General features: G+C 37.0%; 6 protein-coding genes across 8 annotated transcripts in view; 5 read left to right on the top strand and 1 right to left on the bottom strand.

Annotated features, from left to right (window-relative positions):
* The first annotated feature begins 10,903 nt into the window (after positions 1-10,903).
* On the top strand, positions 10,904-17,176 carry LOC115953581 (calcium-transporting ATPase 1, endoplasmic reticulum-type-like). Its single transcript, XM_031071316.1, has 8 exons — positions 10,904-12,456; positions 12,658-12,754; positions 13,025-13,146; positions 13,400-13,678; positions 13,776-14,153; positions 14,619-14,728; positions 15,698-15,926; positions 16,297-17,176. Exons 1-8 carry the CDS (start codon positions 11,035-11,037, stop codon positions 16,876-16,878), a joined length of 3,219 nt encoding a protein of 1,072 aa, XP_030927176.1. The 5' UTR covers positions 10,904-11,034; the 3' UTR covers positions 16,879-17,176.
* Positions 17,177-40,953: 23,777 nt separating this feature from the next.
* Positions 40,954-43,957, top strand: LOC115953434 (ABC transporter G family member 20-like). Its single transcript, XM_031071073.1, has one exon. It carries the CDS (start codon positions 41,410-41,412, stop codon positions 43,657-43,659), a length of 2,250 nt encoding a protein of 749 aa, XP_030926933.1. The 5' UTR covers positions 40,954-41,409; the 3' UTR covers positions 43,660-43,957.
* Positions 43,958-50,233: 6,276 nt separating this feature from the next.
* On the top strand, positions 50,234-54,380 carry LOC115953053 (serine/arginine-rich splicing factor RS2Z33-like). 3 transcript variants are annotated; one of them, XM_031070525.1, is made up of 7 exons: positions 50,234-50,338; positions 50,806-50,923; positions 51,724-51,763; positions 51,901-51,996; positions 52,770-52,957; positions 53,097-53,192; positions 53,682-54,380. In XM_031070525.1, exons 2-7 carry the CDS (start codon positions 50,814-50,816, stop codon positions 54,085-54,087), a joined length of 936 nt encoding a protein of 311 aa, XP_030926385.1. In that variant the 5' UTR covers positions 50,234-50,338; positions 50,806-50,813; the 3' UTR covers positions 54,088-54,380. The 3 variants fall into 3 exon arrangements, with proteins under 3 accessions (XP_030926385.1, XP_030926384.1, XP_030926386.1); XM_031070524.1 differs by having other exon boundaries at positions 53,094-53,192; XM_031070526.1 differs by having other exon boundaries at positions 50,289-50,338; positions 51,479-51,763; positions 53,094-53,192.
* Positions 54,381-59,495: 5,115 nt separating this feature from the next.
* LOC115952359 lies at positions 59,496-61,762 on the top strand. The gene is made up of 5 exons (XM_031069517.1): positions 59,496-59,813; positions 60,747-60,825; positions 60,903-60,990; positions 61,096-61,223; positions 61,333-61,762. Exons 1-4 carry the CDS (start codon positions 59,589-59,591, stop codon positions 61,187-61,189), a joined length of 486 nt encoding a protein of 161 aa, XP_030925377.1. The 5' UTR covers positions 59,496-59,588; the 3' UTR covers positions 61,190-61,223; positions 61,333-61,762.
* A 3,215-nt stretch (positions 61,763-64,977) lies between these two features.
* Positions 64,978-67,806, bottom strand: LOC115951254. Its single transcript, XM_031068437.1, has 4 exons — positions 67,488-67,806; positions 67,189-67,364; positions 66,101-66,299; positions 64,978-65,615 (listed from the first exon to the last, which is right to left on the bottom strand). Exons 1-4 carry the CDS (start codon positions 67,564-67,566, stop codon positions 65,392-65,394), a joined length of 678 nt encoding a protein of 225 aa, XP_030924297.1. The 5' UTR covers positions 67,567-67,806; the 3' UTR covers positions 64,978-65,391.
* Positions 67,807-70,760: 2,954 nt separating this feature from the next.
* The window catches only part of LOC115954119 (pathogenesis-related protein 1A), a 1,093-nt gene continuing 852 nt past the window's right edge, over positions 70,761-71,001 (top strand). Inside the window, exon 1 of the mRNA XM_031072018.1 lies at positions 70,761-71,001. This exon is cut by the window's right edge and continues 852 nt beyond it. Within this exon, the coding sequence (XP_030927878.1) occupies positions 70,955-71,001 (47 nt within the window). The 5' untranslated portion in view covers positions 70,761-70,954.

Below are 71,001 nucleotides of genomic sequence, written 5' to 3'. Positions count from 1 at the left end.
ATTTGAGCTTAACTTATTTAATAGTCGAGCCTAAACTTGGCCTTGAGCTTGGCTTATTTGCTACTTGGTTTATTTACAGCCTTATTTAAAATATCTCTCTCTAAAGTTTATAACACTAATATCTATCTAGATCCAAAAAAATACCTATTTCTCAACCAAAAAAAAAAAAAAAGATTTAAATAATACCATGGTTTAAAGTGGGAGAAAAAGTAACATATTCACTAACTAAATTAAAAAGCAATTTTTAATGGTTAGAATGCAAAAAAACCCTCTAAGGGTTTGGGTCAGTTGCAAAAACACTTTATGGATTTCAATTCTTCTTTACAACTCCATAGGGTTTCTATATTTTCCAAATTAACCCATATGACTAACTTCGCTTAAATCTATTGGATGGAAAAAAATCACATGGCCACGTTAAAATGACTCACCATCTAACTAGTCACTAATCACATGATGCTCACATGTTTTTTCCGCTCATAAGAGCTCATAGAATTTATTAGAAAGAAATGAAACTTTGAGTGATTTTGCAACTTACCCAAACTCCATGGGTGGTGATTCTGCATTTTGGCCTTTGATTTATTTTCATAACCTGTTCAATGCATTGGATTTGAGAACTTCTTTCACTGTGCACTATCATTCATGATGAGATTTATAGAAGTCAAGTTCCTTGCTTAGAAATAGCATTGACTGCTCGCTGGACTTGCAACAGTGTATACGATTGTATTTTCCAACAAGTACCAGTGTATATTGACTGCTAGCTCGATCAAGTCTTTTTTTTTTGCTGAATCCCAAAACAAAGTATTTGATTTTTAATAATAAAAAAAGAAAAAGAAATATGACCAGTACAAATCAATAATCCTCTAGTACCCGGAATTCTAACTCACAAGTAATCCAATTCATGAAAATGACAGGAGGAATGTTCATTGGATGATTTGATATTAGTCCCCAAAAGTTGGACAAAGTACATATATACATGCAAATCCTTCCAATAGGATCATGATGAATAGAGCCCATAAGCAGACTCGTTCAATGATCCAAAGTACAATTAACCACCTTGTAACGTTCACCAGTTCCTTTGGAGTTATTCAACTTAAGTAATTGTTGTTTTTTTCTAACTTATGGACTACGTACATTATGGTCAACCTGACTCTCCCACTTTTTCAAAAGCATTCAACCATTGAAGTAGAATCAAGAACAAAACGTTGGTCCCACGGTTCAAGTGTCTATTGGTTCCTACATCAAGCTGCTTTTAATTCCATACTCTGGTGAGGTGACTGGACTTTATTGTGTTGGGAGACATATTCGCATATATAGATGGACTCAGTGGTGGAAAACTGACTTGTGGTGGCCCAATTGATTTAGGATTTGTGCTTAAAGTGCAGCCAGTTATGAACATGTTCTTAAAAGTACATAAAATTCTAAGAAACCTCAAACAATGGAGATTTGAGTGTACTATGACTAAGAGAGAGTTCTGGGGCCCTACTTTATAGTACTATGAGACTCCAAAAACCGATCATATTAGCATAAAAATCATTAGCTTGATCCTACTGCCTTTATGCATGGTTCTATGACACTCCTCGGGGGTCAGGGGGGCTTACTTTATAGGTCTTAAACTTAATTTTTTTGTGTGATATAAGATATAATATATAAAAAAGACTTGAGGGTAGAAATACTTTGTGTATTTGATCATTGTCCTTCTGAAGTGTTGAGAGGGATATATATATATATATATATATGTATCAAAAGCCACGTTGGAAATCCACTAGTGACAGTTCAATATATAATATTATCACTCTAGCTTTTTCCTCGAAGTTTCAGTTCTGATTTCTATCACAATCACTGCATTGAGAATCAGAAAATGCCTTCTGTTGGCTTGACAGGTTTCTACTTTCAAAGGTTGGTTGTGGGCTTGGTAGTATTGCGTCAAAAGTTGAGAATTATTTTCAAGGGTAGTCGTTACCTTATTCAAGACTCGAGAAAGTAATGGTCTATATGTCCTTATAATCAAGGAATCTGGGGACCAAGAATTACTTTCATTGTTTCACCTAGAGATCAGGGACAAGCTTCTAGCTTGCCGCATACCATACGCACTTACTGTGTTGACCTGTGACCTGTGAGCATGGGCTCAAAGTGCCCCAAGAACCTGTGTTACTTAGACCTCATAAATCATAATGGTTCTCCCTTTGCTTCCATATTGTTTTGTTTACTTTTGTGGCTTTACCCCTTTTCCTCAAATATAAATAAATATAGAGGAATACTAAAAATGCAAATTCCTGTCCTTTGAAATCAAAGTAAATTCATGAAACCAACCATAATTAAGGTAGATATATGAATTCGATTTTATGTATGTATATTTCGTTTACACCAAAAAGAAATCAATTGGTATTTTAGTTTGATAATAGATAAAAGTTATCATAAAACAAACATAAATTTCAAATTATATCATATTTTTTCTAAACAAAAAAAACAAACAAACACTTTTGATGAGCTTGTATGTGTTAGTGACCATATCTCTCGTAAAGAGATTCAATCTTATATACGTTTTTTATATTTTAGGTTTTATTTGCTATTTTATGAAAACTTAAGGTTTATTATTTTTTTTTTTTTTGAATTTCGAAGGGTGTAGTTTTGTTATTTTTGAAACTAACAAGGTGTTATATTCCTAAATTTTTTTAATTCTTTTTAATTTTTTTGGGATAAAAGGCAAAAAAAACCCCTAAAATATTCTATTGTGTGTTTGTTTCTTTAAAAAACAAAAACACATCTTTAATTATTTTATCTTTTTTATTAATAGAAGATAATATTCTTTCCCATTTTAGTTACTAGTTTTGGACCATTGGTAACCAAACATGGTTCCATAACTTTTTTACAAATTCCGACAGAGCCTGAAAGGAACATGGCAAATGGTATACATACTTCATTTTACCACACCCAAAAAAACAAAAAAAGATGATATCATGTAAAGAGAACAGGCACATGTATCTTATTCATATTGTAATGTATTGAACATAAATCACAATCAATTGATAGAAAATATTGAAATAACTATTTACGAGCAAAACTTTAATCTCTTACGTAATAGTACACATCAATTTTTTTTTTAAACTAAAATCTAACATAGATAAGAAGAAGAAAATTTCGACCGTAAATTATAGGACAATCTTTTCAGAGATTGACTTGTGAATTGTCTATATGGATACAAGCTAATAATTGTGAAGTATAGCATAAAAAAAATATTAGTAGCCGCAACCAAATTTAAGTTAAATAATACTCCATGGTGTCAGAAGATTCAGAACTAGAACACCTAGCCAATATGGAACAAGAAAGAGCCACATTTATAATATATCAATTGCGAAAATCATCCACAATGAAATATATTCATACGCCAGCAGTTGCATCTAATGCCAGGTCTTCCAAGTTCCAACCTCTTCGCAGTATTTTAATCACAGGGAAGGAACATAGGAAATTTCGTTAATATTAGTTAATCCCCATGAATTCCTTGTGATATCATCTCTCTTTTAAGTCAAACGCATAAACAACCCCCACAGAGAGAGATCCATGGTTTATTTTTGTGAATGCGAGTATATGACATCACTACTACTATAGGATAATTTTTCCAAGCATTGACTTGATTTAAGGATGACAGATTTGTCATCTTAAGGAAAAATAAAATAATATTAATATTTTTTTTAGTATTTTAAGTATTATTAAAATGTTCGAATCCTGAATGTTTTCATTGAAAATTTAAAAAAAATACCATTTGATCCAAAGGTTATTAAAATTAAATTTTAGTGTCACCTAAAGCAAAAAGAAAATAATCGCAGTATAAAACAAGAGGAATTTCAACCAAATTTAACTTAATTACAGCAAGATGTTTGTAGGGACACGATTTTTAACGGCCCGGGAATGACCTTGGGCTCGTATGTAAAGGGCCCAAACAATATGATTTGCAGAGAATGGGTTTGGAAAGGCATGCCCTTGGGCACTGGACAGGGGTCTGGTCCTAGTTTAATGAGAAATCATACAAAGGTATGCTTGGACTGCATAACTGAGCCTTACTTTGGTGTGGTTTAAGAGGTTTGGCTCCTCGGACTTAATCCGAGGAGCATTACCTTCTCACCAGCCTTCCTCTTTTCTCTCCTCCTTTCTTTGGACCCCCCCCCTTTTTTAGCTATCTTTTCCCTTTTATACTAGTATTCATTTCCCCTTCTTCATCTACGTGTCAGTTTCTCCTTATTTGGGGTGGTTACTCGCCTTATCAATCCTCACGTCAGAGTGGTTGGGAAAAACTGGATAGCATGGTATGAGTATGGGTTTGTCAGGCGATGGGCTCCACATTAAGGTGCTGGCAGTCTTCTCCCTTGTACTGCTCTTGTACTGAATCTGTCCTTTTCTTCAGGGGTTTTTGTGAGATGTCGGGCGTAAAGTCGTCCTCGGCCATACCCTTGGGCCTTCAAGGAGCTTTCATTGGGCGTCCTTGTCAGTAGGGCTCCTCGGCCTGGGCTTTGGGCCTTTAATACAAAGTGGGCTGGGACCTTAAATTTCGGGCCCCACAATAGCCCCTCAAAATCCTGCTCCCCAACTTTTTAGTTGGGGAGGAGGGTTTTGATGACGTTAGGCCCACATTATGGCTCGCTCAAATCCTGCACTCTATTATTATTTGCGCTTTTCTATTTACATGGGAGGCGTGTCAAGATAAGGGCCACTCCTTTATTTTTCACTCACGCGGAGTCTCTTGACATTTCGGTACTCGAGGTGCGCCTTCACGAGGATCTTCAGATCCTACGGCTGAGGATGAGGTTGGAAATTGAGCCAAGTCTGCGTTGTCCGTAGCATTCCTTGGAAATTTGCATAAATTAAATGCCACCGGTTTGCTCTGTGTATAAATAAGGTAGGGGGTCACTCTCCTTACATATGAACTCTCCTGTTCCCTTCAGAATCATACTCCTTCTGCCGTATCCACGATCTCCATTTCTAGTGCCATTCTGCCTCAAAGCAAAATGTTGGAGGCGTGGATGGGGATGAAAAGTTTTCACGCGCTTCAGAGGCACCGAATCCTCATGATACTTAAGGTGATGTGGTATGGACAAGGATGGCACAGATTCAAGCCAGTCCCCTGTTTTGACAAGGGGAATATGGTATTTCTCCCTCTTTCAGCCAAAATCCGAAGCAGGTTCTGGTCATGCCAGATTTTTGGTATGTCAGAAGAAAGAATTTTCGCCATCAGCACCGTCTGCCTTGTTGCAGGCAAATTTTCGCGGGGGCTCCTCAACTTCCGGTTCCCGGCATCTTTTCTTCAACGGTGTGGGCCTCAAGTTGGGTTCCCTGCACCTTTTCTTCAGCGGCGCTAGCCCGAAGCCAGGCGCTCTCTGCACCTTTTCTTCAACGGTGCAGGCCCCACGTCGGGTTCTTTGGCTGCCTGAGTTATGGGCATGTAAAAGTATTGAGGAATGGTTTCCTTAATCAGCATCTTGGAACAGCAGCCAACCTCTCCTCTGTGCTTCTTCTTCGGCTTTATCTTCATTCTTTTGTATTTTTTCTTTTCACTTACGTAGTTAGCTTTAGTATAAGCTTATTTCAGCTTTTCATTGTACACTGTACTATTTCTTTGTCTTAATAAAAGAGGAGTTTATTTCTTTCTAAATACTTTTCTTTTCTGCAACAACTACTTTATGCATGAATATTAAATATACGCTTGCCTTTAATGATATTTGGAGCAGAAAAATGCCTTAAAACAAATTCCTACTAGTTTAAACTTACTGACATTATCAAGTATAGTAATGGTAATTCTCAATAAATTAAACTCTTGAAACTAACTGGGATAACGGCCGAGTGCTGTGCGATGTATGCAAAACAAATGTCCGAGAACGATGAACTCTAAATAATTCGTCCGAGAGGGTAGCTGAGTAGTGAGGGACTTCGATTGTGTTCTTGGTATCATATTGCTCTATATTGCATCAATCCCTTTGGTACTGAGGATCCGAGGGTAGACTGGGAAATCTGTGCAGTTGAGGGATTAACCCAACTGTTAACGGGGAGTTCTCCTCGGATGGATTCTAAGGTCCATATAACGTGGTTTTTCTTTTAAGTAGTTGGTTTCCCCACAGGCTTGAGTCCGAGGACCATGCAAGGCCTTGGCTCTGTCCAAAACTTTTGATTTTTCTTCTGTACTTGGTTTCCCCATAGGCTTGAGTCCGAGGACCATGCAAGGCCTTGGTTCTGTCCAAAACTTGTAAGTTTTTCTTTTAAGTACTTGGTTTCTCCATAGACTTGAGTCCGAGGACCATGCAAGGCCTTAGTTCTGTCCAAAACTTTTGATTTTTCTTCTGTACTTGGTTTCCCCATAGGCTTGGGTCCGAGGACCATGCAAGACCTTGGTTCTGTCCAAAACTTGTAAGTTTTTCTTTTAAGTACTTGGTTTCCCCATAGGCTTGAGTCCAAGGACCATGCAAGGCCTTAGTTCTGTCCAAAACTTGTAAGTTTTTCTTTTAAGTACTTGGTTTCCCCATAAGCTTGAGTCCGAGGACCATGCAAGGCCTTGGCTCTGTCCAAAACTTTTGATTTTTCTTCTGTACTTGGTTTCCCCATAGGCTTGAGTCCGAGGACCATGCAAGGCCTTGGTTCTGTCCAAAACTTGTAAGTTTTTCTTTTAAGTACTTGGTTTCCCCATAGGCTTAAGTCCGAGGACCATGCAAGGCTTTAGTTCTGTCCAAAACTTTTGATTTTTCTTCTGTACTTGGTTTCCCCATAGGCTTGAGTCCGAGGACCATGCAAGGCCTTGGTTTTGTCCAAAACTTGTAAGTTTTTCTTTTAAGTACTTGGTTTCCCCATAGGCTTGAGTCCGAGGACCATGCAAGGCCTTGGTTCTGTCCAAAACTTTTGATTTTTCTTCTGTACTTGGTTTCCCCATAGGCTTGAGTCCGAGGACCATGCAAGGCCATGGTTCTGTCCAAAACTTTTGATTTTTCTTCTGTACTTGGTTTCCCCATAGGCTTGAGTCCGAGGACCATGCAAGACCTTGGTTCTGTCCAAAACTTTTGATTTTTCTTCTGTACTTGGTTTCCCCATAGGCTTGGGTCCGAGGACCATGCAAGGCCTTGGTTCTGTCCAAAATTTATAAGTTTTTCTTTTAAGTACTTATTTATTTTTTGAACGTAAGCCCCTAGACCAGGGCGGGGAGAGGCGGCTTGAGGCCAGAAGCCCCTAGAGCTGTCCGCGCCATTGGCACTGCAAGGCGTAGCCCCTAGCAAAAGTTTATATCGGAGCAACAACTGCATGTAGCCGGAGATGGAGGAAACCCTGCGAACCTCTGCTTGCTAGAGAGTTGACTCCACTGCCACCTACGCCAATGCGCAAGCCTTCCCACAGACGGCGCCAATTGTAGGGACACGATTTTTAACGGCCCGGGAATGACCTTGGACTCGTATGTAAAGGGCCCAAACAATATGATTTGCAGAGAATGGGTTTGGAAAGGCATGCCCTTGGGCACTGGGCAGGGGTCTGGTCCTGGTTTAATGAGAAATCATACAAAGGTAAGCTTGGACTGCATAGCTGAGCCTTACTTTGGTGTGGTTTAAGAGGTTTGGCTCCTCGGACTTAATCCGAGGAGCATTACCTTCTCACCAGCCTTCCTCTTTTCTCTCTTCCTTTCTTTGGACCCCCCCTTTTTTAGCTCTCTTTTCTCTTTTATACTAGTATTCATTTCCCCTTCTTCATCTACATGTCAGTTTCTCCTTATTTGGGGTGGTTACTCGTCTTATCAATCCTCACGTCAGAGTGGTTGGGAAAAGCTGGATAGCATGGTATGAGTATGGGTTTGTCAGGCGATGGACTCCACATTAAGGTGCTGGCAGCCTTCTCCCTTGTACTACTCTTGTACTGAATCTGTCCTTTTCTTCAGGGGTTTTTGTGAGATGTCGGGCATAAAGTCGTCCTCGGCCATACCCTTGGGCCTTCAAGGAGCTTTCATTGAGCGTCCTTGTCAGTAGGGCTCCTCGGCCTGGACTTTGGGCCTTTAATACAAAGTGGGCTGAGACCTTAAATTTCGGGCCCCACAATGTTCATGTAATTTGCTTCTTCTAATAATAAAATAAATAAAGAGGTCTCAAAAAAAAATAATAATAAAGGGGGTGAGAAAATTATGGATTTGGCAAACTCCAATATTAGTGCAGAGTTATCACCTCAGAGGATTTGGCAACCTTTTATTTTTTTTTTCTTAACACTCATTTAACTAATAGTAAAATATTTGAATATTTGAATCCTGAATGTCTCAATTGAATTTTTTTTTAAAAGTATATTTTCATCTAAAGGGTATTAAAATCGATTTCAAGTGTTACCTAAAGCACAAAGAAAAGAATAGCAGTATAAACAAGAGGAATCTCAACCACATTTAACTTAAATACAACTAGATGTTAATGTAATTTGCTTCACTTTATAATAAAATAACCAAAGGGAGGGTGAGAAAATTGAACAAAATTTGGCTACAAACTTGATTGTAGCCTAAGGTTACTACTTCACTCAATATCTTTTTATTGGATATAAATTTTGACGAATCCACCATTGGATTACATTATTTTCTTATATCTTCCATATTTGCAAAATTTCTAGAAGATCCAAGATTAATAATTATATCATTAATCAATTTTTTAAATTGTAAGTTTTTGTAATCTAAAATTATGCATAAAAAATAAGTATATAGATTATATAGTAAATAACATTCAATTGACACACAATTTAATTGTGTGTTAAGAGTGTAAAGAACACGTACTCCAACCATTAGATTTCAAAATATATAAGTAATACTAATTTTTTGTAAAGAAAATTATAATTTTAAGTTATAATCAAGTTTGTAGCAAAATTTTGTTTCAAAAAATTTTGGGGTTGGCAGACTCCGCATAATTATTACCTGGATTTGGCAACCCTTGGTTTCTTTCTTCATAGCACTCATTTAAGTTTGTTAGGACCTGTCAAATAATGGTGGTTAGATGTCCACCCCCTTTAAAGGCCGCACGTCATAACTCATAATAATGGTGCACAATGATCACCTAAGCACAGGCTCAAAGGTGTTTTGCTAAACTTTAAAAAAGTGTTTTGGGCATTATTTGCATTAAATGGTAGAGTCAATATTTGATTTAAAGGTTGGCCAAAATTCACGTATACATAGAAAATTATTGGGTATTTTTAAAATATAATAAATACGTATTTTTTCCTCTCATATGAATAGTAGGTCTCACTATAAATTTAATTAATGAGACCTATCATTCATGTGAGAGAAAGGAGTACGCATTTATGGTACTTCAGAAGTATACAATAATTTCCACATATATATTTGCACTTGTACTAAACTAACAAGAAATATAGAAAAACATTCATTTCTCCCCCAAATAAAAAGGAAAAAAAGAAAAAGAAAAGCATTCATGCGTATGTAATTATATTTTGTTTAATTTTTTTTTTTAGAATACTAAATATTTTAACACATAAATACAAGGAAATATGAGAAAGTTTTAAAGAAACTGACTATTTTGTTTAATTGTTAAAGATATAATAAGTATATATTTGAATTCTTTCTAAAAAATAAAAAGTATATATTTGAATTACTTTTTTTTTTCTAAGTGACATGTCAGTTTGTGAGGTTCATGTGGAAAATTTTGTAATAGGAAACTATTAAAGTTACTACAAATTTTACTATAAACTTATGTAACAAAAAACGATTATTAGCTCAGTGGTGGATGGAAGCTTTGCCCCATAGTATTACTTTTTGGATTGTCTTATCGAGTACCTTAAGACCAAGAATTATGAGTACAACCAATTTTACACTCATTTTAACAACTATCCTATATGGCATATTGTGACTAACTGCATCATTTTTACATAAATAATCCACCAATTTTTTTTCACTACTCACAATCAATCACGTCAAATACTTGTGAAATTAGTTGTATTCCTAAAATTTTTGTAATGCCAATAGTTAAGGTAGAATTCTTAACACAATCAAATCACTTTTCTTAAAATTTGAAAACAAGTTTAGCCCATAAAAAATCCAACTTCTTATTGAACTTTAGTTGCTTTCACTTCTTCTTAACATAGGTGAAACCCGTTTTATTATCTTCAAGGATTGCTTAGCTAGTCTTTAGGGAGCGTGAGCATGCTCCTTTTTACATTTCAAAGCATCTAAAACCATCCTCACGATGACTAACTATATTATTTTTACATAAATACATAATATTTTTCATCATTCACAGTCAATTAGGTCAAATAGTTGTAAAATTTGTTGTAGTCCTAAAATTGTTGTAAGGACAATAATTAAGGTAGATTTCTTAATATAATCAAACCACTTTTTCTTAAAATTTCTATACAACAAGATTAACCCATAAAAAAAATCTAAGTTTTTATTGAACTTTAGTTGCTTTCACTTCTTCCTAACACAGGTGAAACCCGTTTTTATCATCTTCAACTTCAAGGATTGCTTAGCCTTTAGGGCAGTCATGAACACGCTCAACTTTTTTACATTTCAAAGGCATCTGAAACGACCTTCACCAGGTTTACAAGAATGAACTAATGCTGAATTTGACAGATCTTAGCAAACGTCACGCCTTCACCCTCCTCCTTAGTATTATAATCACACGGAGGGTTACCAGGAAACTTCCTTAATATTTCTTAATTGGCCCGACAATTCGTTGCCCTCTCCTTTTTAAGTCAAACACACAATGTCACAAACAACCTCAGACTCAGAACCAGTGAGCCCCTCCCCGAAGGCTCGAATCCTATATTTCACTATACACAGAGACAGATTGTGGGAAGCACACTGGAAAAAGCACCCATTTCTCGATTTTTGAGCGTGCCCACTTCGAATCATTGAAAGCTATTATCTTTTTGTCACTTTAAACTATTACTTTAAACACACACAAAAAAAAAAAAAAAAACCATTCGGAGCTCGTTAAAGTGGGGAAGAGCTAAAGCTTAAGTTTTTGAAATCTTTTATAAACTGAAGCTCTAATAAGAGTTTTTGTTGTTCCATAATCTTTGATTTCATCAATGGGGAGAGGAGGAGGAGGAGGACAAGAGAACGGTGCTCGAGAAATCGTTAGTCCTCGACGTACCAATCGACAAGTGTTCCCAGCGTGGGCTAAAGATGTTGCAGAATGTGAAAAACACTTCGGAGTGAACAAAAAAATTGGTCTTCGATCCAATGAAGTAGAGAAGAGGATCTTAACTTATGGCTACAACGACTTGGAGAAGCATGAGTCCCAGTCGATTTGGGCTTTGGTGCTCGACCAGTTCAACGACACTTTGGTTCGAATCCTACTTGTTGCGGCGGTGATTTCCTTTATTCTTGCCTGGTATGATGGCGAGGAGGGAGCTGAGAAGGAAATCACTGCCTTTGTGGAGCCGTTAGTGATTTTCTTGATCCTTATTGTGAACGCGATTGTTGGAGTTTGGCAGGAAAACAATGCGGAAAGGGCACTCGAAGCGCTTAAGGAGATTCAATCCGAGCACGCCGCTGTTATTCGAGATGGCAAGAGGATTGCTAATCTTCCTGCCAAGGAGCTCGTGCCTGGTGATATTGTCGAGCTCAAGGTTGGTGACAAAGTCCCTGCAGATATGCGTGTATTGCAATTGATTAGCTCGACTTTGAGGATCGAACAGGGGTCTCTAACTGGAGAGAGTGCGGCTGTGAATAAGACCACTAAAGCTGTCCCAGAAGACTCTGACATTCAAGGAAAAAGGTGTATGGTTTTTGCTGGAACCACAGTTGTGAATGGGAATTGCGTTTGCTTGGTTACTCAGACTGGAATGGAAACAGAGATTGGGAAAGTGCACGAGCAAATTCAAGAGGCTTCGCTATGCGAAGAAGACACGCCTTTGAAAAAGAAACTCAATGAGTTTGGTGAAACTCTGACAAAAATAATTGGAGTTACGTGTGCGGTTGTGTGGATTATAAATGTGAAGTACTTTCTCACTTGGGATTACAATGAAAATGGGTGGCCTAAGAATTTCAAGTTTTCATTGGAGAAGTGTACTTATTACTTCGAGATTGCCGTGGCATTGGCTGTGGCTGCTATCCCCGAAGGATTACCGGCTGTTATTACAGCGTGTTTGGCACTAGGGACGAGAAAGATGGCTCAGAAGAATGCCCTTGTGAGGAAGCTGCCAAGTGTTGAAACTCTTGGATGTACCACTGTGATTTGTTCTGATAAAACTGGTACATTGACTACTAATCAGATGGCAGTGTCGAAGCTTGTGGCTATGGGGAGCAGTGTTGATAGCTTGCGATCGTTTAAGGTTGATGGCACTACATACAATCCATTTGATGGTAAAATACATGATTGGCCAACTGATTTTGATGCTAATCTTCAAATGATTGCTAAAATCTCTGCTCTATGCAATGATGCTGACATTGCTCAAGCAGAGTATAAGTACATGGCCCATGGCATTCCTACTGAGGCAGCTCTGAAGGTGATTTTATCTGTTTCCTTTTGTTTGCTAATAACTTTTGTGATTGGGATAAATTTTTTTTCTTCTTAAAGTTTATTTTTTGTTGCAAATGGTGTTACTGTATGGTATTAGAATTACTGTTGTATATGCCCCTGCTCTGCAAAAGAAAGTTAAAATTTTTTTGAGATTCTCAATTAATCTGCCCTGCTCTATGCGTTTCAGGTTTTGGTTGAGAAGATGGGCCATCCTGAAGGATCTAAATTTGATGAAGCACCGATGACACCAAAATCTCCTAAATCACCAAAGAATGATGTGCTACGTAAGTAATTGAAACTGGCAAACTTAATTCTAGGAACACAATTTTTTTTAAGAACCGCTGGACCTACCGCGGATACCACTTTTATTGACACTAATCATAGCATGACACATTAAAAATTGTGAAAAAAAGTGTGTATTTGGATTTAATTTTCTTAGTTCTTTACCCCACCATCCACTCTCTAGAAAGGGGAAAAAAGAAAAAGAGAACCTTGATAGTTTGTGCAGTCTGCTGCCATTTTTTTGGGTAAAAAATTATTTTATGAATATTCAGGTTGCTGCCAGCTGTGGAATGAAAATGAACCTCGGATTGCATCTCTTGAGTTTGACCGTGATAGGAAGTCCATGGGTGTTATTGTGAATTCACGTACAGGGAAGAAGTCATTGCTAGTGAAGGTATACTCTCCTTTTCTGCATGTGTGTATAAGTGGGGGTTTAGTATACGGAACATGCAGTTTTAAGTGGTTGCTTGGTGTGTTTAAAACTTAAAATTTTAAAATACAATCAAGAGCTTGTTTAATGTTTCCAAAATTAGACAATGATGTTTAACACAGGCTGATAATTTGCAAATTTTCTCACAACTTTGTTATTCCCTTTGTCAATTGTACAATGATATAGAATTCTAATTTAAAGTGCTTAACTAATGCAGGGTGCTGTAGAAAATGTATTAGAGAGGAGCACTAGGATTCAGTTGCTTGATGGTTCTGTTTTACCACTGGATCAGAATACAAGGAAACTCATTGTAGATGCCCTTCAGGAGATGTCTACTGGTGCATTACGCTGTCTTGGTTTTGCATACAAGGAAGAGCTTGGTGAGTTTGAAACCTACGATGGTGAAGATCACCCAGCCCATGCACTTTTACTTGATCCATCCAATTATCCATCAATTGAGAGTGACCTCATTTTTGTTGGTTTGGCCGGACTGAGGGTGAGTCTTGACATTGCCAATTCCACTTTTCGTACTTAGTTCATCATGTTATTTTAATGGCCTAACCTTGCGTGATTGTTTTTCTAAATCTTCTTAGGATCCTCCTAGGGAAGAGGTTTTCCAAGCAATTAAGGACTGCAGAGCAGCTGGGATTCGTGTTATGGTTATTACAGGAGATAATAAGAATACAGCAGAAGCTGTATGTCAAGAAATTGGCGTATTTGGACCTAATGAAGACATAGTTTCAAAAAGTTTAACAGGAAAACAGTTCATGGAACTGAAAGATCAGAAAGGCCATCTAAGACAAAACTGTGGTCTCCTATTTTCTAGGGCTGAACCAGGGCACAAACAAGAGATTGTGAGGTTGCTGAAAGAGGATGGAGAGGTGGTTGCCATGACCGGTGATGGGGTGAATGATGCACCTGCCTTGAAACTCGCTGATATTGGGATTGCAATGGGCATTTCTGGAACAGAGGTTTTTTTTTTTTTTTTTTTGTTCTTTCTATGTAGTTTATGATTTTCTCAAATCTACATTTTGATGTGCATGACATGTTGATTGGTAAACCTAAATAAAAGGCATAATCAGTGGGAAAGCCAACTCAGTAAAAGAAATCAGCAGGGGAGAAGTGCACAAATATTAATCCTTGAATTACAGTGAGGCCAGAGAGGGCATGCTTATAGAAAATGGAAATCTTCCATTTAATTGTATAGAAAGTAATAAGATGCATTTGACAGACTCGTAACAGTGGGGTACTATTGAACAGGATTTGTGTTACCTATGCACTAGTAGTCAGAACAAGGGAGTATGAATTCAGTATTATGGTTGACTTGTAATGCCAAAACTTTGTTTCCTGGTCAAAATTTGTAACTTGTTATCATCCTGTGTTCCTTGTAAATCACCATTTTTGTATTATAATCATTATTTCTTTCCCTCTTTCAGGTTGCGAAAGAATCTTCAGACATGGTGTTGTCAGATGATAATTTCAGTACAATTGTCTCTGCTGTTGGTGAAGGCAGATCTATCTACAACAACATGAAGGCTTTTATCAGGTTGGTTCTATTTTTGCTTGTTTTTATTATATTTTTATCCATAGCTCTTTGAAGGTTGTACCATAACCTCATTTGCCTTAAGAGATAATTGAAGTTTGGCTTATTTGGTGACCTATTCTATTGATATGAAATAGTCTAAATGATATCATTGTTACTTTGTTTGGAAGCCTGTGAACTTCCTGTGTGTATAGCATACTTACTTTGTTAGGGAATTGTATAGTAAAATTTGTAGTCTCCTTCATATTGATACAGAAAACATGGTTTCCTTCATATTGGCACAGAGAATATAGTGTTTTCTGTGTTATGTCAATGGAATCATTTTGCGTTGGACTTTTATTTTCTCTTCTATTTTGGATAATTGATATATTGCTTAGTAAGCCAACTGCAAAATTTTGGGATTGGGATTAAGGCTTGGAGGTTGTTGATATATTGCTTGGTAGGGAACATGTATTAAGTCATAATAAAATGATTACTAGGTACTATCCTCTCTGGATTTTGCAGATATTTCCTAACTGGGGCTTGGACTAATGTTTTTAACAATTATAAATCCTGTGTTTTGTGGACCTCTGCCTTCTCCTTTGATACGATATTACCTGTTCTACTAATATCTTTTTCATTATCCATACATGTTTTCTGACGTGCATTCTGACTTCTGAGTGAATTTTTAATCTAGTATTTCACCACTGTTTAGCTTATTCATTTTGTATTTGTGTGAACTGAGTCTAACCTTGTTGTTGATAGTGGAATATTATAGGCTAAATAACTTATTGTCAACACTTATGCAAGTCAATTTTGTATAATTATCTAATCCTAGCACACCCAAGATCAGTAGCACTTTGAAAGGCACCCTTAAACTTTGTTTAATATATAAATCTTAGAAACTTCCTTTAAGTCAACTACCATTTTACCCTATTAATTTAGATACTAAGACATGGCAACATGTATTTTTGTGGTTCCACCCTATTTCAGGTACATGATTTCCTCCAACATTGGTGAGGTTGCCTCTATATTTCTAACAGCAGCTTTAGGTGTTCCAGAAGGCCTGCTACCTGTTCAACTTCTGTGGGTCAATCTTGTTACAGATGGGCCACCTGCAACTGCTCTGGGATTTAATCCTCCAGATAAGGATGTAATGAAGAAACCTCCTCGTAGAAGCGATGACTCTCTAATCAGTGCCTGGACTTTATTCCGTTATCTGGTATTTATCCTTTTACTTCTGTTCCAAACTTTCTTTTGATTATTTTTTGATAATTCGATCGTTACAATAACGGGGGAGGGCGGATTCCAACCCTGGTTTTCCTTTATAAAGAGAACAGGTAAACCATTGAGCTATAAGGCTCTTGACTTTTATGTTGATTTCATACTCAAAATTTTAATTGAATGGAAAAATCTTGTTACACACTCAATATTGTACACTTCATACGTATCATATCCAGAATTGCGTTAGTGATATCTACAATAAAATGTGAATAACGACAGTGTGTATGGATGTTGTACACTAGTGAGATTGTGATAATCACTACTTTGATTGAATCTATAATTTATCCACTCTGACTTTTCCTACACAGGTCATTGGGCTGTATGTTGGGATGGCAACAGTTGGTATATTTATCATTTGGTATACTTGTGGTTCCTTCCTGGGCATTGACCTTAGTGGAGATGGTCACACCTTGGTCACATATTCACAACTTACCAATTGGGGGCAGTGCTCAACCTGGACAAATTTTACTGCTTCACCCTTCACAGCAGGCAATCAACTTGTTTCTTTCGATGACCCCTGCGATTATTTCAAAGCTGGGAAAGTGAAAGCCATGACACTCTCACTCTCTGTGTTGGTTTCCATTGAAATGTTCAACTCCCTCAATGCCCTTTCCGAGGATGGAAGCCTGTTAACAATGCCCCCATGGGTCAACCCTTGGCTCCTTTTGGCCATGTCTGTCTCATTTGGCCTGCACTTCTTGATCCTCTATGTCCCATTCCTGTCACACGTATTTGGCATCGTGCCCCTCAACTTGAATGAATGGCTCTTGGTTTTCATAGTTGCATTCCCTGTGATTCTGATTGATGAGGTTCTGAAGTTCATAGGGAGATGTAAAAGTGGGTCTCAAGCATCGACTAGAAAGACGGCAAAAAAACCCAAGTCAGAATGAGACAACTTGTGGAGATACAGTTCATAAAACCCATTTTACAACGAGGATGACCTGGGCCTTGAATAACTGGCTTCACTATAATAATTTTCCTTTCATTTTACTTTCCTTGTTTTTGTACATAAAAGACTCAATTCCCTCCCCTCCACTTTTTGTTGTAAACAAAATATATGCAGCTTCTATATATCTAATCATGTATACCTATAATGTCAGTTGAAGATTTTGGATCTTCTCAATATTAATGAATTGATAAATAAAAAGAAACCAACACATAGATTTGTGGGGTTCGACAGCTTGCTTACATCTATGAGAGCTAGTGGCAAAAAATCTTCCCTATCATCATAAAATGAAGAGTTTACAATGATTTTATAGTGCCTCAAAAGAAACCCCAATCCAATACATCTATGAATTTTTTTCTAACCATATCTCTAGGTGTCATAGAGAGTATTTCACTCCAATTTTTTTTTGCCTAATTAGTCTCATCCATTAACCAATACTCAACATATTTAAAAAAATAGTTTGTGTGAATCAAGTAAACACAAGATACAATGTAAGCAAACAACACATAAGAGTAAACACCCCAAATTTTATTACTTTACCTCACTTAGTCTAAAGTCTAAACACACGGCCACCTAGGCTTAATTAACCCTCTATTTTCTGATTAACCCATTAGACGTACTTCTTGTTGACATAGTTTGCACATGTTCGAGTCCTTAGCAAGCCTTGCTCAATAACCTGGCAGCATGGTTTTCAGAATCCAACCTCAACCCCCCAAGTTATTAAATTAGAGTTAAGGCATACCAAGTTACCAACTACTAGGCTAGCCGACATTGTTGTGACCTTTGTTTTGAAATGATAATAGTTTAATTTTATTCTACCACATCTTATTACCCTTGAATTTGTATTGTTTTCTAAATTTATTTGCTATTTATGAATTATACTTTTCCGTAAGAATGTGCTATTTATAAATTTATTCTTAAAATGATCTAATTTTATATTAGGCTAAAATATTGTTTCATCCTTAAATTTTCAGTAATTTTTTTTTCATCTCTAGACTATTAAAAATGTTACATTTACCAAATCTTAATTTTAAAAGTTATTTTTTCGTCCCTAAACTATTGAAAAACTCAAAAAAGAAAAGAAAAATTCTTTAAAAAAACTTAGGGATGAAAAACAATTTTTTTAAAGTTTAGAGACAAAAACTGAAATTCAAGCAAACTTTAGGGACAAAAACAATATTTTTAACTGTAGGGACACGATTCTTTTGGAGCCCAATAATGATGTTGGGCTCGTACGTGAAAGATCCCTCACAATATGATTTGTAGAGAGTGGGCTTGAAAAGCTTGCCGTTGGTCACGGGGCGATGTTCCGGTCTTGATTTTAGAGGAATTCATGTAGAAAAAGGAGTCGGGTTTGAATATTTAAGCCATATAGCATCGCATCTTATGGGGTTGGGCTCCTCGAACTTGATCCGAGGACCATTAGGGTCTTACCTCGGTTACCCAACGGTGGTTTTTTTTATGATGGCGCATGTGTTGTTAAGGTGTTTTCACCCATGGAGTTTCTTTTTGGAGATCAGATCAGAGCCCCTTTCTAGGTTCACTTACTTCTCCTTTTATACTAGCTTACGTCCGCTGTCCTTCGTCCACGGGTAGGGTCAACCTTTACAAGACTGATATTTGTCCCATCAGTCTAATCCCGGAATTGTTGGGGATGGTTGATAAAGATGGAGAATAAGGCTCTGTTAGGTGCAGAGTCTTATCTGGGAAGGGTAGTAAGGATAACTCTCCCAAGATATTTTAGATCTCCTTCCACATTTATTCCTTTATCTCTTTTTTACCCCTACCCTCAATGGAGCTTTAGGTCTGCCGAGGACGAAGCCGTCCTCGGCTGCATCTCCGGGCCATTACCTTTTTCGGCTTGGGCCTTTGGACTCCCCACGAGCAAGTGGGCCTGACCCATAAATTATTGGGCCCCACAATAGCCCCTCAAAACCCTGCTGTCCAACATCCTGGTTGGAATGGGGGGTTTTGGTAATACCAGGCCTTTATTGTGACTCACTTAATTCAGCCTTTGACTGACGCTGGCGACTCTTCACCTGCCCAAGAAGTGTACCGGTCTACAAGATGCTCCTCTTAATTTCTTCATGATGCGCTTATACCGTTTGGTTATCCGAAGCGCGTCTTTAATATCTTCCCTTCACGAGACCTCCCAGATTTGACGGTTATTGATGGCGTGGGGGAACGAAACGGGTGTATTCTTGTCTGCAGATTTCCTCGAGGATCTGAACACATTAAGTATTCTCCTCTTCGTCCCCTATATAAAGAGGAGAAACAAGAATCGTTTCTCCCATAGATGAATCCCTTTAGTCCCTCCAAGATTTGAAAACCCTTAGATTCCTTCCGGAGTTTACTTTTACTCTCCGGTTATTCCTTAACCTGAAATACACTCACCATAGCAGTAAGCAATGAAAAAACCATTCCCTTCCCAGAAACGCCCTGTCTTAACGAAACTCGAAATGGCTCGGTCAGGGCAAGGATGGCGGAGACTTAAGATTTGTCCCCCCTTCCTTTCAGCCAAAATCCGAAACATGGGCTCATCACGTCAAACTTTCGGCGTGACTGAGTCGAGAATTCCCATCATCGTAACCAACCGCTCTCTTACGAGCATACCTAATATGGCCCCAGTGTGTTAGGAGTCAGGAACGAGGCAGGGACTAAGTGTATCTGCTTCTTCCTCTCTTCGTTCACTGGTGGCCCCCTCCGCCTCCCTTTCTTAGTCTTCCCAGCACCAGCTCCCTCCTGGTGCTTTCACTTCTCCCTCTTTTGCTCATTTTTCTTTCTTTTTATCTCTTCTCTCTTCTTCTCCTCCTTCTTTACTCATGTCCTCCATCTTCCTCATTCATCTCCTCCATCCTCTTCTTCCTTCTCCTTCAAATTCTTCTTCCTTCTCCTTCATCTTTTTCCAAAGAAAGTTCTTCTTTCGATATGAGCAATACTGAGGCAGAGATTGAAGAGACTTTGAAGACGAGTTTAAAAGACACCTGACTGTTTACTTATCTGTACTGCGGATGTTAGTGCTGCTTCGGCAGCTCACCTTTTGTATAGGCTTGTTTGAGCCCCACTTTGTACGTTGTAATAATTTTTATATTAATAAAAGTTGTTTTTATTTTACTTCGCATGTTCTATCTATGTTTTTACAAATTTGCAAGCGCTGCTAGACACAATAATATATCATTTGAATCAATGATAACTAAAGCCATAATACTTGCTGATAAAAAGATGTAACCATAACTTTAATAGAATTGTTTGACATAGCAATGCGTACCTGTAAATAGCGATATTTGCCCGAAACAGAGCCGAGATTAGAACTGGATGTTCTATGTGATGCAAGAAGTAATTATTCGAAGACATATCACCCGCAAAAATGAACAGCCCCCTTAGGCTACCGAATAGCGGAGTGCCCCACCATCATCCTAATACTCTTATTGGCCTTAACATTTTACAGTATTTGAGCCGAGGACTTTCCCTATTCGAGCAGTTATAAAACTTGTAATTTTTCTCCTCTCTTTTTTTTTACTTGGTTTCCCCATCGGCTTGAGTCCGAGGACCATGCAAGGCCTTGGTTCTGTCCAAAACTTGTAAGATTTCTTTTTCGTACTTGGTTTCCCCATAGGCTTGAGTCCGAGGACCATGCAAGGTCTTGATTCTGTCCAAAACTTGTAAGATTTCTTTTTTGTACTTGGTTTTCCCCATAGGCTTGAGTCCGAGGACCATGCAAGGCCTTGGTTCTGTCCAAAACTTGTAATTTTTCTTCCTCTTTTTTTTTACTTGGTTTCCCCATAGGCTCGAGTCCGAGGACCATGCAAGGCCTTGGTTCTGTCCAAAACTTGTAAGATTTTTTTTTTTTTTTTTTTTACTTGGTTTCCCCATAGGCTTGAGTCCGAGGACCATGCAAGGCCTTGGTTCTGTCCAAAACTTGTAAGATTCATTTTTTGTACTTGGTTTCCCCATAGGCTTGAGTCCGAGGACCATGCAAGACCTTGGTTCTGTCCCTGGGCCCCCATGCAGAACGGGCCTGGGCCGCGAATTTACTGGGCCCACAAATTAAGAGGTATTTCCGTAGTCTTAGGTCACGCGGTACTTTTTGGCGTCCTAGTGTTCGAGGTGCGCCTTCACGAGACTCCTTTAATCCCAGGATTGCAGACGGCGTTGGAAATCGAGCCGGAGACATTTTGTCTGTAGCGTTCCTTGGGACGCTGCGTGAATTAAATGCCACCACCTTATCTTTTTAAATAAATAGGAGAGAAAGTTGCTTTACCTACGCACAAATCCTTCAGTTTCCTCCCTTAGTACATCATGTTTGAGGCGAGGGTTGGGGAAAAGGAACTCTCTCCGCCACAAAGGCGCCGTGTCCTCCTGAGACTCAAGATAGTGAGGTACGGGCAAAGGAGGCATAAATCCAAGGGAATATTCCGTTTCGACAGAGGGGAAAGGGCGTTTCTCCCTCTTTTAGTCAAAATCCGAAGCAGGTTCTGTTCATGCCAGAATTTTGGTGTGTCAGAAGAAAGATTCTCCGCCACCAGCACCTCTGCCTTGTTGCAGGCAAATTTTTGGTGAAGGCTACTCAACTTCCGGCTCCCTGCACCTTTCCTTCAGCGGTGTGAGGCTCAAGTTGGGTTCTTTGGCTGCCTGAGTTATGGGCATGCAAAAGCATTGAGGAAGAATAAGGTCTTGAAGCAGTAGCCAACCTCTCCTCTGTGCTACCTCCTCGGCTTTATCTTCACTCTCTTGTATTTTTCTTTACTTACGTAGTTAGCTTTAATGTAGGCTTGTTTCAGCTTTTCATTGTACACTGTACTGTTCCTTTGTCTTAATAAAAGATGTGTTTATTTCTTTATACATACTTCTCTTCTCTGCAACAACTACTTTGTGCATGAATATTAAATGTAAGCTTGCCCTTAATGATATTCCGGGCAGAAAAATGCCTTAACACAGATTCCTACTGGTTTAAACTCACAAATATTATCAAGTATAACAAGGGTAATCCTCAATAAATTAAACTCTTGGAACTAACCGGGATAACCGCTGAGTGCTGCGCGATGCATGCTAGACCAATGTCCGAGAACGATAAACTCTAAATAATTCGTCCGAGAGGGTAGCCGAGTAGCGAGGGACTTTAATTGTGCTTTTGGGTAATATCTTGCACCGTATCGCATCAACCCCTTTGGTACTGGGGATCCGAGGGTAGACCGGGGAATCCGTACGATTAAGGGATTAACCCAACTGTTAACGAGGAGTTCTCTTCGGATGGATTTTGAGGTTTATGTGCCATAGTTTTTTTTTTTTTTTTTTTTTTTTTTTTTTTTTTTTTCAAATAATTGGTTTCCCCATAGGCTTGGTCCGAGGACCATGCAAGGCCTTGGTTCTGTCCAAAACTTGTAAGATTTCTTTTTGTACTTGGTTTCCCCATAGGCTTGAGTCCGAGGACCATGCAAGGCCTTGGTTCTGTCCAAAACTTGTAAGATTTTTTTTTTTACTTGGTTTCCCCATAGGCTTGAGTCCGAGGACCATGCAAGGCCTTGGTTCTGTCCAAAACTTGTAAGATTTTTTTTTGTACTTGGTTTCCCCATAGGCTTGAGTCCGAGGACCATGCAAGGCCTTGGTTCTGTCCAAAACTTGTAAGATTTTTTTTTTTTACTTGGTTTCCCCATAGGCTTGAGTCCGAGGACCATGCAAGGCCTTGGTTCTGTTGGTTCTGTCCAAAACTTGTAAGATTCCTTTTTTGTACTTGGTTTCCCCATAGGCTTGAGTCCGAGGACCATGCAAGACCTTGGTTCTGTCCCTGGGCCCCCATGCAGAACGGGCCTGGGCCGCGAATTTACTGGGCCCACAAATTAAGAGGTATTTCCGTAGTCTTAGGTCACGCGGTACTTTTTGGCGTCCTAGTGTTCGAGGTGCGCCTTCACGAGACTCCTTTAATCCCAGGATTGCAGACGGCGTTGGAAATCGAGCCGGAGACATTTTGTCTGTAGCGTTCCTTGGGACGCTGCGTGAATTAAATGCCACCACCTTATCTTTTTAAATAAATAGGAGAGAAAGTTGCTTTACCTACGCACAAATCCTTCAGTTTCCTCCCTTAGTACATCATGTTTGAGGCGAGGGTTGGGGAAAAGGAACTCTCTCCGCCACAAAGGCGCCGTGTCCTCCTGAGACTCAAGATAGTGAGGTACGGGCAAAGGAGGCATAAATCCAAGGGAATATTCCGTTTCGACAGAGGGGAAAGGGCGTTTCTCCCTCTTTTAGTCAAAATCCGAAGCAGGTTCTGTTCATGCCAGAATTTTGGTGTGTCAGAAGAAAGATTCTCCGCCACCAGCACCTCTGCCTTGTTGCAGGCAAATTTTTGGTGAAGGCTACTCAACTTCCGGCTCCCTGCACCTTTCCTTCAGTGGTGTGAGGCTCAAGTTGGGTTCTTTGACTGCCTGAGTTATGGGCATGCAAAAGCATTGAGGAAGAATAAGGTCTTGAAGCAGTAGCCAACCTCTCCTCTGTGCTACCTCCTCGGCTTTATCTTCACTCTCTTGTATTTTTCTTTACTTACATAGTTAGCTTTAATGTAGGCTTGTTTCAGCTTTTCATTGTACACTGTACTATTCCTTTGTCTTAATAAAAGATGTGTTTATTTCTTTATACATACTTCTCTTCTCTGCAACAACTACTTTGTGCATGAATATTAAATGTAAGCTTGCCCTTAATGATATTCCGGACAGAAAAATGCCTTAACACAGATTCCTACTGGTTTAAACTCACAAATATTATCAAGTATAACAAGGGTAATCCTCAATAAATTAAACTCTTGGAACTAACCGGGATAACCGCTGAGTGCTGCGCGATGCATGCTAGACCAATGTCCGAGAACGATAAACTCTAAATAATTCGTCCGAGAGGGTAGCCGAGTAGCGAGGGACTTTGATTGTGCTTTTGGGTAATATCTTGCACCGTATCGCATCAACCCCTTTGGTACTGGGGATCCGAGGGTAGACCGGGGAATCCGTGCGATTAAGGGATTAACCCAACTGTTAACGAGGAGTTCTCTTCGGATGGATTTTGAGGTTTATATGCCATAGTTTTTTTTTTTTTTTTTTTTTTAAATAATTGGTTTCCCCATAGGCTTGAGTCCGAGGACCATGCAAGGCCTTGGTTCTGTCCAAAACTTGTAAGATTTCCTTTTGTACTTGGTTTCCCCATAGGCTTGAGTCCGAGGACCATGCAAGGCCTTGGTTCTGTCCAAAACTTGTATTTCTTTTTGTACTTGGTTTCCCCATAGGCTTGAGTCCGAGGACCATGCAAGGCTTGGTTCTGTCCAAAACCTTTTTTGTACTTGGTTTCCCCATAGGCTTGAGTCCGAGGACCATGCAAGGCCTTGGTTCTGTCCAAAACTTGTAATTTTTCTTTTGTACTTGGTTTCCCCATAGGCTTGAGTCCGAGACCATGCAAGGCCTTGGTTCTGTCCAAAACTTGTAAGATTTCCTTTTTGTACTTGGTTTCCCATAGGCTTGAGTCCGAGGACCATGCAAGGCCTTGGTTCTGTCCAAAAATTTTCTTTTTTGTACTTGGTTTCCCCTAGGCTTGAGTCCGAGACCATGCTTGGTTCTTGTAGTAATAGGCTTGAGTCCGAGGACCATGCAAGGCCTTGGTTCTGTCCAAAACTTGTTTTCTTTTCTGTACTTGGTTTCCCCATAGGCTTGAGTCCGAGGACCATGCAAGGCCTTGGTTCTGTCCAAAACTTGTAATATTTCTTTTTGTACTTGGTTTCCCCATAGGCTTGAGTCCGAGGACCATGCAAGGCCTTGGTTCTGTCCAAAACTTGTATTTTTCTTTTTTGTACTTGGTTTCCCCATAGGCTTGAGTCCGAGGACCATGCAAGGCCTTGGTTCTGTCCAAAACTTGTAATTTCCTTTTTGTACTTGGTTTCCCCATAGGCTTGAGTCCGAGGACCATGCAAGGCCTTGGTTCTGTCCAAAACTTGTAATTTTTCTTTTTTGTACTTGGTTTCCCCATAGGCTTGAGTCCGAGGACCATGCAAGACCTTGATTCTATCCAAAACTTGTAATTTTTCTTTTTTGTACTTGGTTTCCCCATAGGCTTGAGTCCGAGGACCATGCAAGGCCTTGGTTCTGTCCAAAACTTGTAAAATTTCCTTTTTGTACTTGGTTTCCCCATAGGCTTGAGTCCGAGGACCGTGCAAGGCCTTGGTTCTGTCCAAAACTTGTAAGATTTCTTTTTTTTTTTTATTTGGTTTATTTTTCGACCATAAGCCCCTATACCAGGGCGGGGAAAGTTGGCTTGAGGCCGGAAGCCCCTAGAGATGCCCACGCCCTTAGCACTGCAAGGCGTAGCCCCTAGCAGAAGTTTACGCCGGAGCAGCAACTGTATGTCGCCGGAGACGGAGGAAACCCCAGGAATTTCTGCTTGCTAGAGAGTTGACTCCAACGCCACCTGCGCCAACGCGCAAACTTTCCCACAGACGGCGCCAATTGTAAGGACACGATTCTTTTGCTGCCCAATAATGATGTTGGGCTCGCACATGAAAGATCCCTTACAATATGATTTGTAGAGAGTGGGCTTGAAAAGCTAGCCGTTGGGCACGGGGCGATGTTCCGGTCTTGATTTTAGAGGAATTCATATAGAAAGAGGAGTTGGGTTTGAACATTTAAGCCCTACAGTGTCGCATCCTATGGGGTTGGACTCCTCGGACTTGATCTAAGGATCATTAAGGTCTTACCCCGATTACCCGACGGTGGGTTTTTCTGTGATGTGCAGGTGTTCTCCTGATGTTTTCCCCCATGGAGTCCTTTTTTTTTTGGAGGTCGAATCAGAGCCCCCTTCTAGGTTCACTTACTTTTTCTTTTATACTAACTTGTGTCCGCTGTCCTTCGTGCACGTGTAGGGTCAACCTTTACAAGACTGATATTTGTCCCATCAGTCTAATCCCAGAATTGTTGGGGATGGTTAATAAAGCTGGAGAATACGGCTCTGTTAGGTGCAGAGTCTTATCTGGGAAGGGTAGTAGGGATAACTCTCCCAAGATATTTTAGATCTCCTTCCACATTTGTTCATTTATCTCTTTTTTACCCCTCCCCTCAATGGAGCTTTGGGTCTGCCGAGGACGAAACTGTTCTCGGCTGCATCTCCGGGCCGTTTTTTTACCTTATAGTTTTGAGCTCGGGCCATAACCTTTTTCGGCTTGGGCCTTTGGACTCCCCATGAGCAAGTGGGCCTGGCCCATAAATTATTGGGCCCCACAAAAATGATTTCAATTTGAGGGATACTAAACAATTTTATTTAATTTAGGCTTGTTTATGTATTATCATTTTCTATTACCTTATAAAAACAGTGAAAATTCATTTGAAATTCGTATAATATTATTCAGACTTTTTAAGACAATTTTGTTAATGTTTACAAATTGAATACATTTAATTATAAATTAAATTAATTATGACATAGTCAAGTTTCGACATTTGATCGAACTTCAATTTAACCTCAAAAACCTTAAACATATTCTCTTTTTTTTTTTTTTTTTTTTGTTTACTTGAATGGTTAAGTTTTTAAACATTGTCTAGCAGCCCAAACACAGCTACCCAACATTAAGCTTTGCCCATGAGCACCACTATACGGAGGGTTTAGCCCATGCCCATGCTACCTCTAAATCTGGCTAGCACCATCCAAACAACACATCCAACTCATTTATCACATCATCACTCATATGCAAACATAGCCCCACTTCGCCATGCTAAACACGGCCCATTTCTTGTTTCCCACACTAAACTAGCGCACTACAGAATCAGGTAGCCTAGCCCTATTGACCTACTCATTGCACAACAACTTGATCACAACCTAGCCCATGCAAGGCTGCCTTGTCCCAGGCCCAGCAATCCAATTGGTGTCCTCAGCACATGTATGGCTTGCAGCCTCTGCCAAGTCTTAGCCATGAAACAGACTCCTTGCAAAGCTACTATTTTGTTTCCTCTAGGCTAATTTGTGTAGTCTTGAACCACCATGAGATAGCACGATGGACTGCTGCCTTCAAATACCTTGCACATCTTTCCATCATCTTGATACAATCTTAATTAGTCACCTATGGTTTCCTTAGATTCCTTTCAGCTTCAATAAGAAAAATACTATGTTTACAACACTTTTACAACAAATTTTAAGTGATGATTTGTTATAGGTTTTAATTTGAACTCATCACTGAAATTATTTTTTTGTCCATCAATAACAATTAATAACAACTATGATTTATTGTGAAAATGTGGTGGACTTAATATTCTTAATAACTAAAATCAAACATATGGCATACCAGAGTTGGTAGGGTATAAAATAAAACACAAAAAGTAGTACATAAGATTTGTATTCAATAATGAGTTACAATTAATAATTAAAAAAAATCTGAGAATTTGTGAGTTAAAAGAAGTTCCGGATGTAGCATAAGGGATTGTCATGTTTGTCAACCTCTGTGATCAACCAATTAATATTCAACATCGTCACCCAAACCCACTGTCACAACCCCTTGACTCAAAACATGGACTTTGCTCATGCATTTTGTAGTTGTATCTTCCTTCCAACTTTTCAAGATTTTTAGAATGGAAAAAAAAGAGCATACACACCAAATTTCTTCCTACAAATATAATAACTTGTCGAGAGTACTTTCGAGCTGCTCTAGAATTTTGGGAAATGTAGTATACATCGACACGTTATGGCCTTATGGGACCCCAGAAGAGTCCCATATGATTTGTGCATTAGAGAATTAGATAATCTCCAATGGAAAAAACAAAGGATGAAGAAGATAGCTAGGCAACCTAGTAACAAACTCTCCATTGTGTGATCATGCATATGACGACCTCCACGCCAATCTATTTGACCCAGGCCTCAAATTTTCTTTCTTTAATGGTATTTTCTTTTACTTGGTCAGCTGTTTACTGAGCTGGATTAACCAGTTTTACAAGAAATTAAGAAATCGTATAACATCAAACACATGTCGCCTTGTGTATCAGCAAATCAAGCTTGACAGCTATGACTATGAGATAGTCCATTATGTTCTTTTTGAACCATATATTTAAACTTAATTAAATAATATTTTTCATTTAAAATCTATTCTTATAATTTGTTTAGATGTAATTTTTTTTAATGAATTTCATGTTCATATGTGAGTTGTTCATCTAATTTTATATTAATAATTTTTTTTGGAAATATTTTTTATCTGTTTTTGTAGATTTTCACTTTTCATTATTATTATATTGTGTTCATTGCTAGTAACAAATTATCTAGAGAGCCCTTTTGTAACTTGATTAATTTTTCACAAAACTTAAATTATATACATTTTTTAATGTTAACAACTAGTATATATATGAAAAGCTACGAAGATTAAAGAAATAATTAAAACAAAGAAATGAGTGGACATGGTCCACCTACTCTTTGCCAATTTCCCCCTTTTTTTTCATCTATAAACAATTGAATAATGTTAGATTCATAATATTTTCATAATAAATTTTAAGTGGTAATCTATTATTGTTTCTAATCTGGATCCACCGCTAACATCATTTTTTTTACCTATCAATAACAGATTACTACCTAAAATTTATTGTGAAAATGTGATGGACGTAATATTACTCTAAATTTTTTTTTTTTTTGAATAATGCAACACAACAATTTCACAACATTCCTAAATTAGCATAGCAAAAAAATTTAATTAGAGATTGTGGTAAGCCCATGTGTGAGTTGATATGTTAATTTAGGAATGTTATGAAATTATTGTAACAATTTGATTTTGTTGTGTCCATTGCATTACTATTTTTTTCATCTATTGGTTAATATTTAGGGCCTAATTAATATTCTTATAGGTATAGAAATATCTCTATTGGTTAAAATTTGGGGCCTTAGGCGACCGCCTAATTGGCCTCGTGGTAGGCCTAGCCTTGGGAGTACTTAAAAGTCCATCTAAACTAAGAACCTTATAGCTCAATTGGTTAACACATTTTAGTATTTTCAATGAAAATATCTAGGGTTTAAATTTCTTGACCCCAAGTATCAAATTATCCCCCACTCTCCACCAAAAAAAAAGAGTCCATCTAGGGCTTGTTGGTTAGGTGCTGGATGTCCAAGTTAAAAATTCCATCTTTGTGATCATGATAGATCTGTCTATTTGTCAGCAATGGCGGCTCCACGTTAGAGCCAAGGTGGTCATAGGACCACCCTGATCTAGAAAAAAAAATCATTATTATATATAAAATGTGAAAATTTAATGATTTAGGCAAACCCATTGTTGTATTATAATATCTTTGTATATTCTTCATACTTACAAAATTTCAAGGTAATCAAAGATCGATAGCCATGCCATCAATTAATTTGAAGTTTGTGTAGTTTAAAATATTTCATAAAAAATAAGTTTATGGATCGAACGGTAAATAATAACCGATTGACATGAAAATTGGCATACATGTTAAGAATATATAGAACGTGTAATCCAACGGTGAAATTTTCAAAACATGAATTTAATAACAAATTATTGAATGGTGTAATATTGCTTAGAGTTACACCACTTAATTTTTTTTAATTGGATGCGAATATTGACAAATCCACCGTTAGATTATATTATCTTCGTATATTCTTCATGCTTGCGAAATTTTGAGGTGTCCAAATACTAATAGCCATGCCATCAATCAATTGTTAAAATTCAATTTTTTGTAGTTTAAAATAATGCATAAAAGATGAATTTATAGATCAAATCGTAAATAACATCCGATTGATATAAAAATTGGCATACATATTAAGAACATATAGAACGTGTAGTTCAATGGTTGGAATTTCAAAATATTAATTCAATAATAAGTTATTGGGTGGTGTAACATTACTTAGACTTACACCAGGTATAATTTGCACAATCTATAGACAAATGTTCTAAAATTTGGCTGTCATGCATTAAGAGGGTGATCATAACCATTGGTTTGTAGTGCACCAAGTTGGAGGGCACTTAAAAAACTCATACGTGCAACAAGTTTTCTCTTTGATTTATGCAAAAGCTCCTCTTCACCAATTCTCTCCTCTCTTTTTTTTAATAAAAATGTTTTTTTTTTTAAATAATACAAAAGTTTAAATCTGTACGTGATAATTGATAACTTATGGAGAGTTTTAGTTGATTTGACTGATAAAATTTCTTGTCGTCATATAAGAAATTTGTGGTTCAAAATCTATCTCTACCAAAAATCAATTAATATTTTAGTTTGATAATAAAAAACAGTAAATAATCATTAAGCGAATGTTATAGGTTAGAAATTCTATCTTATCTAAAAATAATTTTTTTTCTTTAAAAAAAATTAGTGAGAGTTTAGGAGATTTTCAGCTTCTATTGTTTGGAGGGAAAAAGTCAAGTTGTGTTCCCCCTTCATTAATTGACTTTTACAATTTTTGAAGCTATTAGCTATCATAGTTTCCCCATTGACCAATAATCGAGTTTGTGTTACCAATCACAGGGGCAAGCAAGATAATTAGACTCCTTTCAGTCCTTTGTATGGTTAATTTTAAGGCAGTTGAAGGTTTCAATCAAACATTTAATGCTGCCTGAAAGAAACTTATCACTTAGTCTGATATGAGGATGACATATTTCAAGGGGCAGCACCACCTTATGGCTAAAGTGGTCCTCCTTTCAGTCTTTTGTATGGTTAATTTTAAGGCGATTGAAGGTTTCAATCAAACAACTAATGCTGCCTGTAAGAAACTTAGCACTTAGTCCGATATGAGGATGACGAATTTCCAAGGGCATCGCCACCTTATGGCCAGGGTCAACGGCGGCTCCAGAAATTTTTTTAAGGTGTTCCTCAACAAGCATAAATTACACAATCTAATAAAAGAAAACTTTATATACTGACAACAACAACAATAAAAAAAACACGCAAATACAAAAAGTTTTACAACATAAAACTTGTGGAGTTCAGTTGTGGTTATTGTTAGTGTTGCTGAACAGGGATGGATAGCGATGGCTGGGGAGAGCAAGTGAGTTTCTTATTTCTTTTTAACCTTTAGGTTTGATTTAGTTTTAATTTAAATTGTTTAATGACTTGTGAATCCGCGAGGCACTGAGAATTTTTTTTTTTTAAATATCTGTTGAATTAAAAAGGTAATCGTGTTGGTGTTGGAGTAGTGACAGTCTTAATCTGAGATGAGATTGATTTTGTACTAGGCTTTTCTATGGCCATTTGGTTTGGGCCTTGTTAGTGGTTTTATTATAATTTTTTTTTCCAGATTTTTGTTCAAGGTTTTTTTTTTTTTTTTTTTTTTTTTTTGGTTTTTTCCATGGTTTTATAAACCAATATGGTGAAAGAACCGGAAATGAGACTGATTATTGGTTTTTTGGTCGGACCGAGATCTGATCGATGGTCGAACCGGTGACATCATAAATAATATTGTGGGGCCCAATAATTCGTGGGCCAGGCCCATTTATTCATTGGGGTCCAAAGGCCCAAGCCGAGGAAGGTGATGGCCCAGGCTCGGCAATACAAGTACGAAATAACCTTGAGACACAACCGAGGACGATTCAGTCCTCGGCATGTCCGAGATCTCACAAGAAGAAAGGGCAAAAATGGTATAGAAATAACTTGGGAAAAAATATAAAATATCTGTGCCAATAGAAAGGGGTATGCTGGAAAGTGTAACGACCAGGGAAAGCTGCCCTTACTGTCATTCAATACTCTGCACCTGACAGAGCCATACTCTCCAGCTTTTACAACCACCCCCAACCACTTTGGGTATAGGTTGATGGGACAAGTATCAGTCTTGGAATGTCGATCCTACACGTGGACGAAGGATAAAAAACACAGGCTAGTATAAAAGGAAAAGTAAGCAATTCATAGCAGAGGCTGGGAAAAATTGCCAAAAACTAGAGCCTCCCAGCCCGCCTCCAGGAGAAAGACTCTTAGGGCGAAGACGACTTAACCATGTATGGATATCACGAATAACCCATCGTCTGGTGACCAAGGCCTAACCTTTCAAACCCACGCTCTACAAATGACATTGTTTGGGCCTTTTTATGTGCGAACCCAACACTGTTACGGTTCATTACGAAACGTGTCCTTACAATTGGCGCCGTCTGTGGGAAAGGCTTGTGTGTTGGCATAGACAGTAGGTCGAGACAGTTCCCTTATCATTTCTAGCAGCCAGTTATAGCGTTCTGGCATAGAGTTCCACTAGTGGCTATGATTCTTGACTAGGGGCTGCGCTTTGTAGCGACAATCGCATGAATGGTTCTAGAGGCTTGGCAGAGGAGCCAATTCCCCTAAAACCAAGGTCCCATGCCATAACTGAGGGGTTATTTCCCATGCCATAACTGAGTTTTGGACAGAACCAAGGTATTGTATGGTCCTCGGACTCAAACCTATGGGGAAACCAACTACTTAGATGAGAAAACTGAGTTTTGGACAGAACCAAGGTATTGTATGGTCCTCGGACTCAAACCTATGGGGAAACCAACTACTTAGATGAGAAAACTGAGTTTTGGACAGAATCAGGGTATTGTATAGTCCTCGGACTCAAACCTATGAGGAAACCAACTACTTAGATGAGAAAACTGAGTTTTGGACAGAATCAAGGCATTGCATGGTCCTCAGACTCAAGCCTATGGGGAAACCAACTACTTATCAATATCAAAATCTAGTTTTGGACAGAACCAAGGCATTGCATGGTTCTCAGACTCAAGCCTATGGGGAAACCAACTACTTATCAATATCAAAATCTAGTTTTGGACAGAACCAAGGCATTGCATGGTCCTCGAACTCAAACCTATGGGGAAACCAACTACTTAGATGAGAAAACTGAGTTTTGGATAGAACCAGGGTATTGTATGGTCCTCGGACTCAAACTTATGGGGAAACCAACTACTTAGATGAGAAAACTGAGTTTTGGACAGAACCAGGGTATTGTATGGTCCTCGGACTCAAACCTATGGGGAAACCAACTACTTAGATGAGAAAACTGAGTTTTGGACAGAATCAAGGTATTGTATGGTCTTCGGATTCAAACTTATGGGAAAACCAACTACTTAGATGAGAAAACTGAGTTTTGGACAGAATCAGGGTATTGTATGGTCCTCGGGCTCAAACCTATGGGGAAACCAACTACTTAGATGAGAAAACTGAGTTTTGGACAGAACCAAGGTATTGTATGGTCCTCGGACTCAAACCTATGGGGAAACCAATTACTTAGATGAGAAAACTGAGTTTTGGACAGAACCAAGGTATTGTATGGTCTTCGGACTCAAACCTATGGGGAAACCAACTACTTAGATGAGAAAACTGAGTTTTGGACAGAACCAGGGTATTGTATGGTTCTCGGACTCAAACCTATGGGGAAACCAACTACTTAGATGAAAACTGAGTTTTGGACAGAACCAAGGTATTGTATAGTCCTCGGACTCAAGCCTATGGGGAAACCAACTACTTATCAAAATTAAGTTTTGGACAGAACCAAAGCATTGTATGGTCCTCAGACTCAAGCCTATGGGGAAACCAACTACTTATCAAAAATCAAGTTTTGCACCGAACCAAGGTATTGTATGGTCCTCGGACTCAAACCTATGGTAAGGTCGGCTACTGAATAAAGATTCTAAGTTGCTCAATCCTCGGCTCAAATACCATAAAAGGTTAAAGTTATTAAAGTTGTTAGGAAGATGGTAAAACACCCTATTACTCAGCAACCTGGAGGGGCTGTGTCATTTTCGGGTTATATGTCTTCAGATGATTACCTCCTGCACCGCACCTAGCATTCAGTTGTCATCTCGGCTATTTTGGGGTAAGTGTTGTTTTTACAGGTCGGCAGTGTTGTGCCAAGTAACTTTATTAAATTCATGATAATATCTTTTCCTTAGCAAAGGTTTTTGACCCTAAGTGTCATTAGTTCAAGTCTATATTATTGTGCCAAACAGCACTCGTAAGTTCATGATAGCGCATTTTTCCTTGATAAGGGATTTCAGCCCTAAGTATTGTGCTCTAAGGTCGGCGATACTGTGCCAGGCCGACTCAATAAGCTCATCATAATGTCCTTTCTTTTTCTTCCTAATAGGGGTTTCAGCCCTAAGTATCACTTGTTCGATTCAGTATTATTAAGTCGGATAGTTTCTATAAACACAGAGCAAGATCTTTTTATTAACTAGGATGTCGATCCTAGACGTCGGTCAAAGTGTAAAAATAAAAAGAATTTGCAAGATTGTATGTCTATTCACAGCGTAATCATTTCGGAAATAAAAAGATAGAACATGTGAAATAAAACAATAACAACTTTTATTGATATAAAGAGGTATTACAACGTACAGATAAGGGCTTAAACAAGCCTATACAGAAGGTGGATTACAAAAATAATAATAGGAAAACAACAACAAATATAACAAATAAGCAGTTCGATATCTTTTTAAACTCGTCTCCGAAATCCTTCCAAACTCTGCCCCAGTAGCGCCCATATTGAGAGGAGAACCTTCTTCAGAAGAAGATGGAGGAGATGAAGAGAAAGAAGGAGGAGAAGAAGAGAAAGAAGGAGGAGAAGAAGAGGAAGAAGGAAAAACACCAGGATGGATCTGGCGGTGGAAAGAAGAAGAAAGAGAGATAAAAGGAGGTACCAATGAAGGAAGAGAGGAAGAAGCAGGGACACTTAGTCCCTGCGTCAGTCCTGACTCCTAACACGTTGGTGTCATGTTAGTTATGCTCATAAGAGAGCAACTGGTACTGATAATGGGTGACCCCAACTCAGTCGCGCCAAAAGTTTGACTTGACGAGCCCCTGCTTCGGATTTTGGATGAAAGGAAGGTAAGAAGGATCTTGAGTCTCCACCATTCCTGCGCTGACCGGGCCATTTTGAGCTTTATAATAATATGGTGTTTCTGGAAGAGGTATGGTTCCTTCATTACTTATTCCTATCTCAAACGTATCACGATTTGGGGGGTAACTAACGAGTAAAGTAAACTCTGAAGGGGGATAAGGGTATCAGATTTCAGAAGGGTGAAAAGGGTCTCTGTATAAGAGAAATAGCCTCCGGCTTTTCTTTTTATATGAAGGGCGAAACGGAAGATATTTAATCTGTTCAGATTTCCAAGAAAATCTGTAAACGAGAATATACCTGTTCCACTTCCCCACATCGTCAAACAAACCGTCGGATTTAAATAGTCTCGTAAATGGAAGTCATTAAAGGCGCGTTTCTGATAATCAAACGGCGAGAACGCGTCATGAGTGAGTTCAGAGGAATGTCTCGTAGACCGGTACATTTCCTGGGCAGATAAAGAACCGCCAGCATTAATGAAAGGCTGAATTAAATGAGCCGTAATAAAGGCCTGGTATTACCAAAACCCTCCTCTCTGACCAAGAGGTCAGACAGCAGGGTTTTGAGGGGCTATTGTGGGGCCCAATAATTCGTGGGCCAGACCCATTTATTCGTTGGGGTCCAAAGGCCCAAGTCGAGGAAGGTGATGGTTCAGACTCGGCAATACAAGTACGAAATAGCCTTGGGACACAGCCGAGGACGATTCAGTCCTCGACATGTCCGAGATCTCACAAGAAGAAAGGGCAAAAATGGTATAGAAACAACTTGGGAAAAAATCTAAAATATCTGTGCCAATAGAAAGGGGTATGCTGGAAAGTGTAACGACCAGGGAAAGCTGCCCTTACTGTCATTCAATACTCTGCACCTGACAGAGCCATACTCTCCAGTTTTTACAACCACCCCCAACCACTCTGGGTATAGGTTGATGGGACAAGTATCAGTCTTGGAATGTCGATCCTACACGTGGACGAAGAATAAAAAACACAGGCTAGTATAAAAGGAAAAGTAAGCAATTCATAGCAGAGGCTGGGAAAAATGGCCAAAAACCAGAGCCTCCCAGCCCGCCTCCACGAGAAAGACTCCTAGGGCGAAAATGACTTAACCATGTATGGATATCACGAATAACCCACCGTCTGGCGACCAAGGCCTAGCCTTTCAAACCCACGCTCTACAAATGATATTGTTTGGGCCTTTTTATGTGCGAACCCAACACTGTTACAGTTCGTTACGAAACGTGTCCTTACAAATATAATTAATAAAATTTTAAATTATATAAATAAAAATATAATAAGTTTATTACTAATAATATGATAGCAAAATGTAAAAACATAATATTTAGTGACACTTTTCGTGTAAATTTAATCAAATTTTCTTAGAATGGACAATCACATGTTTAATTATAATCATAAAAATAAAAATTTTATTTTATATATATATATAATGAATTAATTGATGTTATATAAAAATTAAGTAACTTTTTAAGTTTGTTCACTTAATTAACTAAAACTACTATTTTTTTTAATCAAAATTATTGGAAAAAGAAAAAAGAAAAGTAGTTGTACAATGAAAAAGGCTAAATTTACGTAATTTTGACCAAATAGTCTAATATATATTATAATATTTTTGAGAAAAATAGTCATACAATAAGAGAGTGTTGGGTAAAGCAAAAACTAAAAGTAAAGTCGTAGTATAGACTTAAAAGAATATAAAAATATGTAATTCTTTTTGCTTGAAATACCCTTATATATTGTTAAGTTGCTCAAATTATGGACCAAAATTTAATTTTATTGGAATAAAAAAAAATTCAGGATGTTCCCAAATTTTTTTTTTAAAGGTAGATAAATATAAAATTTTATATTTATGGACCAGTTAGTAAATAACATCTAATTGACATGAAATTTGACATGCGTTTTAAGAACATAAAAAACATACAATTCAATGGTTAGATTTTCAAAATATGTAGTCATGTTAATTTGTTTAGTGAAAGTTGTAGTTTTAAGCTACAACTAAGTTTGTAGTCAAATTTTGTCCTCAAATTTTGTTCCTCAACAATTTATTGAGCCCTTACAAACAAAAAGAAAAATCCAAGAAAAATTTTATTTAACTAAAATTTTGAAAAAAATGTAGCTTGTAACATTGATAATGAGATTATCATGCAACGATTTTAAAAAAAAAAATCGTAAAAGAAAATTGTAAGACTTCATGTATTTTTTTTTTTTTGTTGTCAATATATGAATTTATCTTTTTATTATATTTTGTTTAATTTAAGTTTATTCATGACCACCCTAGAAAAAATTTCTGGAGCCGCTACTGTTTGTCAGCAACTTATTTGGGTTTTTAAGTTTTGTATTTTGCTGAAATTAATTTAGATTCAGATTAGTGAAAGGCAAAGGGAGTAGTAACAAGCTATTCTAACATAGGAAAGAAACATGTTCATCTAGAAAAGTAAGTGCATATGGGAAAACACTAAGCCAAGAAATAACACAAATTGCATTTGGGGAAAATATTTTATAAAGTGAGAGTATAGGTAATAGGTGATGAGAGGACCAACATAAAAGCTTGTTTTCTTGCCTACAAACACTAACCATGCAGACAGTCCATGGTAGATAAAGAGATAAACACTCAACTAATCCGGTCCACAGCAGATATAACATCCTTACCTACCATAATCTCAATTGCATGAGAAAAAAGAGCTCGAAATGAAGTATGGTTAAGTACAATCAAGAAAAAGAACTCCCTATTAATAAGAGCACGTCATGTACCAGAATAGTTTTTCGTGAAGGGAATGAATGCGTGTGGAGATTAGATTAGGAGGCGTAGGTAACCACTTTGCCATAAAAGCAGAGCGACTAGTAGTCCAATAATAATGCAATTGAAATTAATTAAGGGCAATGGGTTCCAGTTAGCTCAACTGGTAAAGTCTTATAGTTATATAAGAGATCTAGAGTTCAATTCCCGCCTACACCATAAGTTGAAACTCTCTCAAAAAAAAAAAAAATCAATTAAGGGCAAACATTTTAATTTTATTTAAAGTTCAAAAAGTTCTGCCTTGTTAAATTTATTGATAAATAATAAAAGTGTCCCAAATTCACAAAAGCAAGTGAAGTAAATTTTGGAATATCCAATAAACGATTTTGGCATTTAGGAAGAAAAATCATATGGATAACAGTGTGGTTTTCTTTGATTTTGACACACTACCAAGCTGTGGGGGCATGATTACAATTTTTTTTTCAAACTTCGCTTTTGCAAAGATATTTAGTGAACAAAACCATATAAATATTAAAAATCCAATTGCAATGGATGTAATTATCATTGTTTTATTGCATTTAGGAAGCGAATTGACCACATCTCTATCCTTTCATCTCTGGGAAAACTACCCAATTAGTTGAATACAAATTTTATGCCATACAAAGGGTCGGTTTGGAATCCGCTTATTTTGCTGAAATTGAAAACTTTTTGCTGAAAGTACTATAGATAAAAGTAAAAGTTAGTTAAAATAATACAGTAGGACCCATAAATAGTACAAAAAAAATGCAGTGAAACCTATAAATAATAGCAAAAATAAACCAAATAGTAAAATAAGATGGCAAAATTAAGTCATGCCAAACGCACACTTTATGTTCTATGATTTTATCAATCACAATTTATTGTGAATTTATTTGATTTTCTTTATAAAATAACTAAAATTAAAAAAAAAAAAATGAATTACATGGCATACTATATATGATTTATAAAGCGTCAAGTGAAACACAAAAAATCTTATAGATAATTTGTTGAATGATCAAATAATAAATAATATCTTGTTTCAAATAAAAAATAATGAAAATAATCAAAGATTCTGATCATTCCTCTTCCGTATATAGGTGTACTGGAAATTCTTTCATAAAGCTTGTTGTCTATAGTGTCTATCAAAGTTTTAGATTATTTTTCATCCACTAGAAATTCACGCATGCATCCACTATCCAGTAACTCTTGAATTCAAAATCTCATCCTACACATTACTTTTACAATTAAAAAATGAGTCATTTGTGTTATAATTCAACGATAAAGTTTTAGGTTTCTTGGTAATAGTATAAAATTATTTAGGTTTCAAACAAAAAAAATTTATTTATAATTTAAAAATAGGAATGTGTTTTTTATTCCTTGCTGATTGCGAGGAAATCCTGGGAGGGAAGGTGATAGAAAAAGACAGCTTTACGATTTCAAAGACATTAAAACTATTTGAAAAATCTTGTCTAAAACTTTTTTCTTATTATTCTTTATAGAATTCCTGCAGATCATTTCGACTGATTTCACAAATCTGTGTCCGTCTAAAACTTTTATCTACAAGGTCACTGTCCACAATTGATTTTGTTGAAACTAAATTTAGATAAAATAGTTGGATATATTAGACTATAAGATTACAGATTATTAAAGTAACCTCATACAAATCTTTTATGCGCAAACTTTGTATAAAAAATACCTTCCATTATAGTTGCTTTCACTGCACCACATTTCTCAATAGATATAAGGAATACACATGAAAAATGAAGTCTATTTTCGATCTTTTTTTCTTGAAGGAAAATATTTTCAAACATAAAGTTACAAATAAAAAGTTATACATGTAAAATACTTTTCATAAAATATATTCAGGTGTTTAGTATGACAATTAAAATTTTTCAAGCAAACTACCAAAATCAGTGGCTTAGCCACCGAAACTGTTGGTGTCGGAGATCTATTGACCTGACCGTTGGAACTAATAGTCGGAATGATGGCTCCAACAATTAGACTAATGGCGACCACCGTTGGAGTGGTGTTTCCGATGATCAAACTGCTAGCATCGATCGTCAAAACAGTAGCTTCAGCCACTAGATTGTCAACACTGGTAGTTAGAGGGGTAGTTCTGACCATGGGACCCTTATGTCGGTCACCGAAGAGGCGGCTCCGACCACCAGACCACTGGCACTAGCTGCCTAACCCATCAGACAAGTGACCTAACCACCAGATGGGGTGAAGGAAGCCACTGTGTTTTTTTGTAAACTATTTTACCAAATTTTTAAAGGTAAAATGTTTTACAAATTTTTATAAAGGATTTGATGATCAACGAAAAATATTTTATAAGTTTAACCACATTTTACCTGCAAACAAACATTTGAAAATGGGAAAACATTTTCTATAATATTTTTTATTTCAAAACAAATGGAGCGTTTATTTTAAATTTTATTAAGAATAGAAAAGAATCAAAACAAATCCTAAAAATGGAAAAATGAAGTAACCAAATACCTCAAACTGAATGGCAATTCATATAATTTTCCACCTATATTTTTAATTGCATGACCAATTTAAAAGTCATCTATAACTTTTTTACATTATTTAAGAAATCACATGGTTTAATACTTGTTTTTATGAATAAAGATAATATATTAAGAAGAAATCATAAGAATGTGTCCAAACCCATCCCTTGCTTCGGTGAGAAAAACCTACGTAAGAAGAGAAGAGATGATAAAGGAACTATCTCAATTGCAAATTTGCAATAAGTAGTCCAATGAGCCAAATTATGTGTATGTACATAGATAGGTTAATGAATAGTCACGTCGGATTGGAGAAGATTTTATTGAAAGGGTTTAAAGGAAAACTTTGTTAGAGCAACCCAAACATGTTCTTTCTATAAAAAAAATTTAGGACCACAACCTATTATGTCATAATTTTGCCTTAATTTGTGGCTAATGAAGAAAAAAAAATGGTAGATTAATGTAAAAGTGATAGTAACAAATCATAATCTAACATGCATATAGGATAGTGTGATAAATATCGTGGTTAATTTAAATAACTCTTTCTTTTTTTGGTTAAATATTTGACAAAACAATAGTACAAAAATGTTAGGACTACAACTTTTCACACAACTTTGTTACAATTTGTCCATGTAGTGAGGTGTGAGAGATAAAGTTATGGACTCATATAGACTCACCACTTTTACTCTACCCTTAACAACTTGTCACATAGGCAAGTTACATAAAAAGGACTTGGTTTAGGTTTAGTGTATCTAGTATACTGGACCCAAACAATAACACGTATTTAAAAGTAGATACATGTCATCATTTTAATAGATCCAGTGCTACTGAACACTAAATCTAAGTCTGACCCATATAAAAAATTATGATCTTAATATTTTTCATGTCAATAATAAGAATAATGCTAATACCATAATAAAACCCACAACAATAATGAGAATAATGCTAATACCACAATAAAACCCACAACTTGCGGATACGCTAAGCTGTAAATAGTGAATTCATAACTACATCAATCACAACTCATTAATATGGATAAGTTGTGAATTTTACCGCCTTGCTAACATTATTCAACCAAGCTCGTGAGAGGTTGGTTGTCAAATTTCTAAAGTTCTGTTTGGAACTTCTAGACGCTGAATTTGTCGTTAGTAAAGCTCATGAAGCAGTAGCAAAACAAAACAAAAAACAAAAAAAAACTCATGAAGCCTTCTCCCTCAAGACTTGACTTGGTAGAAATGTAAACTAGCAAAGCTGCACAACTCCTCTCACCTACTGTACCACATTACGCAACGGTTGGATACTTAAAAATCACCAAACATCCTCTCTCTCTATTTGCCTTACTTACTATAAATTCTGCCTAAACCCCAACAACACAACACACACGAATCTCTCGTGCAGTACCCTCAAACATGTCATCGGCAGTAACAACATCAGCACCAAAAATAGCCGATGACGAGCTTTCTTTCTTCAACCAAACCCAAACAATGGAGCTCAAGCCACTCTCGTGTAAACGACACTTCTCCCCCACGCTCGGCGAGCTCTTGAAGCGAGTCGAGGATGCACAGTCAGACACTTCTGGCCCCAACACACCACGCCCTCATCGAGTCCTCGATGTCTCATACGCATGTAGCTCCGTATCTTCATCTTACCCTTTTGTTCTTTCATTCAAAAACCTCACCTACAGTGTCAAGGTTCGCCAGAAGATGTCGTTTTCCTCATGCTTCTCTCGAAACGACAAGTCGTTAAATAATTTGGAAGCGGTGGAGAGTAGTAAGATCAGGGTTAACACCAAGGTTTTACTGAATGATATCTCTGGGGAAGCCAGAGAGGGAGAGATCATGGCTGTTCTTGGCGCTAGTGGGTCTGGGAAATCAACGCTCATCGATGCTCTTGCTGATCGAATTTCAAAAGAAAGCCTCAAAGGGTCTGTGACTTTGAATGGGGAAGTGTTGGAGTCGAGTCTTTCGAAAGTGATCTCTGCGTATGTTATGCAAGATGACCTTTTGTTTCCTATGTTATCTGTGGAAGAAACGCTCATGTTCTCAGCCGAGTTTAGGCTCCCTCGATCACTCTCGAAGTCAAAGAAGAGAGCCAGAGTTCAGGCGCTAATCGACCAATTAGGCCTTCGAAATGCAGCCAAGACTGTGATTGGTGATGAAGGCCATAGAGGCGTTTCCGGTGGTGAGCGTAGGCGTGTTTCGATTGGAATCGATATCATTCATGACCCAATACTCCTTTTTCTCGACGAGCCCACTTCTGGGCTCGACTCGACTAGTGCGTTCATGGTAGTGAAAGTGTTGCAGCGAATTGCTCAGAGTGGAAGCATTGTCATCATGTCGATACATCAACCCAGTTCCAGAATTCTCAGCTTATTAGACCGCTTGATCTTCCTCTCACACGGACAAACCGTGTTCAGCGGCTCTCCAACGAGCTTACCTCACTTCTTCGCCGAGTTTGGACACCCAATACCAGAGAACGAGAATCGAACTGAGTTCGCCCTCGATCTGATTCGAGAGCTCGAAGAAGATCCGGAAGGAACCAAGAACTTAGTCGAATTCAGCAAGTCATGGCAAGCAAAGAAGAACCAAGGAAACAACGACTTCCACAACGGTCCAAAGCTGTCCCTCAAAGACGCTATAAGCGCAAGCATTTCGAGAGGAAAATTAGTCTCTGGTGCACCAAACAATACGACCGGTCTCACATCTTCGGTCCCAACTTTTGCCAACCCATGCTGGATTGAAATGATGGTCGTAGCCAAACGGTCCCTTACAAACTCGAGCAGAATGCCTGAACTTTTCGGAATCAGACTCGGTGCAGTGCTCCTTACTGGGATTATCTTAGCCACCATGTTCTGGCGGCTCGATAATTCACCAAGAGGAGCACAAGAGCGTTTAGGGTTCTTCGCTTTCGCTATGTCCACAACCTTTTATACTTGTGCTGAAGCCATCCCTGTGTTCCTTCAAGAGCGTTACATTTTCATGAGAGAAACAGCTTACAATGCTTATCGTCGATCTTCCTACGTTCTTGCTCACTCTATCATTTCAATCCCTTCTTTGATCTTCCTCTCTTTCACCTTCGCAGCCATTACTTTCTGGGCAGTTGGCCTAGCTGGTGGACTCTCAGGGTTCTTCTTTTTCCTCTTCACAATCTTCGCATCGTTTTGGGCTGGAAGTTCGTTCGTAACGTTTCTGTCAGGGGTAGTAGCTCATGTCATGTTGGGTTACACAGTTGTGGTTGCTATCTTAGCTTACTTTTTATTGTTCAGTGGGTTTTTCATTACCAGGGATCGAATCCCAGTCTACTGGCTTTGGTTCCATTATCTTTCTCTGGTGAAGTACCCCTATGAAGGTGTTTTGCAAAACGAGTTCGATGACCCAGTGAAGTGCTTTGTCAGAGGAGTCCAAATGTTCGATAACACGCCACTTAGGTTAGTGCCAGACTCGGTTAAGGTGAACCTGTTGAAGAGCATTAGCAATACATTGGGCATGAACATCACGAGCACAACTTGTGTGACCACGGGTTCTGATATACTAAAGCAACAGGGAATCACAGATATAAGCAAGTGGAACTGTTTGTGGATCACTTTGGCTTGGGGTTTTTTCTTTAGGATTTTGTTTTATTTATCTTTGTTGCTTGGGAGCAAGAACAAGAGGAGGTAAAAGACAAAATTGTTAGGAGGGTTGGAAGAGCTACAAAAATCTATGGTGGCCTCGGGAGTAAAAGATTCTTGTTTTAATAATTAATTAATTGTTGTTACTGTCTTTTTTTAATTTTTTGGGATAAACTTTTGTTAGTTAGTTGAATTTGCTTACATTCAGCCAAAAAAAAAAAGAAGTTGAATTTGTCTGCAAAGATGGGATCTAATTGTTCCTTGATCCCACTTGCCTTCAATGTAAACCTGTAATATTTCACAACATTTGTTACTATATAATATATGTTCAGCATTTTTATTTTGTTTATGAATCTGTAAAAGAGACTAATATATGCATCATGCTACTAAAAAAGCACAAGACTGTAAAAAAAATAAATAAATAAAGCATAAGACAAAATTTCCCTTAGGTAGTGTTTGGAAAGATTACTCAGAAAAATGCATTTTGTGAAGTGTGTTTTTCTGAAAAATTGTGTTTGGTATGATGCTAAAACTTTTTCTTAAAGACAATTTTGCTGAATGGAATTGCGTTTGGTTTGAAAAATAAATAATGCATTTTTGGCACATTTAACCATTTTTATGAGGATGAATAAGGTAACAAAAAATAATTGTTTCTTATTAATTGTATACATCAAAATTGACATACTTTATAATTGACAACAATTACATTAAATCTCAAAAATAAAAAATTTAAAATCTTAATAAAATAATATCTACTTAAATACAATCACCTATATAATAATAACAAAACACATTAATAAATATATTTTTAAAAATAAAATCACTTGTATAATAATAACAAAATCTTCTATTATCTAAGAACAATCTCTTCCTCCAATTAAACTTAGCCACAAACCCCAACCATAGCCATTTGTCACCCCAAAAAAAAAAAATCTGTCACTCTTTTTTTGTCCTTTTATTTTCTCTGTCTCCTCTATTCAATCCAATCCATTTCCCTTTCTTTTTTTGTTCTTTCCTTTTTGCATTTCTCATCAGGGCCATCACCTTACGATTCCACCTACCCCACCCCTATTTCTCTCTTTCCCTATCTTCGTCTTCTATCTTCTTCTTCCTTTCCCCACCTTCTAATGTTTTTGCTCTTTTATTTCAAGAAAATTGATACATCAATTCATTACAAAGACACTACAAAAGCACAACTGGAACAGCCAGCAACACAGAGAAAAAAAAAAAAAAAACACACAATAACACATATTAGAGAACAAAAGAAATGACAAAGCAATATGCTAGAAGCCAGCAGGAAAAAAAAATTCTCCAAGAGCGACAGGAAGCTCTATTTAATATAGAATCAAACACCAGCCCATAATAATTCTCCATACTCTCTTGGATATGGGGCATTCAAAGAAAATGTGCTCCCTATTCTCAATTCTATTTTTGCAGATAACATAATTAGCATGATCACATTGGCCTGTGGCCCAGTGCTAATGAGGCTCACACTACTTGAAATCAAGCACAACAGCAAGGTGAACGAGATACTTGACCACTAGAACCCAACTAATCAACCTTCTATGTGAACTAATAATTAAAATAGGAGAAGCATGCATCAATTGTGCTGCACAGAGTAACAGTCTAATTAGATTGGGAGGGAGAGTAATCACATTAAGGGTTTGTTTGGGATCCGCTTATTTGCTGAAATTGAAAACTTTTTACTGAAAATACGGTAAATAAAGGTAAAAATTAGCTGAAATAGTATAATAGGACTTATGAATAGTACCAAAAAGTGTAATAGAGCTCATAAATAATAACAAAAATAAGTTGAATTGTAAAATAAGTTAGCTTTTTAATTTGGAGCAAACGCACACTAAGTTTCTATTGGACCAGAAGAAAGGGTGCCAGATCCAACGGGCATTGGACAACTTTGATCCAACGGGCACTGGACAACTTTGCGGCCCAATTCATAAAAAGGGACACTTTCTATGTTAGGCCCTACTAGTTTATCCTTGGGCTAAAAGGCTCAAGCTCAGAATTTGTTCCTGTTTAGATCTGCAAAGTGGCATGACAATGTACTAACCCAGCCTACATCCGGCCCATCCAACAACTTCCGAATATCCAGTATTCACCATCCATACCAGCAAAAAGAAAAGAAAAATCAAGCAATTATATGTATTGACACATTGCTACTATGTGTGATTGCTACCCACCTATGTAGGGGTTGTTGGCCCACTAAACCCATGGACCTGGGGCATGATTTTACCTTAGCAATTCACAAATAGATCCAACCACCTTAATACCCCACTTGGCAACAAGCTTATGTTACCAGACTCAGTGACACATTGCTACCATAGATAATTGCAACTAATTTGTTTATCGATACATAATTAGATACATATTAAAACTTCTATCTATGTTAAATGCCATTGATGGTTCTTATATTTTGTCAACACTTAAAAAATAAAAATAAATAAATAAATAAATAAAAAAACCTTATAAGAATATTATTTGGTAGGGGTTCGAACTATACCCGCATTAAAAACTAGTCTATTCCTTGACATTATAATATAGACAATTATCATAGAGCGGACGACATATGTTCAAATTTTATTATGTATACATATAGAATATCATTTGGTAGAACATGCAAATTTTTTCATTCTCGTTTTTTTTTTTTTTTTAGCTAAATGATAGGAAAACCTTAAAATATAGATCAACATGTTTCTTCTTAACTTAATATGAGATGTAATAAATTTATTTCATGTGTGCATTTTCAAATAAGATATAAAAAAACCAATCTTTAGAATATGGTATACTTTTTAATTAATATTTATATTTAGACTAATAATAAGTTTGTGTAAGAAAAATATGGATTAATTTTAAATAGAATATAAGTGGTTTCAAATTGGAACTAAAGGTATAGAATGAGACAAAAGAAGTCTTAGATTGATTTAAAATAGTTTTTGGTACGTTGGAAGTATTACACATTCAAAATTTTACATAGAATTGTAATAATTTATTGATTGAGTTTTAAAAAAAAAAAGATTCATGAATCTACATATAAAAATAATTGAAGTCCATTTAAAATAGGAGACACTTGACTTTAAATTTGTGGGTAGTTAAACAAACACTTGGCGCAAAGTTAAAATTCAATTAGAATATAATTTGGATTATTGATTGAACTTTCTCCCTACTTCCACTTTAACATAATATATATGACATGATATGATGATTAGATGTTCACATTTTCATTTGATCAAAAATTACCTTTATTTATAAGGGGAAAAATGGTCAATTTATGCCCTTTTGTTGAAAACATTTTAAACAACAAAGAATGGCAATTTCAACAGGTAGTACCTGTTTTTTCCATTATAAATTGAAACAAATCAAGGTCGTTCCATGTTGTCCAGGGCTTGTCTCAAAGAACTTCAACTATCTATAAAGCTATGAACCTCCAATTTTTCCTCCTATGGTTCTTTTTCGGACCAATGAACCAGTCAACTCAAGGTCTAAGCCTGAAGCTGTCATTAATAAAAAGCTTTATGCCACTTATAAAAAAGGAGTAATTCTGGTGACACAACCATTTGCACAACTTTGTGCACAACTCGTCCACGTGGCGAGTTGTGCACAAAGTTGTGCAATTAGTTGTGTCAGTAGAATTTTCCGTAAAAAAGGCCTCACCCCATTGATTGTAAAAAGGCCAAATTTATAAAATGGTATTATAAATATTACAAATTTTATTATAGGAAAAATTACAATTTACTTACATATGGTTTGGTCGAAATTTAAGTTGCCTGCTTATGGTTTAAAAGTTGGCACTTTACCTACCTGAAATTCACTTCGTTAGACTTTTGTAACCCAGTTATGTACTTTCACTGTTAAAAACACAAAAAACGTAACAAAATTAAAAGAAACAAGATCAGAAAAAATGGTTTTGTGAATTTGGGAGCTTCAAGAGTTATAACAAGAACACAAAAACAAGATCAAATTAGTTGATGAGAACGTTAATTCCCAACCATTTATGCATTGGAGAGACTGTTTCCTTTTTTGTGCTGAAGCAATTTATAAAGCCAGGCTGAAACAGGTGAAATCAAAGGGTATTACTTGAATGCTATTGTAGGTACATGCGAAGAAATGATCAAAAGGGCTGTATTTTTGCCATAAAACTGAGAGTTCCTATCATAATGCATAACTACTTAACCGGGGGGTTCACTGCAAATATTAGCTTGGCTCATTATTGCCGAGATAATGATCTACTTCTTCACATCCATCATGCAATGCATGCAGTTATTGATCAACAGAAGAATCATGGTATACACTTTCATGTACTAGCTAAAGCATTACATATGTCTAGTGGAGATCATATTCATTTCGGTATCGTAGTAGGTAAACTTGAAAGGGAAAGAGAAATCACTTTAGCCTTTGTTGATTCACTACATGATGATTATATTGAAAAAAGATCAAAGTCGCGGTATTTATTTCACTCAAGATTGGGTCTCTTTATATGGCTTGGTTAAGGGAATCCACCGGAGCCGTAGCGAAAGCAAGTCTTCATAGGGCAATTGTCGCTGGTTATGGACTCGAGCCTGGGTGATCTATCTATGACCAGGATGAAGCTTAGGTGAAACTAAGTGAAGGTCCGAACCGACTGATGTTGAAGAATTAGCAAATGAGTCGTGGTTAGGGGTGAAATGCCACGCGAACCTAAAGCTAGCTGGTTCTCCCCAAAATGTGTTAAGGTGCAGCAGTTGACTGGACATCTAGGGGTAAAACACTTTTTCAGTGCGGGCCACAAGAAGGGTACCAAATCAAGGCAAACTCTGAATACTAGATATGACCTCAAAATAATAGAGGTCAAGGTCAACTAGTGAGATGATGGGGAATAATCTTCATCATCGAGAGGGAAACAGCCTGGATCCCAACTAAGGCCCCTAAATAACCGCTCAGTGATAAAGGAGGTAGGGGTGCAGAGACAATTAGGAGGTTTGCCTAGAAGCAGCCACCCTTGAAAGAGTGTGTAATAGCTCACTGATCGAGCGCTCTTGCGCCAAAGATGAACGAGGCTAAGTGATCTGCTGAAACTATGGGATGTAAAAGGCATCGGTAGGGGAGATTTCTCAAGATACATACGACTTTCATCGAATACAGCTTTATTTTATTTTTTCATGGTGCTTGGCTCAAAAAATTTTATGCATCTCCTTAACTCTCTATTTCCTTTCTCCAACCCCTCAATATGGATCAAGGCAAGCAATTATTGTACTTTTTTTCTTTGGCATTTAGAAATTTATTTTAGATCTGGGAGTTTGTTTGAGTTCTGAAATGATTTGGTTTGATGCGTGTATAAGTGGCTAACTTTACACTCTATTTGTTTCGATGGAAAACATTGTGTAAATATAGTTTTCCATATTTTTCAGTGTTTGGTAACATTAGAATAAATGAGTCAATGGAAAACTATATTTTGTCAACATAAAAAGTATGACTTATTTTAAGAGATTGTTTTCCAAACGTAAAAAGTATAGCTTATTTTAAGAGATTGTTTTCCAAAAATAAAAAGTATAACTTATTTTAAGAAATTGTTTTCCACTAAATTTTATTGGAAAACAACTCTATTTTACAGCAAGCTAAATAAGAGAAGTTATGAGATTGTTTTTCAACTCATTTAGGGTTGCTACCAAACATGGGAAAATGAGATAGTTTTATGGAAAATGACTCATTTTCTAGAAAACATAATTGTTGAAACAAACAGAGTATACTGTTGCCTTGGTTGAACTGCACAGAGATGGTTATTGTTGTGGGCAATGAGGTGGTGGTATGACAGTGGAAGATTAAGACCGGTGGGAAGACTCTTGCTATTATTACTTAACCCGACAAGGCTCCTAAAGGGCTTGTTGAGAAGGTTAATGTTGGAATAATGCTAGGGACATATAATTTTCCACAACTCGCCACGTGGCGAGTTGTGATTGGCAAAAGTATGTCCCTATCTTGGCCTCTCTTCTCTGTTTGGGTAACCAATTTCTTCAAAACTTGCTTGCTAATTTACAAGTGAGTTGTCTCTATCTTCTTCGTCATTTAATGCTTAGGGTTTTTTATTTGGTGTTTTTGCTTCTAGTCTGCTAGAATTGGAATGATAAATTTTCCATGTTAGTTTGGAATTTCTGTTTGCAAGGAATTTATATTTGTTGATTTTAATGATAAATTTGTAGTTTTTTTTAGAGAGTTTCAACTTATGGCGTCTGCTTCTGATAATAACTTTTTATTATCAGACATAAATTTTAGGGAATTAGAATGATAAATTTTATTGTAGTAGATATATTATTTTATTATATTATTTTACTGTGTTGAAAGTTAAAAAAAAATCACTAATATTAGATGATTTATAAAATAAAAAGATAAAATAGATAAAATAAGTTTTAGTAGGGTCAAATAAGTAAAATTATGGTTTTACGTACTAAAAGTTTCCTCCGCCGACAAAAAGGTAAAAGAGTGAAAAAATATCCAGTGTACTACTATCCACACACGCTAGAAGTTGATTGGCCGGTGAGGCACTCATACCGCACACACGGTGTCAGTGAATCTCATGTTATCATCTAATCTTGACCGTTGGATTAATAGAATCTGGTCCGTGAAAAACTAAAAACTCGGCTTTTCGTTCTATAAATAACAAAGATCCACACCAACTCCGTGCCGTTTCGAACGCTCTAGGGTTAACAAAAATATTTTTGCGACAATCACCCGTAAAGGTAAGCTACGAATTCTTATAAATTTCATGCCTTGTTTTTCGATTTGGTTCCACCGATGTCTTTAATTTTGATTTTGTATGAGAAATTTGTGTCTAAGCTCGCTTTTGAAGCTGTTGAATTTACATTATGGGTTAGGGTTTAATTAGGTTGAATTGGATTCAGGTACTTGTTTTTGCATGTAATTATGTATATATTGTGTGATGCTGATGGTTGTCTAAGAACAATGAACCTTCAAGGTTGAGTCTTTTTTCTTTGATTCAAACCTAAGCCAGATTTGGGGGTGTGGGTTTTTTTTTTTTTTTGATGTCACTGGGATGAAATAATTTTGGGTTTTTATGATTATTGCTGACTGATAAAGAGTTGTTTGTGACTTTGCTGTGTTTTTATGTTGGAATTGTTCAAGACTTGGTTGTTTGCATTATTGGGGCTTATTGTGGTTGTTGATGTTATGCTTTACTTTGTTATAGCTTGAAAAATGCCTCGTTATGATGATCGATATGGTAGCAAAACGCGGCTGTATGTGGGTCGCTTGTCTTCTCGGACACGTTCACGTGATCTGGAACGCCTTTTCAACAAATATGGACGGTAATTTTTTCCCCTCCTGAGTATTGACAAATTTGAATTGCGTGTTTAACCAGATGCAGAAGCTCCTCATCAGCTTAGCTTAGTTCTTTTATCTTTTTCTAAAATTGATGCTTGTTTTCCTATCAATTTAGGTAAAAGTCTTCTCTGATTTTGGTAATGATGTTATCAACAAATTTTTTATATTTTTTTGAGAAGAAATCGTGCTATCATCATGGTTTGACTACTCCATGTCTTTATTGTTGCTTTTGGAACTTTTGTTCCTGGTCTTTTCTCATAATGTTTTATTAAGCTTATTGTATATTGGAAGATATAAACACATTATTTGTGGTATGTGCCCAATAATTTAACTTAATTTGTTATGTGGATCACATAGTAAGTCCTTAAGTTAGCAATCAATCGGGGGACGTGGGTGTGTCTTCAACTGAGCTGTAGAGGACATTTAGGTCTTTCCCAAGCTTGTTTTGCGTATGGATCACCTTAACTATTCATCATGTTATGTGTGGGAACAATTTCCCCTAGGTGTCATTTAATTTGACTTGAATGATCTTGTTGAAGGTTTCTGGGGGTTTTGCCCAAACCGGGAAGTCTTTGGTGGGAGGGTGGCCTTGGTGGAATTGGTGGAAATTCTTGTCGAGTGTCTAAAGGACTTCGCGATTCTTTCTGTTATGTTAATGCGTGTTTTTATGCAAATGGCAACAATCTCAAACTGGTGTTTAGTTCGTCTGTGAGGGGCGAAGTATCATACACTTGCAGTAGTTAAGTAATGATGGCCTTACTGTTTCTGGCAACCATTTCCGCAGAGTACGAGATGTGGATATGAAGCGGGACTTTGCCTTTGTTGTAAGTTTCCTCCTTTCCATTTTTATTTTTCCTAAGGCTTAGATCAAAAGCTTTTTATTTTCTTGAGAGAGTTGAATTTTAGATTAAAAAATATGGATGTCCCTTTGTGGGTTTTTGCTCTCACTTCTTTTTAACAGGAATTTAGTGATCCCCGAGATGCTGATGATGCTCAATATAAACTAAATGGACGGGATATTGATGGAAGCCGTATTATTGTAGAGTTTGCAAAAGGGGTAAGATCTTTTAATCTCATGAATCATGATTCTTAAGGAGTCATGTTACATCAAACCTTAATACACTTGTGCTATTGGTATGGTGGTATGGTAAAGAGAATTTGTGAAAGAAGTGTCTCCTCGCCATACTGGCCATCACAGTTGAACTGCGCATATCATGATTGACATGCCTTTTTTCCCCCTCCATCCTGTACCATTTACCTTATTCCATTTTGAAATGTCCCAAAATATGGTCCTCTTTGGAAAGTCAATGAACACGTTATCATTTATCAACAACAAAAAAAAAGTCAATGGACACGATATCAATAATTTTCCAAACTTATTCTTGACATTATTAGTATATTGCCTGTGTAATGCTTTTACTTTTATTAAATTAATTCCTTATGTTCCAAAGTTAAATAAATTTATTTTTGGTTATTATGATCTGATGCTTGTTCTTATTTTCTGCTCTCATTTTTTTCCCCATGATTGTAGAGAATGCACAATTTGGTATTCTGGATACCTGGTTTAGTGTTTAAAGGTCCTAACCTCCTGTATGGGAAGTTTTAAATATGAATGGGTTGCCTTATTCCTCTCCTAGTACTGTGGAGATTTTTCGCACTTGAATTAGCATATTATTGTATGAGTTGGCATATTCAAGTGTCCACTGTCAGAAGTTTATTCATGTTCTTCTTTCTATGTTTCTATCAATTAATTTTTGGTAAATCGTATTTCTATTATTTTTAATCTGATTGATTTTTTTTTTTTGCTTTTGTTGCTTTGATGTGGAGCAGGGGCCACGTGGTTCCCGTGAATATTTGGGCAGAGGTCCTCCTCCTGGAGCTGGGCGGTGCTTTAATTGCGGCATTGATGGGCATTGGGCCCGTGATTGCAAAGCTGGAGATTGGAAAAACAAGTGTTATCGTTGTGGAGAAAGAGGTCATATAGAGAAGAACTGCAAGAACAGTCCCAAGAAGCTAAGGTCATTTATTGTTGCAAAGAGTTCCTGACTTGTTTGCTCTGTTGTGTGTGTGTTTTCCTGAGTCAGCCAGCTATTGCTAAAGCAAGATGTTTATCACTTCACATTTCTTATATTATTTATTTATTTTTTTTAATAGCAGCCGTGCAAGAAGTGATTCACTATCACCAGATAGATCTCGCTCTCCTCGTCGTGGCAGGAGCCGTAGCCGAAGTTACAGTCGAGGTCGCAGCTACAGGTGAGCTTTGGACTGTACAGTTCTTTGATGTTTCTTGATTTTGGTGTTTAACTGACTTCGTAGTTTGTAATTGATCATTTTCTGTTGTTATGATGAGAGGATTTAAAAGTGTGTTGTTATCCCTAAGAGAAAGTGGTTGCACAATTAGCTGGGGAACATGTTTCGTAAAGTTCAGGCCATTAGTTAGAGTTTCCTCTTCCCCCTCTCACTGTGGCTAAACCTCACTTTTCATAAGGATTTAAAAGTGTGCTGTTGCTACTGCCATTTAACCAAGTGTAGTAGATTCTTTTTGGTTGGGGGGTGGGGGGGTTGTTATAAAAAGAGAGAACAGAGAAGCATAAAAATTACTACTTGGGTGAAGTAATGTTGGTCAATTGGTCTTTATTTTACCCCCACCCCAAAAGAAATGCAGTTTTAAAACCTGTTTAATATTTTTTTGTCATATATGTTTTGCATACCCCTTTTAACTTGATCATGTTTTCCTGCCAGCCCATCAAGATCCCCAGCAAGGAGAAATAGAAGCCTTGAGCGTGAAGATAGGAGATCACGGAGTCCTCGCAACAGGAGCCCTGAGCCAAGGAGAAGTCCACCTCCCTCCAAGGGGAGGAAGCGCAGCCTAACACCTGATGATGGCAGTCCCCAGGAGAGACATACCCCGTCTCCCAAAAACAGCAGATTGGCTGCCGATCAAGACGGGTCTGATTACAGTGACAGCCCTAGGAGGAAGAGTGGAGGAGGTCCTGTTAGCCCTGGAAGAGAGAGTCCTATTAGGAGTTATCGAAGTCCTTCTGAAGCTAATGGTCGCAGCCGCAGTGCTAGCCCTAGAGATGATAGGAGCCCTGTTGATGAAGATGATGACAACCGCAGGTCTCCACGAGGCAGCGAGACACCGTGAAGTGTTTGGTGGGGGAGCATGAAGTCTCTCTTTGCATATACATGGGCATCTACTAGACCAATGTACTTGCGGATTTAATTCATGCCCATATGAAAATTGCTTGGAACTTAAAACTAGGTAAGGATAATTGGTATGAATGAGCACTTATACTTTTGATACTCTGAATTGGGTATTTTTCGTATTATAAGATTTATGCTTCTCTCTTTCCTTGTGTGTGGAAGTTTACTGGAAATCCCAAGACTTTAAAGACTGACTTCTTCTAATTCTTAATCAAATAAGTTACTTGTAACAAATGCACTGAAAGTTATGGAGTTGGTCTGCACCATATGAGGGTTTTAATTGTTCTGTTACTAGGTGGTTAACGGTATGTTGATGGTGTGGTGGTGATATTGTCCAGGATATTGGGTTTGGTTTGACTTGTTTATGCGAGGAAATGGGATACTTGTGGAAAGACCTTAGATATGGTATCTTAGGTAGGTTCTTATCCTAATCAGTACAGACGGTTTTAAACAAAAATATGTACTTTTATGTGCAAAACTCACTCTCATAATTATCACCAGATAAACACCAGAACATTAATTGGGTAATCTCTAGATCTACATGATTTTTCCCTTCATCAAGTAGCAATATAGGTATTAGAAAGTGATCCAAACGGCCTTAGGCATTGAAATCCAATGCTCAAATACACAGGTATTAGAGCTTTCACGCATTGTTGAGTTACTGGGCATCATGAATGGCTTAGAGCATCTCCAATAGGCTCTTTAAACACAAAATCCTCTTTATTGTAGAACGTAAACCCCCAAAATAGGTCTCCAACAGACTTTCTATACCTGAAAATTTTTTTGGCCCATGAGTAGCTCATCAAGTCTGATGGGTTATTGTTTATTCTTCAAATATTTTTTTCTATTATAATAATAAGGTATTGAATAAAAAAATGTTAGAAGATATATAGTTGTTAAAAAAAGAATAAATAATGAATGAAGAAATAATATTTAAATGAGATAGAGAATCTGTTGGAAAATGTATTTGAAAAAGTGGGTAGCTAAAAAGTAAAAGTCATTGTTCATTCTCCAAACAGTACAAAAATTTGCCTAATCTGTTGGAGATGTTCTTATGAATCTTAGAGCTTTTCCAAAAGCTGAAATTCTCTTTATTTCATAGTGTAGACCCTTAAAATGAAGGTCCAACAATCTCCAAAATAGAGATTTTTTTTGTGCCACTTGGGGCTTGCTTAGTTTAAAAAAATGGTCACTCATCACTCACTATTCATCATCCATCACTCATCACTCAAAATACCTCAATTTCCTGATTCCACCCATTTGGCACATATTTTCAACTTTTCATTACTCAATTTTTTTTGCTTTTTGTGGGACCCATACCTGAGCAATGGTCAGAGACTTTTGTTAGCCTACCTGCCAAACCATCCTCTCCCACCATTTTCTTCACTGCACATTTCATTTTGCCACTACACAGTCACAGTTTAACACAAAAACTTCATTCACAGTTTAATCAAAGAAGTACAAACAACAAAAGCTCTCAACAATTTAACACCATCTAAAGCAACTCATTACCCCAAATTCAAAACTCCATTCATACTTATCTACGATACACCACGAAATTAAAAAAAGAAAAAAAAGAAAAAAAAAAGAAGCTTCCAGATCAAAAACGAGCTTCCAACGGAGGTATTCCCTTCGCCGACAACAGAGCTTCCAAATCGAAGAACGAGCTTCCAAATCGAATCGTTGCTGTGGATGCTGATTTCGACGCTCCGGCCAGATTGTTACTGTGGATGCCGATTTTGACACTCCGGCCAGATCGAAGCTGTGGATGCTGAGAAGATCGTTGTTGTGGATGCCGATTTTGACGCTCCGGCCAGATCGTTGCTATGTGTGTGAGTGGTCGGTGAGTATGAGCCTTTTGCTCTGAAGAAGAACAAAAAGAGGAACAAATAAAGAAAAAGAGAGAAAGAAAGAAAAGTGGAGAAGAAAAGGGAAAAAAAGAAAAAGAAAAAGAAAGAAAAGAGAGAGTGATTGGTGGGATGTGACTGGCTTTTGGGGCCCACAATCTCCTCCTATTTACGAACATGCCATTGAAAATCAGATTTTGAGTAATGAACCCATGACTGTGATTCGATTTTTTGAGTGACTGAGTCATGAAAACAATGACTGGAAACTCATCTAAACAAAGCAACTTGCTGTGGGGCCCACAAAATTTGGATATTGAGTGATGAAAACTGAGTATTGGGTGATGAAAACACTTAAACCAAACAAGCTCTTGGTCGCTTAACTACTTTTGTTTATTTTTGTTATGTTGAGTTTCTTATAAGTTTAAGAATCCGTTTGGCTGAGAGGATAAAAACGTAAGAGGATAAAAAGTGGAGAGAGGATGTAAAAGTGAAACGATAGAAGATATTTTAGTTTCACTAGTTTGTTTTTTATTAGAATGGTAGAAAAGTGAAGGGATTAAATTTTTTTTACTTTGATTGAGAAGAGAAATGGGAGGATAAAAAATAGAGTTTGTATAAATTTACTTATATGTCTTATTAAAAATGATGTCTAATTAACCCAAAAAAAAAAAAAGGCAATCACCCAAGTTAATTAAAAAAAAAAATTATGCCCTATAAATAATAAGAAATAAAGAAATAAATAAAAAATGTAAAAAAAGAAAGAAAGGCAGTGTATCAAGTGTATCACGGTAAATAAAATAAATAGATAATCAACAACAATGACGTAGACCTAGAAGAAGAAAAAAAAAATGGTAGGTAGCACATTTACACTTAGGTAGCCAAAAAAAGTAAAAATGAAATGTGGGCAATTTTGTCCAAATATTTTTGTTCACTTTTCTTTCATATTTTCTTGTCAGTTTGGGGAGATTGTGTTTTGGTGAGGTAGGAGAAAAAACTCGTGGATCTTACCAAAATTTCTCCCATTTTCTTCCCTGAACCAAACAAATCATTCCAATCAAACGAAGCTTAAAAGCATCTAAGTGATCTAAGGAGAAAAAAAGAGTGCATTTGACATGGCTAGAAAAAGTCAATTTTAACTTATTTTGAGGCCTCATATAAAGAATTCTCTCATTTTCTACAATACTCGCAACAAATAAGTAGTCAATCCTCAATACGAAATCATGCTTACCGACAACTGTAACCAACAGAATATTTTAATCATTGGTTTTTACTTATGTTGACATTGTAGCCATTTCACCCTTTCAGCCATGACAACTCATGTTTCTCTCCACTCAATTCTTCTTTTCAAGCCATTTTTGTTAAACAATTGCCAAAATAGTAACGTTTGAAAGAAATTTGAAAAAAAAAAAAAAGGTTTTTCTCTTATTTTTTCTTTGTAATTCCGTCTCTTGAAGAGATAAGTTCTGCACCTTCGTTATGTTGACTAGACATCATATACAAGTGGAAATCGTCTTGAAAAAGATGAGTTTCATGTTTTCAACAAATCTTTTCTTTTCAACATACAATTTGGGGAAGTTTAGCTCCCACTAGCGGTATCGGCTGAAATTGTGTTTCATTGTAGGCAAGCCCTTTAGTGAGTTTATAAAATGGATCATACATTGGTAAGCATTGATATGCTGATCACAACAAGCTATGCTTACATGTGAACAATAGATCTTATACAACTGTCATTTTTCATAATTGTATGTTCTACACATGACTCTGATTTCCCCTTATTTGCACTTCTTTGATTCAGAGGTGTTTTGATCCAACCTAACCAAAATTTCAATCGCTTCCTAAGTTTCATGTTTTCAATGGAGGGTGTTCTTTATCACTTTTGTGTTAAAAGATCCACTGGTGAGACCGTGAGAAGCTTTGCAATCAACATGTGCTCCTTAATCTCCATTGTTTAACTATTCTCTTCCGTGAGCAATAACCTCTTTTGCATCTCCTCCTGTCCAACATCCATATATGGACAACAAAAAATACCCTACAGTGAGAGGGGGTTGTAAACTTGTAATGAGACCAGGCTGAAACGTTTACATAAACCTAGGCCCTAGAAAGAAGTGCGAACTGGGGTTTTGAGAAGACTAGCATTATATACCATTTTGTGTTTGGATGGAGGGGGTGGGGGGATGAGAGAAGGGAGTAGAGGAGAGGGGATGAGGGGTGTTTAATTATCCTTATCTAGATTATATTTTTAAAGTATAAGGAATGGGTTTGAATTTTTAATTCTCCCAAATCAAGAGAATTTGGAGGGGAAGGGATCCACTTATGTTAAAAAAAAATTTGTCATTTTTGCTCTTACTTTTATATATATATATATATATATATATAAAATGATGTATTATCATTTCCTCTTATTCTCATTTTAATTTTTAATACTTAAAATACACTATTATATAATAAGTATCTATAATATTACTTTTACATATAAGTGGAATCCAATCCTCTTTTCATTAAAATTATTATTAGTTTAGCTTAATTAGCCTAACCAAAATGCCCAAATATCATCTTTGGCTGCAATATTTAGAAATTTACCACTGTTTGCGAAATATTTAACAATTTACCACTGTTTTGAAACTTGAGTACTACATAGAACTCGAGTTTATAAAAATCGAGTTCTAAAAAAATCTAACACGGTGGCAGAAGTTGATTTGACATTTTATAATTTAAAATTCCACGTAGAACTCGAATTTTAAAAATGAGTTCTTCATAATATACTAATATGAAACTCAAGCTCGTGAAGCTCGAGTTCCTTTAAAAATTTGAACAAGTGAGAAACAAGCTTAGATTCCTTTGTCTACATCTCTTTTTCTTTTTCCAATTTCATTGTCTTTATTCAAGCCTCAGTTGAAACCAGTTAAACCACACTATCCCTCAAGAGCAAGTGTGGTTATTAGAGTAGACAAGTCAAGGACTTGTTTAAGGAGCTTGTCTCACATGCTTAATTTACTTCATGCTAGAGATGTGGCCTTATGCGTGTGGGACACGCTGAAATGAAGAAGAGCTTAGTTTTAAAACTTGAGTAACACATTACAAGGAACATGAGTTTCACGTGGTCTTTTTTTAATTAAAATAATTCAGGTTAATGATTGCCACCGTGGTAGTTTTTTTTATGGAATTCAAATTTTTAAAACTCAAATTACATACCAAACTAAAAGTGATAAATTGTTAAATGGAGTATTTCGCAAACGGAAGTAAATTACTAAGGGTCCGTTTGATAATGTTGTTTATATTTTTTGGAAATATATGTGAGTAAAAATGTATGTAAAAATACGTGTAATGTTGTTTAAAAAAATACATGAAATGTTATTTAAACATTGAAAACTATTGTTTAAAATGTAATACCAAATAGCCCTAAATATTTTAGGCTTTTTAGCCAAACATGATTTTTGGCCATTTTGACCTCATTAGTCTATTATAAATACTATTGACTTATTTACAAAATAATACCCAAAAAAAAAAAAAAACATCGACAAGCTTTTTCACGGGTTAAACTCGAGTTGCTCATAGGAAACCCCCCCGTACTCTTTTCTCCATCAACAAGCCCGAAATGCCTCACGCGATGGCACTGCCCACTTGCAGCACCGTATGCTCAGTAGCACGAGCGAACATGAAAGCCAAGGGGAAGCAAAGCCCTAGCAGTGTTGGCTTCGGCAGCCGGAGGAAAGAGCCGTTGTGGCGGTGCGTGGAGGGCTGTGGGGCCTGCTGCAAGCTCGACAAGGGTCCTTCCTTTCCCACCCCTGAGGAAATCTTCACTGACCCTCGTGACGTTGAGGTTGGGTTTTTATTCTTTAGTACTGTTTTGCTCAGAATATGTATGAGAAAATGAACCCCCTTTTTTCTAAATCTCAACTTTTATTGATTCTCTGAAGTACTTCTATTAATATATAGATTTGCTTACATTCGAATACTGTTTTTTTAGCACATCATTGGTCTACGAGCATATGCTTCATCTTTTTTTATGCGAATTGGGAGTCTTTAGAATTGTTTGTTGATATGATGACATGTGCTTTCGAGCTTAATTTTAACTGCATTCTGGTGTAAGCGAGGTTTTATTTATTTATTATAATTTAATAGTTGGAGAGGGGGACTTGAAGCCTGGATGTCTTGATTGCATATGTCAAAAAGTGTCAGTTGAGTTACAAGCCTCTCGGCGAAAAGGTTTAAATTACTTGGTCGTCAGGACAAGTGAGTTTTGGCCTAGGGGGAAGGGGAATGGGAGATTTGAACTAGTGAATGCATTTCTTGAGCTGTGGTCTAGAGCTGATTGTGCTCCTTTGTATTTTTCTTTTTTCCCTACAATGACAGAATTTCATGATATTTCAAAAAAAGAGTTTTAGTAAAGAACATGACCAAACAGACAGACTTTGGTACTGTGTTGTTTAATTGACTTTCAATTAAACAACACAGCTTTTCAGAAGAATACATTCAGCCAAATCATTATGTAGTTGAATGTGACATGAGATGTGTAAGGTACGATTGGAATGAATTTGGTTAATTCTAGGGTGCTAAGTTGTTAAAATCTTGGGTTAGCTGTGTATTGTTATTGTAAGTAGGCTGGACATTGTCTCCATTACGTAAGACATTCTTCTGGTCTTATAATAAGCAGGATACTTCGTGCATTGTGCTGTGATTGTTTTATCATGTCCATTTGATTTTGAATCTGAGGCGCTCCTTTTGTCTTTGGTATCATTGTTGTTAATAACAGCTTTACAGAAGCTTAATGGGTCCAGATGGATGGTGTATAAACTTTGATAAAGGAACTCGTACCTGCTCCATTTATAATGGTGAGCATCCACTTGGTGATATCCTTCAGCAGTGTCTACTTTGATTCTCACTTTATGGATTTTTTTTTCTTTGGCAGATCGTCCATATTTTTGTCGTGTGGAGCCAGAGGTATTCCAATCATTGTTTGGAATTAAAAAGAAGAAATTTAACAAAGAGGCGTGCAGGTTTATTCATTATCTCCTTCTCATATGTTAAGCATTGTGGAAAAAAGTTCTCTATCCTAGATAAAAATCATCATTAGTTTGCCTCATCATTTGTCCTGGATGCAGTTTTTGTAGAGATACCATCAAAGAAATTTATGGCTCCCAATCAAAGGAGTTGGATAACTTCAACCATTCAATAAAGAGCTCCGGTTTTAGTTAGATCATTTTGCACTTCGTTGCTCAAAATGCCTTAGGTAAACACCACTCCTCTGTCCTTCACTAGAGCTATTATGTTCAGGTAATTCAGAGTAGCATACAATGAGGAATCTATCAGCTAATGGATCAATATACTATGTATAACAGGGATTGAATGTCATCCTCTCCCTTCTGGTAAGGAAAAGTCTTGCAAGCATAAAAAGAAAACGTGGAAGGCTTCTAATGCTCCAAGCATGGAGGGCAACTGCTTGGGAACAATGGTCTAGATGGTATTGTAGCTTTTTGATGAGCAAGGAAAACTTAAAATTCACCTTTGAAAACATTTTCATCCTCTCCCTCCTTGAGCCCTTCACAAGCAAGATTGCCATAATATCTGTGAAAAGTGGCCAATACCTGGACTCCGTTAACTAGATTGATCAAGAGACTGAGGCGAAATATGTCCTCAATCATGATTATTAAAAATACCAATCACATACAAACTTTATTGCAGTTTTTCTACTCGTTTTTATGTTTCCACTTTCCAGTAATGTATCTGAGAGACAAATTCAATGAAGTTCATCTGTATATTTTCTCAGAATGCCCCATATCTAATAACTTGATTCTTTCTTATATATTAAAAAAGAAATTATAAATAGAATAAAATTTATTGAACTGAACCATGCAATGCAGGGTTGGGGGCACTATTTTAACCCTTTTTGGGTAAGTGGCGCTCAATTATATATATTCTGTATTTCCCCTAAAAGTGGCTTCTTAAAGATGGAGCTAACTGGTCAAAATTCTGAGAGAGGTAACGCTTATTAAGGTTGATTCAATCGTGAGAAAGCACGTGGGACTATAATTTCTACACTAGCAGGTTTCTCAATAGACAATTCTAGTTCCACCAAATTCTGTTAAAACCGTTATTCAAGAAGAAAACACACAAATATGGTTCAAGATTGATTAATCATTCTTTGATCTCTCCCTCTTTCTTTCTCTCTTTCTCTGCCAAATGGCCAAGGTAATCTGTAAGAACTTAGCCACCACCATGCTACTACTTGTAACTTTCTCTGCAATCGGTCCCACCATTGAAGGCCTCTGCACAGATGCCATGGCCAACTCCCTGTCATTAAATGGTTTTGCCCTTTTCGCCCATGCTCTGTGTGCCCACAATATCACCACCACTACCACCTACTCAACCCCCCTCATGTACCTTGCACCACCAGACACCACCCTCGTGAACCATCCCCTTGATTCCGACACCCTACTTGGCCATGTTTCCGCTGCAGGAGCCCTCCCTTACCAGTATCTCCTCACCCTTCCAGCCAACACAACCCTCCCCACTCTCCGCCACAACACAACTCTCATTGTTGGCAATGATGGCAAAAGGGTATCCTTCAATAATGTTGCCGTTGTTGTCCCGAATCTTTACATTGATGGATCTTGCTCAATTCATGGTGTTGATAGGCCACTGGTGCCAGATGATGTCTCACCATCTCCAGCATATCCTCCAAGGCGTCGTTTCCATCAGATTTCGGATTATATTCTATTCATTCGTAGAGCACACCATCCAAATCTTGTAGATGGGAATGGGACTAAGGAACCTGATCTTCATTGAGACCTTAAGAAATCTTGGCTTTCTTTCTTGTTTTTTGTTGATGGGTTCTTCATGAACATGATGTCTTGCTTCTTACTAGGATGGCGATTTCTTGTTGTAACTTCTATGCAATCTGATTTTCGTTTTTGTTAGTTGATCATATATATATATATATATATATATATATATTTTTTTTTTACATTTGGATTGTTGATGGTCAAGATTGTGTCTGACTTCCTGTGTTCGAAATTAGTTCAAAAATGAGAATTTTCAATTGGTGAGCATGGTCTGTTTTGGATTTGACCAAGTGGGTATTGCCTAGTTATCAGGGTCTCTCTAGCACCATATGAATCTGTTATTTTGTGAAATCATTGCATGTAACATCCCTCTTGCTAGGACTCACCCCAATGTAAGAAAGGATATTGTATGCAACCATCAGATAAATATCACCTTGCCTCTTGTGTCCTTCGTGCACAGAACGCAAAGCTGGATGTACCACGTGTGCATCTGATACCATAGCATTTTGATTTAAGTCCTCAGGCATTCACCATTTGTTAGCCACTGAGCAAGCAACACGGCTTTGAAACAACCGGCAGAGCAGCACCATTTTTGCTACTTATGCATGCCAATTTTTTTGTTTATCATGATAGGAATGTTGGGCAATAAGAACTGGCATGCAATACTGAATGGTAGCCGAACTTGTGCTGGGCATACTGAGTTCTCATGAATTAGCATTTCGTATGTTAGAATTCATGCCTGAGTGTAGTAGGGTCTAGGATTGTGACTGAAAGCGTAAAACTTTTCTGAACAAGTGGAAGCTGCTATTCTCATCTCAATGACACGGTGAAAGAAATTGCATACGATGCTCTGGCAACCCACTTTGTGATGTCCATCTCTATAGCTGCTTTCTTATCCAGAAAAGAGATTCCAATCAAACTCTCTAAGAGGGTAAACGAATTAATGGTCATTTGTGAGAGAGAATTCAATTCAGGGATTGGAATAGAATCTCTCATCAGTGGGTAGTGCTAGATTGTGCCGCCTTTAATTTTTCACTGCAGAATTCACTTTCCTCCCTTTTTTTTTCACAGTATATAACTGACGTCCCTCCTAACTATAGAACACTTTTTAATTCAAAAAAAAAAAAAAAAAATTCAATTATAGTTGCAAAGAGCGACCATATAACTGAGTTTGAAGAGTTAAAACGCAATAACTAGCTCTATATAGGAGATGTATGAGCCGGAACTCATTGACAATCCTCCAACTCAATTTGGTGATGGTTCAAGTATTGCTGGCAGTGATGAAGGTCTCTATCCCTGTCCTGTTTTCAACCCCAAATTTTCTTTTGAAGAGGGAATATTCATGGTTTCATCTCTTCACTGTGTGGGACAGAAGAGGATAATTTCATAAGCAGACCTTGGAACGAGAATGGACTAATAGAGGATTCTTATGAGGAAGAAAAGCTGGCTTACAGCGACAATTGGAACTGGTCAAGCTGTTTCAGTGATTGGCAGCAAGATAATTTCTACTCCCTCGAAGATGGTACTCAGGACATTGGATGTGGTAGCAGTTTGGGGAAGATGGAAGACTTCTCTCTTGGCAAAGAACAACATGACAATTATTTCAGTTATCATGAAGACACGGCTAACCAGTTTGTTAGTGATTATGGTAGGCAACATCCCAGAACAACATATGGCTACAATCTCGATGACTTGGGACTTTGTGAGGGCATTTTTGGTTACTGGCCTCGCCTGTTTAGGGAATAATCAACAATTACCTGGTCAGTAGAACACTACTGAGCAGAGATAAAGCAAATCAGTGGAAGAGAACATAATTAGCACAAGGGATCTTTCTTTCTATCTTCTTCTTTTGGTAGAATTTATGAATCTCATGTAGATTTGAGTGCAAGAATCCTACAAAACACAGTAAACATAGTTGTAGTTACTGCAAACATTGCCCAAGCATGCTATGCTGGACCTTGTTTAATTCATGGATGTTGTCTCTAAGTTGATTTAGTTACGCATCATTGGTCCCCTTTGCCTTCTACTTCTGTCATTCCTCTGTATTTTCTATTATCATTCATGTTACTAGCATGAAAATTCCAGTATTTGTATCAATAACATATGGTATGAAGTCAATTTGAGAGAGGGAAAAGAGAAATTAAAAAACATAGTTGCATCAAAGTAAATTGAGTCATCCCATTTTCTATTATGCGCCCACCAGAGTTCAATTTATTCTGTTTTTTATTAGGTTGAAACAATGTATATGATCTTACAACTGCTGATTCAAGATGTTCAGAATGCACCTTAAAATTCTCATTATGTACATGCCAGCAACAAGTTACACTCCATGTATGGGCTGAGGTAGGCATCCCTTGACCTGTTTTGATAAACTCATGCATCCGTTGGCATGGTTACGAGAGATCAACGCACATAACACCCACCAACAGTTTGAAGGATACAAGGTTGCCCAAGACATATTTGGAAGACACAATGGCACAGATCTCCCAGGTTATAGTAACATTTTTTTCTCAGCACTGTTAGATTGCACTCAAAAGTCCACAATTTTTGTTTCCCGTTACAAAATTTATATGAGATCAACTTTCTGTACAAAAGGTAACCAAGTTTTATCCCTCATCATAATACATTGCCAAGGCCCAGTTCATCCTCGAGGTCATCCCCATCTTCAAATAACTTCAGGAACCGAGCCTGATCTTGTTCCCTCTTCTTCTTTTGCCAGTATTTATATGCAGCCACCACTCCGAGAATGAATACAGTTGAAACCACAACGCTGATCAATATGATTAGAGCAGCATGCATACGCTTTTCTCCTACATGAGAGTCAGATGCAGAATTGGGAGCTACAAAAAATGGGGTTACAAAAGTTGTAATTATTATTTGGACTAAAATATAATGTGATTTTATCAACAGACATTGCATGCAGACAAGTGCTTATGCAAACAGATATAAAAATGACAAGTTTTGGTTATAATGAAAAAGTAACATCCACTAAAGCAGAAAATTACAACATGATTGACGTGGTCTTAGCCTTAAATCCACAAACCCTTCAGTTCTAATGCCTGATATCCATAGTCATCTAAGCCACATAATGGCACCCAGAGGAACTTATCTGGATGTACATTACGAGGCAGAAAGCCTCTTTGAGAATGAAGTCACTACTCATTTAAAAAGACCCCCCCACACCGCGCTGGAGAGTGGGGATGGAGGACAGAAATGGATGGTGCTATGGAATGTCCAAACGCACCAAACACTCTTGAACTAAACGTTAATATAGAATAAAATGCAGTGAAAGGGCCTTCAAAGTAAGAAAGTAAGAAGCACTCACCTTTTGCAAAAGGAATGCACTCCGAGCACAAAAAAGTAGCACTAAATTCCTTGTCCTTGACTCGGATATATTTCCCATCAGGAAGTGTAAAATCACTAGGACAAAACTCCCACTCTTCAAACACGTCATCTGATTTTAATCTATCCTCCTCATAAAATCCACATCGCTTGCATTTTCCACTTGAAAATACTGTCAGAGGCTGAAAACATAAAGAATGTAATCTCATTAGCAGTTCTAAAGAATGTCACACTTGGTCTCCCAATAGGAATTTATGATTCAAAGAATTATTATTTAAGAAAGCTAACGTACCAAAAATCCAATTACCAAGAAATACTTTAATCACTCAAAGAACACACCAGCATGAAGTTGACATATGCTGATACATTTTCATGTGTTTTCTCACTATTTTCTTTTAATAGGTGAGTTACACATGCATTCTGGTGGGGCTTGAACCCACAACCTCACTCTCCACCTTGCTCTTACAAGGGAAAGAGGTGTCATTTAAGCTAGAGCTCATTGGCATCAATATTAATAGCGAACAGATATTTCACAGACAAATACTACATTTTGAGTAGATTCGAACTGTCCCAAGTTTGGATGAAATTTACACACAAAAAGAGACAACTATAAACCAATTCTAAATATAATACCATTAAATTGTAATGCAATAGCTCCTAGACAAGCAAAATTAACTAGGTTCCGTTCGCTATGTAATTTCCTACATCCACAACCAAAATATCTAATAGCTTTAAAATTGCAGGTCCATACCTTAATTATGTGCAAATAAAAGAAATACAACAAAATGTTGGAAACTAAAAACATCATCATTCATGTTTTTATTTTTTTATTTTTAAATAAGAGTCTTTTGGACTCGCCTCTAACCAGTAAAACCTACGCGCAACTGACCCCACCTGCGAGAACTAGATTCATGTTTAAAAGTAACACAATTGAAATCCTAGAAAGGCATTCTAAGACAACACATGTAAGGACATCCCAGGAATCATAATGTTTTAAGGAACAGCTTAACGACAAAACATGTTCAAATTTTCTATTAAAAAAAAGAAAAAGAAAAAAGTTTGATCACGAACCTGCCAAGACTCTTGGCCCTTGAAATTATACAAGACATGGGCTTCCTTCACATCCGGCAACACCGTCATGTTCTCGTCTTTACACATGAAATAAACCGTTGGTTTTGTCTTGAACCAGTCGTGGGTTGTGTTTATCTCCATCGATCTCAATGTAACATCCGCCGACAACACCAATCCTGCCCCCAAAACGACGCCGTTACCACCAAACACATTTATATTTTATTACACAACAAAACAATCTAATCCGATTTTAAAAAAAAGAAAAAAGAAAAATAGAAATGAACATATTGATTGTTTACCTGGAAAACAGCTGAGGAATACTGAGAAGACAAGAAATACAGAACAAACCCTAGAATTCAACAAATACCGAATCGACATAGCGAGATTAGTTTGATCAAAATTTTAATTAATTCTTAGGATTTTCGAAAAGCAATCTCGGATTGATCGAATGATGATGACGAGTTTTGGTTTGGTCGGAATAGAGTAATTTTGGTGGCTATGGTATGGCGGTTTGGGAGAGTTTTGGTTTTTGCGTGGGAGAGAGGTTTCGGGTTTTGGTTGAGCTGACTAGTGCTGAGCAAAGTGCGAGCTGAACGGTTCGCATTGCGCGTTGTTGCTTGCACTGTGGGCTGCGTCTATGTTACGCGGGGATGCTTCGCACGAGCCCTGTGATTTTGCCACGTAGGATGGATTGGTAGAAGTGGTTGCGTGGCTTGATCTGGATGGTCTTCTGGACGAGTGGAGAAGAGAAGTTGCCACTTGCCACCTCTGTGATTCTTAAGTCGGCCTGCTGGCCTGGCCCGGTCCGGTTCGCTGCCAAACCGGGTTAGGAAGCTGGGATTTGGGATCTAATTCGATTATGCAATTAAGGTTTGAATTAATGACAATCAGGTTCAAGACATTTAAAAACTAATCAATTTGTGAAGTGTGGGAAGCAATGATCAGAGTTCAAGTCTCCAAAAGAGAGTTTCACACACGTATGCACTTAGATTATGCTAGAGTAGGAATTTTATATTGTCAAAAAAAAAAAAAAAACTGATCAACTTGGTTCCTAATTATCATTATAGAGATAAGAAAAATGAGTAATAGTTTAGGAACCAAGTTGGTCAGTTTAAAAATATTTTGGACCTAGTTGGCATTAGCCCAAATCTCAAAGGTATTAATTATATTACCCTAGTTATAAAGATATTATATAAATGGTCAATAAAGCATTACATTCATAAAGATATTTGAAATTGATTACAAGATGTAGCACATGTCAATCATGTAAATGCCTGCCCCCTTTTTCTTTTTCTTTTTCTTTTTTTTTCATTCTAAATTACCAAAAAGTTTTTCTACAAATTATTTTAGAGTTTTTTTCCTTCAATATATTATATGATAATTGAAGAAATTATTCATGTTTAGTTTCAATTATATGACTATTTTAATGAGTCGTATGACTACATTTTTATAAATTTTCATGTAGTGAGATGGAGAAAATAGTTTCAAACTAGTTTGAAATTAAACTTTGTTTAACTAGTATTGTGATTATGCCATGAAAGCCATACAAACTTAACAAAATGAAATGTCACATACACTACAATGACAAAACTAATAAATTAATTAAGAACAAGTAAATTTATAAATTTAGAGAATTATTTAGTGGAAAGCTTTGACAACAAGCTTGAACTCCTGGGTCCATCCCTATGAGTTGACAACTAAAGAGCAGTTGTTAATCCTCAATTAATCTGCAACATGTGTACTAAAGAATTGGTTATGTTGAAAGGAAAAACCTAGGGCAATCCAAAAATCTCTAGCAAAAGGACAATCTCGTGGACGATTATTTGTATACCATATCTAAAATAGGACACTAAGTAGGCATGCCAAGTGCTCTTCAATCTTCATATGGCTGCGCTATGTTATGAGACTCTCAAACTTTTGAAATTGACGAAGTATAAGGATACAACTTACTTTTGAAATTGAAAAAGTATAAGGATACAACTTTTAACAAATTTTGTTAAAGTAGTTAATTGTAAGTGGTAGAAAAAAAAAGTAGTGAATTTATGTGAAAGTGATTATCCACCACTCACAATTGATTACTTGAAATAATTGTGGTAAAAGTTGTCCCTAAAAATATCCATTTAAAATTACTTCCATTCTCCAAATCCTCTGGTTTCTAAAGGCAACATCGATGCTAGGTTTTAATGAAGTCATTTTGGAGGTCTTCTTCAAGTCAAATTGACCATTAGTAAAGGAACGGTGGAACACCAAGTAACAAAAAGCAACACCAGGGTTGCTTTTATCTCTATCATCAGTTCAGTTGTCTTAGAAGGCAGAAGGAAACCAATCTTAGTTTCAACCATTCAATGAAACCGCATCCTTGATTTTTAATTCTTCCTCTCCTCTGTTGAGTGGGCCAGCAAACCACTTACTGAAAGTGTAATACCTCTACACCAAAAATGAATTGATATCTTGATTTGATAATAAAAAACAATTATCATAGAATTGATGTCATAGGTTTAATTCTATCATATCTATCACTTTGAGCCTCTTTTGAACACATTTGCCCCTTTCTTCATAGCAAGCCAAGTTTTGGAGTAAGACCTAAAATTAAAACGATTGATTAAAGCTCTATTGTGAGTAAGATACATTATAGATAGTACATGCCCATAGGCCATAGTGCATCATTCTACGGGATGTAGTTTGGTAGTAAGAGTTCTTGTATCACTTCACATGCTACTTGACATAAGTTGAGCGGTTCGAGTAGTGGTATTTCGACGAATGTGTTGTATCCATGATGATAATCCCATCAAGACATAAATGGTAGGTTTTTACTCATTGCTGTCACGTGGCATGAGATTAATGAGTTCACACTAGAAACCCCTTTTTTTATTCCAAAAAAAAACTTCAATTTAACTTAGCAAATAAGGAAATATTCTTGGATTTAGCCGCATGTAATCCCCATGCATCATCGTTCCCAAACATATCTATAATCTAGTTCAGTAGATTCTTTTGCCCAACATAAAGAGACTCCATAGTCTTATCTATCTATCTTATCTATCTATCTACTCCACTGTTTGGTCCATTGCAAGGCTCTGATAGACAGATACCACTGCACGGATGAAGGAAAACAATCTGATTTTTATGGTTACTCGGAAAAAACCACCTCCTCCAAATACTCAAGAATTTGTACCCTAAAAAGGGCAGGTTCTTATATTCCTATAACCTCCTAAATACTTTGAATCTCTGATTACAACGTTATATTCCTACAAAGTAGGAAGTAGGAACGCGCCCAATCTAAACCGCTAAGAGACTCTGCACCTTAAATCGAAGAGAAAAACTCTCAGAACACATAATAAATAGTAACATAAATCAAATAACAAGCCTATTATAGTATTATGTCGTAACAGTAAACTAAAAATAACAAAACATCAACGTTTAACGAATACTTACACGTGATAAAAACTTGTACAATAAAAGGATTCAAGGTTAAATTAAGTTAGTTTGGTTGTTAGAGTTCGAATTTACATGCTTAAAACAAACTAAGGAAACCCTCACAGAAAATTAAACCAAATCATTAGAATCTAGAAATTAAAGAAAATATCTGGTAAAGATCTGTTGAAAAAATGGGGTATTTTTAGAGGCTAAAATCAAATTATAAATTTAGCATTTTTCATTCCTCTTCACTCGGCCCTCTTGCCGCTGCTCGCGGATTTTTGAGAGCAGCCAAAAAATCAAAAGCAAGAACCTCAAAATCAGAAAATAAATCTAAAAAAGAAAAAAAAAAATGGGGCTAGTTCAAATCTTCCTCGCTATAATTCTCTCAATTTTCCT

The sequence above is a fragment of the Quercus lobata genome, chromosome 7 (assembly GCF_001633185.2).
Source record: "Quercus lobata isolate SW786 chromosome 7, ValleyOak3.0 Primary Assembly, whole genome shotgun sequence".
NCBI lineage: Eukaryota > Viridiplantae > Streptophyta > Magnoliopsida > Fagales > Fagaceae > Quercus > Quercus lobata.
This window is presented reverse-complemented; position numbering and strand designations above follow the sequence as displayed.

What these genes read in the sequence shown, in the direction of transcription:
- LOC115953581 (XM_031071316.1), top strand. Translation starts at nt 11,035, where the DNA reads ATGGGGAGAGGAGGAGGAGGAGGACAAGAGAACGGTGCTCGAGAAATC. An exon ending in CTACTGAGGCAGCTCTGAAG is followed by an intron (nt 12,457 to 12,657) that starts GTGATTTTATCT and finishes TATGCGTTTCAG; the next exon opens with GTTTTGGTTGAGAAGATGGG. An exon ending in GGACTTTATTCCGTTATCTG is followed by an intron (nt 15,927 to 16,296) that starts GTATTTATCCTT and finishes TTTCCTACACAG; the next exon opens with GTCATTGGGCTGTATGTTGG.
- LOC115953053 (XM_031070524.1), top strand. Translation starts at nt 50,814, where the DNA reads ATGCCTCGTTATGATGATCGATATGGTAGCAAAACGCGGCTGTATGTG. An exon ending in AACAGTCCCAAGAAGCTAAG is followed by an intron (nt 52,958 to 53,093) that starts GTCATTTATTGT and finishes TTTTTTTAATAG; the next exon opens with CAGCCGTGCAAGAAGTGATT. An exon ending in AGTCGAGGTCGCAGCTACAG is followed by an intron (nt 53,193 to 53,681) that starts GTGAGCTTTGGA and finishes TTTTCCTGCCAG; the next exon opens with CCCATCAAGATCCCCAGCAA.
- LOC115951254 (XM_031068437.1), bottom strand. Translation starts at nt 67,566, where the DNA reads ATGTCGATTCGGTATTTGTTGAATTCTAGGGTTTGTTCTGTATTTCTT. An exon ending in ATTCCTCAGCTGTTTTCCAG is followed by an intron (nt 67,365 to 67,487) that starts GTAAACAATCAA and finishes TTTTGGGGGCAG; the next exon opens with GATTGGTGTTGTCGGCGGAT. An exon ending in AGGGCCAAGAGTCTTGGCAG is followed by an intron (nt 66,300 to 67,188) that starts GTTCGTGATCAA and finishes TTATGTTTTCAG; the next exon opens with CCTCTGACAGTATTTTCAAG.
- LOC115953434 (XM_031071073.1), top strand. Translation starts at nt 41,410, where the DNA reads ATGTCATCGGCAGTAACAACATCAGCACCAAAAATAGCCGATGACGAG.
- LOC115952359 (XM_031069517.1), top strand. Translation starts at nt 59,589, where the DNA reads ATGCCTCACGCGATGGCACTGCCCACTTGCAGCACCGTATGCTCAGTA. An exon ending in CTGACCCTCGTGACGTTGAG is followed by an intron (nt 59,814 to 60,746) that starts GTTGGGTTTTTA and finishes TGTTAATAACAG; the next exon opens with CTTTACAGAAGCTTAATGGG. An exon ending in TTTAACAAAGAGGCGTGCAG is followed by an intron (nt 60,991 to 61,095) that starts GTTTATTCATTA and finishes TCCTGGATGCAG; the next exon opens with TTTTTGTAGAGATACCATCA.